Source organism: Caloenas nicobarica, chromosome 3, assembly GCF_036013445.1.
Source record: "Caloenas nicobarica isolate bCalNic1 chromosome 3, bCalNic1.hap1, whole genome shotgun sequence".
Classification (NCBI taxonomy): Eukaryota; Metazoa; Chordata; class Aves; order Columbiformes; family Columbidae; genus Caloenas; species Caloenas nicobarica.
Window position 1 is genome coordinate 96,182,272 of NC_088247.1, and position 72,089 is coordinate 96,254,360.

At 40.6% G+C, this 72,089-nt stretch overlaps 2 long non-coding RNA genes across 2 annotated transcripts; both read left to right on the forward strand.

Annotated features, from left to right (window-relative positions):
- The first annotated feature begins 222 nt into the window (after positions 1 to 222).
- On the forward strand, positions 223 to 16,584 carry LOC135987079 (uncharacterized). The gene is made up of 3 exons (XR_010605949.1): positions 223 to 362; positions 15,143 to 15,296; positions 15,906 to 16,584. It is a non-coding gene; the product is annotated as an uncharacterized LOC135987079 (long non-coding RNA).
- Positions 16,585 to 20,304: 3,720 nt separating this feature from the next.
- LOC135987080 (uncharacterized) lies at positions 20,305 to 49,331 on the forward strand. Its single transcript, XR_010605950.1, has 3 exons — positions 20,305 to 20,345; positions 20,807 to 20,904; positions 48,205 to 49,331. It is a non-coding gene; the product is annotated as an uncharacterized LOC135987080 (long non-coding RNA).
- Positions 49,332 to 72,089: the final 22,758 nt, after the last annotated feature.

Genomic DNA, 72,089 nt, shown 5'->3' on the forward strand with positions numbered 1-72,089 from the left:
GCTCCCGGAGGAAGGCGCTGAGCCGCGCTCCCGCCCCGCCGGCCGCGGGCTCCGGCGCCCTCCAGCAGCGCGGCCCGGCCCGGCCAGGCGGAGCTGCGGGGGCACCGCGCCGCCAGCGCCTCCCCCGCTCCCCGGCCTCGGCCCGGCCCGCGCGGCGCGGCGCTGCCCCCTGGCGGCCCCGCGGCTGCCGCTCGGCCCGGCCCCGGCGCCGCCGCCGCCGCCCGGCCCGGCGCAGCAGCCCCGCGGCTGGAAAGCGGCCTGGGGCGGGCGGGGCCGCGCGGGTTGGTCGGCTGGGGCCGAGCTCCCGCCGGGAGCCGTGTTGGGGAAGAATTCCGGAAAGGACGGTCCCTCCAGTTCTTTCGGTTCGGTGGTTTTTGTTGTGGTGGTGTTGCCGTTGTTGTTGGTTGGTTTTGTTTTGTGTTTGGTTTGGTGGTTTTTGGTGGGGTTTTTTTTGTTTTTTTGTTTTTTGTTTTGTTTTGTTTTGGTGTTGTTGTTGTTGGTGGTGGTGGTGGTGGTTTTTTTGAGGGGGGTGTCGTTATTTTGTTTGGTTTGTTTTTGGGTTTGGTTTTGGTGGTTGTTTTTTTGTGTGTGTGATTTTTAGGTATAAAGGGTCTGATTTTACAAATCAGAAAGGAGAGATAGGGGCTCGCGATCAGAGCTCAGATGCACCTCTTGCCAGTTTTCCCCCTGGGTCTCGCGTCTGTGTATTCGGCTACTGTCTTTGCACTACTTTTGAGGTTAGTTTGGAGGATTTCCATGTGTATTTATGACGTCTTGCATCCGGTGAGCTCTCTCGATGGTGTCCATTAATGGCGGGCAGGTCTCCAGGGGGAGAGACCTGTTGGCTGTTGACCCTCACGGCTCCCGGAGCCTGGTTTATGAGCAGAGCCCTGTGCAAGGCACTCGTCTACGGATCTCTGTGGGGAAGGGGGGCTGCAGGCAGAGAGCAGGTTAATAGCTGCTCTGGGTGCAGGGTGCAAGGTACCTGGGGGTCCTGGTGGACAGCAGGATGACCATGAGCCAGCACTGGGCCCTTGTGGCCAGTAAGGCCAATGGTACCTGGGGTGGATTAGAAGGGGGGTGGTTAGTAGGTCGAAAGAGGTTCTCCTTCCCCTCTACTCTGCCCTGGTGAGACCTCATCTGGAATATTGTGTCCAGTTCAGGGCCCCTCAGTTCCAGAAGGACAGGGAACTGCTGGAGAGAGTCCAGCGCAGGGCAACAAAGATGATGAAGGGAGTGGAGCATCTCCCTTATGAGGAAAGGCTGAGGGAGCTGGGGCTCTTTAGCTTGGAGAAGAGGAGACTGAGGGGTGACCTCATCAATGTTTATAAATATGTAAAGGGTGAGTGTCAGGAGGATGGAGCCAGGCTCTTCTCGGTGACAACCAATGATAAGACAAGGGGCAATGGATGCAAACCGGAATATAGGAGGTTCCACTTAAATATGAGAAGAAACTTCTTCTCAGTGAGGGTGACAGAGCCTGGAACAGGCTGCCCAGGGAGGTTGTGGAGTCTCCTTCTCTGGAGACATTCAAAATCCGCCTGGACGCCTTCCTGTGTAACCTCACCTAGGTGTTCCTGCTCCGGCAGGGGGATTGGACTAGATGATCTTTTGATGTCCCTTCCAATCCCTAACATTCTGTGATTCTGTGATTCTGTGAAACAGCCACTGTGCAAACACCGATGCTGTCTGTAGCAGGCGCTGGAATTTCTCTTCTGTTCATACACAGAGCAGCTGCAGCTGTGGGAAGGGATTCACAGATCTACGGAGAGGTTTTTGAGGCCTAAAGGGACCATTAAATCGTCTGGCCTGATCTTTTGTATAGCACAGGCTGCAGAGTTTCACTCAGACCTGCACTGAGCTTCTGATTTGCTTACTGAAGTCATCTTCCCCAGAAAAGCATCTACCCTTGATATGACAAATAGTAAAAGATCAGGAACTCACCACTTCCTTTGAAGTTTTGCCACAGCAGTTAATCACCATCACAAAATGTCCTTCTGCAATCTAATTTGGTTTCTATCTGGCTCCAGCAGCTGTATACAGGTCTCAGTCATCCTGTGCTTAAACTGAAGAGCCCTTGAATCCCTGGCGTTGTCTTTTCTGAGTGTTTTTATGTGACAATCAGTTTGTCTTTCACTTTTTTGTTTGATGACTTGCATAGGTTGAACTCACCAGGTCTTCTTGCTGTATTGTGTTTTCCCTAGCATGCAAATCACATTTACAGCCTCTCCAATTTATCAACATACTTTCAAAATTGCCTCTGCTAAGCAGCAAATATACAGACCCTAGAGGACAGGTATGCACGGTGCTACTGTTCTTACCCAGATATCCTTAAGGAGCTGGAATTTGTTTACTGTATGCTGTACTCCATAGTAGTATTGGCTATGACCAGGCTAGCAGTAGTTTTCCAGGCTTGAATTACAAAGCTTACGTGTTTAAAAGCCAAGATGTAGGAGAAATGCTTTCTGCTTGGGCTTGGACTGCCCGTGTTGGAGAGCCCTGCAGGTGTCTGATCGAGAGGCTTGAAGACAAAGAGCTGTTCCTAAGGGACCGCAGGCTTTGGACTACACTTCAGTCCTGCTACTTGTGCCTGAAATAGCTCAAAGCAGATGTTCAATACGCTCAGCAAGGGGGTTTTTTTAGGATTGCACAGAACTAGCAAATTGTGGGCTTGAAGTGGAGATGAGTTCTCCGTTGCTGTCTGATATAGGTGATCTGCTCTGTTTAGGTTTGTGGGGCTGTGTCCGAAGCTTGTTTCAAGTGCCAGCAGCATTCAGGGACAATGTTTGTGTTTCAGTTCACTGGAGTACCAGAACATAGTTTGCTGTATAGGCTTTAAAGATTCAGTTTGCTTGCTTTCCTCAGCTCCCGCTCAACCACCTTGTCCTTGGAAACGATATTCCAGGACTGCATTGGCCCCCTCTGGTCCAAATTTAATTTCTTTCTCTATGTTGTGCATTCTGGGTTTTGCCCCCCTTACTTATCCGTGGATGTTCCTCTTCTTTCACACATTGCTCGGTGTATGTCACTCTGTTTTCTTTATCGGTCTGTTTCCCATTCAGCTATGGCACTTCCTGGGCTCAGTCTGAGACGTCTGTCCAAGCCTATTCACCCTTCTTGTTCCGGGTTGCATACTCAGCTTGCTCTTCTTGGAAAGTTCATTCATCCCTTTAAGGCAGAAGCTCCAGATACTTTCTAGTTCCAAGGCATTAACTGGATAGTGGGCCATTCAAGCACCTGGATGCCAATAGCAGAAGAGGTATCCACAAGCCACCAGGAACAGAAAAGCACGTATGCAAAAGTTTTGGCAGTTGACTAGTTGTGGGACTTGACTGGAAATCTGTTCTAACGAGGCTGAGTAGCAATTTCAAAACATATTTTTGGAGCACTTAATTGTTGAAAATTCCCACTCAAACTCTTCTCTGTGATCAGATAAATGAAAGTAATACAGCACTCGGGGATATTTGACCAACTAGATTAAACAACTTATCTCCAAGCCGTTCCTTCTGGTTTGGGTCAGTACATTCAGGGTGAAGTGTCTGAGAACCTGCTCATTTCTGGGTCTCCTTCAGTCATAGCCAAAGATTTGTAAGGAAAAGGAATCAACCCCCTCCCTTGTGCAGCATTAAAAGTCGGATGATAATGTGCTTCCAGTTAAAATACCTGCCTAGATAACTGCCTGATAACACGGAACTGGCTTGTGGTTTCAGCCAGAGCTGACTTGTTGGTTTCAGCAGCGCTTTCTGACGTGGCGCTATTTGTGCCTAATTACATGTTGGCTCGTGGCTTGGGTCCAAGCTCTCCCACCGTCCTCGCTTCCTGTTGTTGGCTCGTGTTTCAGCTTGGCCGCAGGCAAATCAACTGTGTTTTCTCAGGCAGGAAAAATCAAGCCCCACATGGGGAGTAGCTTGACCTTGAACTGTGCCCCACCAGGCAGTAGGAACTCAAGGCACGTGGGACTGATGACTTGAGGCCACACTTGGCCATGGCTGGCGAAGGCAGTTTGGGACAGCCTGTGTGACTTCGACGTATAGCCATCTCCTAGCCAAGCAATTTCCTGAGCTGTTTCATCCCTATTTACCAGCGTCATCTCTTCCCAAAGATTAGATACTCTCTTCTACACTGGAAAAATGCTGTGGAGCAAGAGTGAAAAGTTGTACTTTCATAGTCTTCTTAGGCTTTCGTAGTCTACTACTTTTTTACCATTTCAGAGAATTCCCTCATTCTGGCATTTCAGTGAAACACAGAAGAACAAATTGAACAACATCACATCCTAGGGATTTCAGGTGATAAACAGCTGAGGCATAATTATTATGATTTATAAAGTCAGTAGTCACCTGATATTTGAAACATAGATGTGATACCAATACTTTAAATATCCAGATATCCTACACCAAACAACCGAATTCATAGGATCTACAGATACTTTTATGTCTGCTTAGAGTACTTTACGCCTACCGGTCATTAGTAAGTCCTCAGTCTGTGCATAAAACTAAATATAATGGGTAGAATTCCAGGTCCAGCTTCTGATTAAGGGAAAAACATGGACAAAGTCTAGAGACCTTGTGCATGTGTGCCCTCTCATGGGGCACAGAGAAAAGAGATGATAGAGGGCTGCTGTGTAGCTGTCACACAAAGATGGGTAGGAGGAGTTCTTGTGGTTTTTGGTTGCACAGCAGCTGCATCCTGATGTTGGGGACCAGATACTGAACGGGACAGGAGCCTTGTTGCTTGGTCTTTCCCCATTAGCCCTGGTTTGCTGCTAGGAATATGGGTATCATGATGCAAGTATGCCAGTGTTACAAATGAGGTGTGCCACACCTGGAAGCACAGCCCCAGTTAATAAATACTGGTAAACTAATTTTGGTAAATTGGTAAATCTTTATTTATGCTGGGACAGCAGCAAGTCCCCTGGGAATACAAGGATGAGGGGGATGCATGGCAGTGACAGGGGTCTGGAGATGGAAAAGGGAGCTGAGGAGAAAGACGCTGAAGGGAAAATCAGAAGTGCAGATCCAGCCTTCTGCATGCCAGATGTACCTACACCTCTGTACCACTAAGAAGGTCAATAAGATGAAGGTCCGTTAATTTACTTAGTGTGAACAAAAATCAGATGTCAAGTGGAAGGAGTGTTTAAAAGCCCGGTGCTTTTAACTGCTTATCTGCTAAAATGCTTGTACCCTGGGTAGAATTTTAGAGTAGCTTTTCTCTCCTCATCCCCTCAGTACATTCCCACCTACATGCAATGATTGTAAAATTTTTGGGATGAGCACCTGTTTGTAGCAAATATTGTGAATTCCAGTCTGTGCCTCAGGCCAGTACATGGTCAACGTTTAGAAGAGTGCTGATATTCTTGGTAACTTGGTTTTGCTTGAATCAAGAATAAATTAGTCAGATAAATATAAACAAAACATTACTTGAATTCGCAGAACACAGGAAATTTTTCAATAAGGTCAAACAATCCAATGTCATATTACCAGCTAAATGTAGAATCAGTGATTATTTGAACAAAAAAAAAAAATTTTAAAAGGAGACTGATAGTGGTGCCAGATCACTCAAAACCCAACAACAACAGCAAAAAGGAAAATTACAAAACCCAAAAAATTGCTGGCTGAGGGAGCTGGGGCCCCAGGCAAGCTGCCATTGTTTCCCCTTTTCTGGAGATAGAAATACCTTTGTCTCAGAGGAAATAGAGCAGACATTCTTTGTAGCTGATTTCCTTCTGACTTCCTCTGTGCTAGAGATGCATGTTTTCCTAGAGTTTTTTTAGAAACTAAATCTTTCTGCTGTGATTTCACACTTCAGCAGCTAAAGTGCAGCTAGTTTTCAGTGATATCAAATTTTGCTTATGTTAACAAAAAAACCCTACCTAAACTTTACTTTGCTTTCCCTAGCAGACCATTTCACCCACTTCAGAATATTCATATGCTCCAGCTTGTGCTTTCCTTTATGATCAAGCTGAGTACTTAGGTTGCTGGTGGCAAAGTTCATGTTTGCATTGTTTTCTTCACTGTTTAGTCTGGCATCTGTTTCAATATCACTGCTTTGTGTTAGAATTAGCAGGGGAAAAAAAAGAAGCATATTTATGCAGCACAATAAGTTTTCATAATAATTTCCAGATGTCACATCCCATCCTTCCTTTTCTTATGATTCACTGAAACACGAAACACTGTGTAGAATTTTCTGAAGGTAAAGAAATAAGAATAAAAATAATCTCAGAGAAAGGTTGGTATGACTTACTTTTCATGAAAATCTGTCAAAGGAAAAGAAACTTAAAAAATAGGATGTGAATTGGTGGTCACCGAGGGAGGAATTTATTAATCACATTAAGTACAGAAAATGGCCTAGTAAACAGCATGATGATAAGGTCATCATCGCAATATCATGAAAATGCGCCAAATCCATAATCTTTTCTTCAGTCCTTGCCCAGACAAACCATTTAAAATCAAATGTACTAACACGCTTGTCCAATGTAATTTTCCCTCTCCGTTAAGGGAAATACAGAAATTGTTGAGCTCACAGTAGAAAGTTCACCAAGGCTGCGTTAGCCGGCTCAGGGAGCAGCAGCTCCTGCTGTAAGATCCAGGGAAACTGGCTCTATTCCCATATGTAAGGACTCACCCAAAGCGTGCTGTTGCTGTTTGGATGATGTCTTTTCACTGGGCTCAAAGTTGCCTCCATGAGGAGTCAGTAAAAACCCCCTTCCAGGTATGGGAGGTGCTGAGATTCCCAGCTGCCTGCCCCATCTCTTTCCCCAAGGACTGCACGCCAGCATTTGGTTTCAACCGCATCTGGTCTCTGTCTCTTTTAAGGGGTAGGTGGCTACCTCTTGCCTTGTTGAGAGCAGGAAGATGTCAGCCCTTCATGGACATGAAGAAGGAGATTAGAAAGCTATATTATGCTAGAGGTATTCAGCAGAGATGGGACATCTGGGTGGGAAGAGGGACACAAGTAACAATTCTATCTGCTAAAAGCCACTCAGGAAAAGGTGTATTTCCTTACTTCCAGATGTTTAAGAAATACTGTCTCTTGGCTGTTTTTGTAGCTCTTGGCCTCTGACTTTCGAACATTGATACCATAAGTTCATTTGTATTGGCTAATATAGTGCCAAGAAATCAAGCTGAAAGAGGCTTTGTGACAAAGTTGATTTATTTTTCCAATTAGCATCATCTCCCATCAGCTTTGGAGATGATAAAATGACATACAGTCACCGTCCTGTTTTTCACAGAGTTTGGCAAGGGCTTTCTTCTTGATGATGTGAAGAGGGAAAATGTATTTATTTCTACATGTGAGATTTATTTATTCCCTTTCACTTACGTCTCCCATTCATTTATCAGTCCAGGAAAGGAGTATGTCAGTTTAAAACAAACAAAATACCCGATACGTGGGTGGCTCCAGATTCACTGCAGATCTCTACAGAAGCTTTCATTGTGAAATACTCCTGTTTGGATGTGGTGGAAGCTGAGAGTTTTGTGGATTCGCGCTCCCGTCCATTTGGGTGGCAGTGCTATACTCTTTAATTGACCAGCATGATTCAGTATGTTTTGGTTTCTGACTGTTTCTTTTCGTGCCTTCCATATCCTCAGCAGTGCTATCCTCTTCCAGTCTGAAAGTACCTCCTATCTAGCCTGCAGATGTATTTTACTTCACCATTGGTGGAATATCCAGAGAAATTAAAGACCTAGGTTTTTAACTTTTTCATAGTCTCACTTTTGCACAAAGTATATCATGAAGAGCGTTGCATACTTTGTGTAGTCTGCTTGACTGATAGTTTTAAAGAAAAATAAATTTGTTTTGCAAAGCCTGATTTGGTGACTTTCTGTCTGCTTATGAGCCAGCCATTTGCAGGGCACAAACAGAACTACACGCCTGGAAGGAAAAAGAAAAATAAATGCAAATTCTTTGTCATATTTTGTTGTGGAAGAGATAATTTGCACCATAGACAGGGTTGTCACCCAAGAAAGCCTCACTGTTTCTAACTTCTGCAAGATACTTGATAAATTCACAGGCTGTGTGTGGGCTCACTCTTTTTTTTTTTTTTCCTGGCACGGATCCTGTTAAATACACAGAGGGTCAAATGCTTCTCTTGGTCTTCCTTCGCAGAGGCCAGCTGGAGAGCTTTAGTGTAACAAAGCGGGCTTTTCCCTTCTGCGATTTACCTCTGCGTGAACTGACAGTGGGCACTTGAGACCTGCTCTTGTTCTCGCTGACTGCAGACCATGACTCTCTCCTTCAACACACTGCCAAGTGGAGGCCTTTCTGAGCGAGCAAAGATATATTATTGAACGTGTCTGTCTTTGCTATAGTAGGGTTATTTTCGTATCCATGATATAAGGCACTGCCGTGTTTCGATGTTATTTCAAGTTAGGTTACTTTGGGGTGTTTCAAGCAGATGAGCTAGTAGCATAATTTGGTGAAAGGAAGGATTTTCTGAAAGTAGATGGGGAGAAGGCATCCAGTGGTCAGCAGTTCTTGGATGTTTTGGAGCGTAAGTAGGGATCTCAGAAAGTAAAGGGAAATACGAGGGGAGAAGAGGGGACCACTTCTGTGAGAGACTGGGTCAACTGGGAAGATGCTACTGAGTGGTTTGCAGGAACCTGCTGTCGCTGGACACTACCCAAGTGTAATTGAGAGTATAGCTGGTATTTATTAGTATTTAATCTATTATAATTGCTGCAAGAAGTGTATCTTTCTGTGATTGCACTTTGCTAGCAACTGTGAATTTGCCTCGGAAGTGTAAAATGTGTATCAAAATGAGGGCAAGGAGGAGTTTAGGTGAAATGGTAAAAAAAAATATTTGCACAGGTACTGAAACTTCTCATCTTGTGTGAATGTGCACCTTTCTATTTCAGATGTGTGGGTTGTGTTGTGTTTTGTTTTGTTTTTTAAAGAATGTCTGGCCTTTGATTGTCATCCGGTTTCTCAGTGTTTATCTTTCAAATTAAAAATGGCACCAGGAATTAAAGAGGTACCCTAGAACATATTTGTTGCAGCTCACACCATTTGGAACAGCTTTCACAAAGAAAGGGGATTGTCTTTTAGCAGTGTGTGTATAGACAAATTGCAAAATGCAGTTGTACAGGCACCTTTTCTCCCCAGGGCATGCCGGGGGTGAAGTGTGTTGAAACAGAAGAACCTGAGATCTTTCACTGCAGCAGATTGTTGTTACTTTTCTAGCAGAAAAATCTCTGAACCCCAGATTTAAAACCTGAGTGATGGAAGGTAGAAGAAATGTAAATATTCTCTATTAAATAAAGAATTCCCTGAAGCCTGCTGTGAATAACAATTGCGTAGGAAGAGACTATCAAAGTCTGAGAGGGATAAGTGCTTCTGAGGAAACCAGAAGGCTTTACGGTTTGAGACTGCTTCAACAATAAATATGCAATCAGTTCAAATTATATGGCAAACTCTTAAATAACGCCAGTGTATTTTGGCATGACGGTTGAATTTAAATGCATTAAGCTTTTCAGTGAGTAGTAATAATATGGCATTAGAGCATTAAGAACGGGATGAGCTTTGCCAAACCTTTGCTTTAGCTCTGTGCCTAAAGGCATGTTTAAAAGGTAATTTCAATGTGGTTTTAACTGGCTGTAGTACTAACCCAGGAAGGGCGAGGGAAAACCTGGCAAGGGCTGATGAAGTTTTGAGTTCTTAGATTTTTGGATTACTGTCATAATGGGATGTAGCTGGTTTATTATATGAACAGAGCTTTGTTGCAGCTTGCATGGCTGTAGAGTGAATGGAGTTTCACAAGCAAAGGAAAAGCAACAAAATAATATATAGTGCTGATGCATGGGCCAGAACCTTTCATAGCAGCAAAAGGTGGCCCTTGTGCTCCAGTCCCTGCTGATGTTCCAGACTGGGACTCTGCCACATGAGGCCCTCTTCATTTTTAGAAAACAAGTTTTTAGTTATTAGTTGCAGGAAGGATACCAATAACCTCTGGATCTGATAGTGGGATAAAAGCTATCATTCATCAGATGGTTACATATATATATATTTTTAATATGTATTTTTATATATATATATATGGTCTCCAGTGAATAGAGTCAGAAAGAGGCAGAAAAATGGGTTATGGGGGGAAGGAGGTCTGGCCCCCATGGCACTGTGTCTAGTTGATGTTGAAGGGAGGCAGTTCCCAATATGTTTTGTAGATGGAGCCTGACAGACCCTGAGGCTGACACGTTGATTCAGGATGGCCAGCACTAGCCTTGGGAGCACCCCCTCAGAAAATTCTTAAATTGGAAAACCAAATCCCCCATCTGAGCATGTTTTGGATGTCAAATGAAGGTTGTTTTTTTTTTTTCTCTTTTTAAGTATTCCTGTTTGAGAGCACAGGAAAACAGGCTTTCCATCAGATTCTGAAGTGATATAAGGGTGATTGCATCTGCTTTCATGCAAAATTTCAAATTGATGTTCTACATTTTAAAATTTAATCAGGTTCAGGCTGCACTTTGATTGATTTACAGAGTGAGCTGTCTCATGACGAATGCAATTACTGACTGCTTTTCCATCATTATACTGGTTGATGCAGTGCTGCTGTTGTTCAAAGACATTTTAATGGTCTGGTAGTCACAAAACTACACTCAAAACAACAACTTCTCCAAGACACATTTTCAGTAGCTCAAAGTAAATCTTTAGTTTTTTTCTAGTTTAATGAAAATTTTGTGAAGTCTTCGGTTAATGATCCCACACAGGATCTCTACACTCAGCTTTTGCAGCTGGCTGTAACATGACCTGAAGTGTTTGTACTGATTGGCAACTTCTTTGGGTACCACTTTTTAGCTGACCTTAATGAACTAGTCTACCAGGGCTATGAAATTTTGGAGAGTGATCTCTACAGGCTCAATCAGTCTTCCAGCCTGCACACTCAGCAAAGCGAGTGCCAACACCCCCAGAATCTACCCATTTAGATTGATATAATTTCACTTAAAAGATAATTTCTGTTGCCAGGATTATGACGTCTGTTGTGTTACCCAAATTTCCATATGGGCAATTGTACTGAATGTTGTATTTTTCCCAAGTATTCAACAGGACATGATATTCTTGGATTATCTTGAGGAGTTTTCCTATGTATGTCACCTTGCAGATCGCCAGATTTCATGTGGGGTTTCTTTAGACATGTGGCTGGACTAAATGCCTAATAACATTGGCAAAAAGGTCCTTGGGCCAAAGAATCAATGATTTCCCATAATTTCTAAAATTATTTTGGACTATTCCAGAATGTAAAATTCTATAGAAATATAGGCCACTGCTGAGGCCATGTTGTACATTTAACCCATTTTCAGATGCTTTGGACTTTTTAGAAAATTTTCCATTATTTGAAGCCAAATTCATATGGAATTCTTACATAAAATACTTGATGGATATTGTTATAAGGTCCAGATCAGTGCCAAATACTTTTTTTAAAACAAGCCGTGTTACCTGATAGACCTGAAGACTTAGCCAATGCCTGTGCAGTCTACAACACATTCACTTCAAATTCTAATCCAGACAATAAAATGCCTGTGACTTGCAGTGTCCTCTTACAGGGCAGGGTGGCATTTTGAATTACTGCTTCTTTACTGAGAAGTACTTTGAAACATACCCCTAGATTCTCACAGCATACAAGAATAAAATGAGATTATAATGAAAAATATAAATTAAATGACGTTGCTCTGTGTATCTATGTATCCATATGTCTATCATGATTGTCAAATCAATCGTACAAACACTTGATCTGAAAAGAGACTACTTAGATGTTTCATGGCCTATTCAGTACAGCTACAAGGGCATTTCATATGAGAACGTATTGTTCAAAGCTGTGAAAGGAATAACATATCTCACAAAATGACAGAATAGGGGCATTACTGCTGAATCGACAACATAAAGAACTAGGAGGAAAACATGCCAGAGATGATTTACAGATACCAGAACACTGCTGTAACTGGATTTTTTTTTCTGCTGAACACTTACGGAATTTTCTTCCATAAGGTCCGGATTACTTTTTTTTTTTTTTTTTAACACGACATCTTCATAGAAAACTTTGTTACAGACAGGATATTTTTTGAGAAAAATTGCTTCTTTACATTGGAAAAGCATCTGATGTTTCATGCTACAAGGAGACTTCTGTGGCTGTACATCTTTTGTGACTGTGAGCTCTCTGGGGCATGGTCTCTTATCTCTTTCAATGTGTAAGGTATACCTTATACAGTAGGGCTCTGGTTGTCGCTGGTCATCTTTTGTTTTGTCTACATTGAGACCGTTAATGAAATATGGATTCTGCTTGTTTGGCATGCTGTGAGACAGAGCTGAGACAGCTTGTCCCAAAAGAAATATGTGAACTCCCTTTTGGGGCCTTTGACATTTGTCCTTTCTCACATGCTGCCTTTCCTCTAAACTGAGTCATCTGGAGTGGAAGTACATGGTGGCTCTTTGTGCGTGGAGAAATTGGTACCTTTCTGGATTTTGACTTCAGTGAACGGAGATTTTTGCACCCTTTTTTGTCTTGCAAATGACTCAAAAGTAATCATCATATCATTCTAAGAACACATAGTAGAGCACCCAAATCTCACGCTGTAATGACCTGGAAGCTATTGGACAGGTGCAAAAACCCATCTGAAATGTCTGAGAGGCTTGTCACAATGACGGCCAAAACAGAACGAATGGGTTTCACAGGTACGCAGCGTACCTGTGAAAAACATGGAAAGTTCCAAGTTTTCCATGACACTTCTGTGTTTAAGATCAAGTCTTTTAAAAAATGTTCTTTAAGTCAGTTTTTCTCTGCTTTTGTCTCTAGATGTTCATCAGAAATTGTTTTCCATTTTTCCCCCATTAACCTGAACTTATTCAAGGCAGATCCTTCCTAGGCTGTCTGAATCTGTATTTTCCTCTACTTTCTCCTCAGGAAGAATAGCACCTTTTCACAGCTTTGGCAAAAGTTAAAATTGCAGCCATGGAAAGATTTTTGTTCTTTCGTCCCTCAGTTTTGTTCAAGCTGTGTGCATTCTGCAGGAGGACACTCGCAGAAGTTACTGAACAGCAAATGATGCGTTGGCTAGTTGAAACCTAGAGATACAATAAGTGCGGCAACAGTTTTTGTAAACAGATGATATTTGGGTAGTACTCTGTGGTGTGTAACAGATATGAAATCAAAACAGACATGAAGGAGATTTCAGCAACACTCAGACTCAACCAGCTGAAATAGTGACTCTAGCAAGCAGCCAAGTTCAAGGCAAGGGAGAAAGATAAACAACGACCTGGTGGTGATGGCTGAACTTGGGTGAAGTTAGTGTGATGCCTATTTACAATGCTATGCTATTATAGAGAGTTTAAGATCAGAAGTAAGGAAACAAACTTTAAAAGCAGAGCCCACTGTGAGATGTTGAAACACTCCCTGAAAATGCCCCAGTTTCCTTTCTGGAGCTTCAGTGCTTCCATTGTAGGTGGTGGCAATGGTTGCAAAATGGCAGATGAGCAAGAAAGCTTTGACTTCTGTACAGCATTGCTCTGCTCTGCTTTATCCTCATGCTATTTCCAATACTAGAGAGGCCAATTACTCTTCTGAACATGTTGGCAGCAAATTTTTCCTCCCATTCCTTCCAATATGAATCTTCTCTGAACACAAAAGGAGCAACTTCTGGAGGAAGGGAGAGAGAGACAAATAAAAATGCATGTTCGGAAAATTCTTCGCAGTTTTCATGAAGATGTTCTTAAAGAAAGGACAAAGTAATGAAAGCTAAAAGGATGAGAACTTGATGTGGACTTGAAGCGAGTAGCACTCAGACCCACTCCTGTGAGGAATTTCCAGGTGGATGTTGAAGCGCTGCACGATATAGAGGATTTCTGCAAGTGATTTGATATCTAGTATGCAGAACTGAGCTTTAATCGACTCAGTGATGTATGGATAAGGACACCTGGCCAACATCTGGAAAAACTTAAAACAGGAGGGGGTCCAGTGCATTCTTTCAGATAGTTTTTGCCTATTACTGTTTCCCCAGAAATTGTTTCCTGTGTGTGCTTCGTTTTCAAGTGCATGAAAATAACAATTCTCTTTCCAGATCTCCATTTTGGCAGTTCAGAGAGAGGAAAAAGGTTAACAGGAGCAGATGAATAAGAGTCAACTCTGAATCTGCCCTGGAAAGTTTCTCAAGTGCCAAGCAAAGCTGATAACAGGGCATGAATGACATAAGGATGCTGGCACTCACAAACCCAGGGTAACTGTCCCGTTCAGATTACATGAAGTTGTCTTCACTGCGGGTATCAGTGTGTTCTGCCTATAGCAAAATGACAAATGGCTGCAGAGTGTGGAAACTTATAAAGTTCCTAAGCGGAGTAACATAAAGAAGCTTTGGAAGGCCATTGTGTATGTGGCTGGTGAGGTTTTTTTAAAGATGCTGAGTTTTCTGATGCAATTAATGTGTTATTACCCTGTGTCGACATGGAGAGGAAATAAATCTCTCCAGGTGTTATTCAGGACAGTTTGTTCCTGGTGAGGTTGCTGCTTTTGAACCAGGAGCTGCTGTGGCAGTAGAAGGGCAGAATGGTGAAAATCTAATAAAAAAGGCACAGTTTGTCCAGAGAAGAAGTCTTCTTTAGTGTTGAGATATGCAAGGCATCAGGCTTGTCTGTTCTTCAGTTGACCAAACTGGGCAGAGGACATGTACAGTACTTCGTCCAAAAAGTGAGCCTGAAACACAGAGGTGGCTTTTGTGTTAGCCCTAGGTTCGTTGGCAGCATGTGGGTCTTAAGAGTGAAAAGGCTTCTGTAGGGCAAAATATTTTTTTAATAAATGTATTTAGTCTCTGAAACAATTGTTTTGTGACTGCCTGGCAAGGGCATCTCTGCCCCAGAGCTTTCCACTGGAAGGCAGAAACAGCTCTAATGCAAGTGGTAAGTACCACACTGGTAAAAGACTTGCCTTATGCTTAGTTTTTAGGGATCCTGTGCTTTTTGAATAAGGCAATCTGTCTTTAATAATGTTATGACACACAGAAGTACTGGGAACAAAATGATCTTTTATTTTCTGGCTGTAGTAACATGACATGGGCCTGAGGTTACAGCCAGTTACACTTTATCCAGTGGCTCTTATGGTTATTGTTACAAAGCTTTACCCTTGTTATCATCAGGATGATCTTGAATTCATTTTTTCCTATTCTCACAGTGTTGCAGCCAACATGGCCTGTACCGTTCTGTTAGACATACTGGAATTGTATCGTGTGGTTTAAAGCAGATTCTGGGAGAAACTTCAGCCCACATAGAAAATCTGCCTAGCCTCATTCCAGTCGAAACCAGCATCAGTGCTTAAAAAAATAAAAGTGAGTATGCAGCTGCATGTTTGCAAACTGAGCACAATGTACATGTGTTTACGGAGTGTAAAAAGAAATCTCATCTATTTTACTAGGCTATATTTACAAGCCACCAGGCACTTTCCTTTCTCCTGAGAGTTTGGAGATAGTCTTCAAATGATCCTTAGCTTTACAAGGCATGAAAATAAATTTGGAGCTAAAACAGGCAGATTCTTGGCAGGATTTTTCTTTCACTCTGCCCTGTGCAACTATCAGTGCAAACCAGGGCCAATGTCGTTGGCTGTGAAAAAGAAAGAGCTTATAAAAATAGTACCACGATGTTTTGTGCAGGGTGTGTGGCCATAGTAATGTTAAAAGAATAGCACAATTATTATTACAATAAGTCGTCTATATGAAGAATTTGCTGAAGTAAAATGATTGATTTTTAAGAGTTATTATTTACAATAGGACTGGCCCGTATGTTCAAGAATAATTTATTGTGGCACTAGATGAGAAAATGGAAGATCAATCACTTCCAAGGATTTCTGAAATGTTACAGTCAAAGTCCCATCTCTGTTTGTGTATGACCTGGCTCCGACGGAGGAGAGCAAGGCAAGATCTCTCCTTTTGCGGTTACAGGGTAACAGCAGAGCTGCTTCCCAGAGACCAAGGCGTTATCCAACCTGCAGACGTCTGAGCCTCCGTGCATCGGGATCTGGCACGCACATCCTCACAGCCGCTCCCCTGCCAGTCCTCTTAGCCAAGGCTCTGCTGCAATAAGGTGGTGCAAACAAATGCCTGAGTTGCACCCTTTCCGAAAATAGTGAGAAAAGAACTGAGAAAGGAAAGGTCCCATCTTGCCCCAGGGGAATTGTGACAGCTCATTTATCTTCAGGGCCATCTTTGGGTATTGGCAGTTTAAACAAAGAACTTGTTCTTCCACAATTAATCTAGTCCTGCAAGCAACTAATACAAAATCAGGTGGGTAACTCTTGTTACTTCAGGGAAAACAGAGAAATTGGGTAAAAAGATTAACTGTAATAGTACTGTTCAGAGAGAATGAGGAATTGGAATATGGCCCAATATATACTACATTCATCAGTAGTGAAAAATGGGAGTTTATTTTCTATCACAATGTTATCCTGCACCAAGAAACACTCACTGTCTCCTGAAGTGACAATTAGTTGCGGTGGGGTAAAAGTTGCACATACATTTCAAGAGTTCTCTCAGTGGTTTGCACTGAATTATTCACTAGGGTGGGTAATAAAATATCATGCTACTTCTCATCCTGTCTGAACACTTCTTTTCCTGTCTGAACACGTGTTTTCATTCTTCTTGGAAATGTCCAAATTTTATTCAATATGAATTCTTTGTTATCCACTGTAAGACCTTCTGGCTCTAGGAATTTATTTTAAAGAATGATTAATAAGGTCGAATGTTCCAAATCTTCCACATAGCAAAAGGCAATACTCAAATTTGCTCCAAGGTGCACAGGATCAGATGGTGAGTAATTTTCTGCAGTGTCTCGGTTATTCTGGGCTGACTACTGCTGGACCAACAGGGTGAAGTTGATGGGACACCTTTCATCTGCCCTCCTGAGGACAGACACAGCAATGCTTTTCTAGAACCGATAACATTTGGATAGCTGAGAAACGTGAATGTTTTCAGGATATGTGGCATACTGCCCTTCATATAGGCACAGTTTTACTGATATCAGGCTTTAAGCCCGCTTGGACTTTTGTGGCAGGCCCAAAATGCAGCAGTTGTGGAGACACAGCAAGAAGCGGCACACCGGGCTGAGAACAAGGATGGGGAGCAACAGCTCTCCTGGGCACTTGGAGGCAGGAGGAAAGGAGGAGACGATGGGCAGCTGGGGTCTGGGCACACTGCCTCAAGCTGCTGTGCAGCCCAGAGTGGGCTTCCCTTCTCCAGGACTGTCCCCAGCTTCCTTCAGCAATGGCATCTTACAGAAGGACCTTACACAAAACCCACCCTTGGATGAGGTTAACTTTTCTCATTGCTACCTGATAGCAATAAAGCTGTAGCTGAGGAAGATCTGGAAAAAAAAAATATTTCATGAGTTCTCACTCTTGAAGGATAATACCAAACACATCTTAATTCACAGGACTGCTGTGGGGATCCTGGTGGGACTAATGATATTTGTTTGGCCAAATGCTTGATTATGGGAGAAAAACAGATTCAGAATTCATTACTTTTTGAAATAAACCAGGATTTTCTTTCTCTTTCAAACAAAGCCAAAGCTCTTCAAAACACAGCTTTCGAAAGTCAAAATAGGTTTTTCTACAATGTCTTCTGTTCCCTCATTTGAAGGCAAAGGCAATGTTTCAGTTAGTTTAACTGCAATCAGTACTTGTGTGGCTAGGAGCCAGCTGCCAAGAGACTGTAAAGGTTGACAGCAATTGGAGAGAAAATTGGAGAGGAAAAAAAGGACTATGCTTCTTCAGCCTTTTTAATGAGGTGCAGCAAATTTAGAATGGCAAATGCATGTGGCAACTTGTTATTCAAAAGCCTACATTGACTAGTTAATGGAAAAATCGTGATTTATTTAAAGAAAAGAGGCAAGATTGGGAGATAAATTACTGCTCAATATCCACTTGTACATTGTGCTTTCTCTTCAGTAGGAATTATTTCTACCAGCAGTAAGAATTAGGTGTAATTGGAAAATTATCTCTTGTGATCACTTGAGTGCTGGTTTATTAAAAAAAACCAAGAAGACGCTTTTGGCATCTGCAAGTGTTCTCAGCACGGAAGAATCCTGGCCTGGTTGGTCCCTGCCGTTGCCCTCTTACCAGATGCCTTTTATCAGAACACTGATATCCTTGGAGGAGTTGCATGGTCGGAGGACCGGTCAATAAATGCATCAAGATAAGCATGTGTGAAATGAGTAGTGTGGTGCCAGCTCCATAGTAATCACAGTGTCATGAACAGACTCCTGAGGTGTGTATTAACTAAATAGCGTCTTGTGAAAAAGATCAGCAAGGCACCCTTCGCACACTTGTGGAGACCAACAGCAGTTGCTCTAGCTGCTAAAATCCTATGATGTGCTTTACACTCAGCTCTTCTGGAGAAAAAAAGTGCATTTACTTCCTCTCTCAATGCTATCGTTCTTGCAGATTTTAAACCTGAAGATCTTTCCTGGAAGAGGTTGGTGGTCTCACGGAGGTCTGCAGAGGTGACGAAGGAGCTGCGTGCATCGCCGCAGGGATGTCGCTCCTCATCTCTGCCGGGGTGATGGCAGCCCTTGGCTGGGTCCCTGCTGCTTGGCTGGAAAAAGGGCTGTACCACAGCTGTGGCTTCTCAGACGTTCTTGTGTTACAAGCATTACAAAATGCAAAGAGAAAAAACGCAACATGTTCAAAACGACGTTTTGAATTTTCAAGGTGATCACCTCGCTATCATTCAGTCAGAAAACCATTTATTTGTATGCTCAGGGCTTTCTGTGTCCATACTGGTGTGTGTTTCAAGAGCCAAAAGAAGCAGAGGGATGCATCCATTTATACACTCCACTTCAGTGGAATGGAGACAACTGGGAAAACTAACAAAAGGAAAGTGAGAGGGAATGAAAACCCAGGAAAATATTACAACAAACGGTTCACTCACGTCTACCTGGACTGTTTGTGCAACTACATTCTAAAAAACCCACCAAGCCACATTTACAAATGGAAGCAATGAAGTTATTCTACTGACATTTCAAACCATATCAAAAGAAGCTTTTCTGTATTTTCATGGGGGTTTGTTTTTTTAAAGGAAATATTAATTAAATGTATTACAAACATAAGGGTCATTTCTGCTTGTACTTTTCCTGTTAGCATGGAGCAGTTCCAATGCTGTTAAAGTCAACAGGAGAAGTATCACAGTGACAGGACTGGTCTGGACCCACAGGAAAATACAGCGAGTGCTGGCAAGGTGACAGAGGAATTGTGCTTAATAAGGTCATTTGTAACCTCTTCATGATGTGAGCAGCTGTGTAGTAGCTCTGTTGCAGAATCGGATCTATAAACCAGACATTGTAAATACAATATCCTGTTAAGCCATTGCTGGGAGAAGATTTTTTTGAAGTTTCTGGATTTCATAATTTATAACGCTTAAAATGTTTGTGCTTTGTTTTCCAGAAGGAAATGCCCCAAACTGTAAAATTGTAAATTATATTATTTAGAGTTATTATCATGCTTCCTGTAGTTCTTCTTATGGTTGCTTATCATAGATGTGATACAAAGGAGCATTTAGAGACGTACTTTAGTACTTGCCTTTCTACAGTACTATTTAAACTTACTTTTCAATGTTTTTTTTTTTCTAATTAGAGATGCAAATATGAATTAGAGCATATGGTCTGAGTCCAATGCTATTGAATTCAAGAGTCAGACTCTGACTTCAGGCGATGTTAAATCAGTCACTTTGGCCAAACACTGAAATTTCAGTGTTTTCTTGTGAAGTGTTGAAATGCAAAAATCAGTCTCAGATCAGATCCAGCTTTCTTGACTGCTTTTTTATGCTTGGCTAAGCCTTCAAATAGCTTCTGTTGAAAATACAAGGTTTGTTACTGTCTCTAATATGAACAGAGCTGGTTGATTTCTGAGGAGTCGTAGTACGAACAGTCCTGAAAATGAAACTCAGAAGTGAATATTCTTCTCATGTTAACAGTCCGCTTACAAAAATGCAGCCTGGTGTGAAGAAGTGGTTCTTCATAAAAATAAGGACATGCACTAAGAACTATGGTTGGCAACATTTAATAAATGCTGCTGCAGTTTAGGTATGGAACATATGTTTTGTGTGAGTAACTTTCCTTTAGTCCTAAACTAAATGATACGATTTCTTATGAACTTTCATTAAGAAATCCCCGAAAGGTTAAAAGTTTTGATTGATTGCCTTTTTTTTTTTCCTTTTTTCTGTTTTCCTTGCAGAATGAGCTTCAGAGTGCATAATTCTCACACTCAGAAAAATTAAAAAGGGAAAAAAATGCCCTTTTTCTAACAAATATTTCATAGCACAACAAATATTCATACAATAGAAGTATCAGCTAAGAGAGCTGGGAAATTTTACCCAAAAATCTGCTGAGAGGTGAGCAATAGTAATCAACTAGCACATGATCTGAAAAGTAAATTATGCGTCCAGCCAGACTAACTATGCTAAAATGAGTGGCAGGAGAAGATGTCAAGATTTTTTTCTTTATGACCTCCTTTGGTATGTGTTGATTTTTTTTGGCACTGCCCCAGGCCCCAAGTGTACACAGTTGAACAAGGGGAAAAGGCAGCAGATTTTATTGATTCATAATATGGCTTGCTGTAATGTTCTGAGGGAAAACAAAGGGCTTATGTTAGCTATAAGGTACTGTAATATATATTTAACAAGTATAAATTATAAGCTTGTCTCTCCTTAAGAGTATAAAATATAAGGTTGTTTCAGAGAGAGTCTGAAGGAAAAAAATGATAAAAGCACTGTCCAAAGTAGACAAATTCATCAAACAAACTCAGTTATTAAAAGAACACAAACTTATGTATGAATTATTTGCTCCTGCACAGTTTTACCAACAGCTGCTAACCATTCCCAGTCTGAGATGAAGGGCAATTTTGTACTGAAGACAGCACCACGGCACGTGATGTATTGCAGAATGGTTCAGGTAACTTGACTCAGTTTTTCTACTCAATGCTGTTTCCTGCCAAACTTCCTAAGAGTGGGAAGCATCATTTTCTCTAAAGATTGGGTCCCTTTTGACTTAATACAGTGTGGCATTTGTAGAGATCCAACTAACTTCCAGAGATCCCTGCCTCTCTCTCTGTGTGCTGTCCTGAAATGTATCAATTAATGTCCTTGAGCACGACTGATGCAGACCGATGCGGTGGATGAACTGAACTGTCATGGTGCGTGATGAGCTTTGTGTTATGGGCAGATCACTGTGGCAGATCTATATTTGATGTTGATCAAAATGTAAAAGTGTTGTCAGAGGGAAATTACAGCATCACTTCGGGTTTAAATGGGTCTTTACAATGCCTTCAGAAGAAAAGGCAACGAAGGCTGAAGACTGGAGTGGATGCTGCCGTGTAGCATCCAGGATCTTGATGTGCCAGGGACTCACTGCATGGGGGCAATCAGTGTGTTGCTCTGGGGCAGGACTAGGGCTACACAAGACAAGACAGAAGCCCTTGGTTGCGTAAAGTTCATGATAAGCCTGGGCTACCAATATCTTAAAGTGTTTGTAGACATCCCAAAACCTATGTTACCTCTTCTAATCATCACGAAGACAGTATTTCTTAGGAAAAACTGTAATTTGTCATATGCACTTTTAATTTTTAGGCTGGAATTGTTATGTGACCGAAGTAAAAGGGCTCCAAATCTAATCAAATGCAAATCCTGAAGTCATACACACAGCACAAATCTCTGTAGAATTTGCCAAAGTAAACGTAGCTTAAAAGGGTTATGAATATCTAGTGTAAAATTCTGGCTCGCTGAAAAGAGTGGGAATTCTGCCATTGATTTGAATAAGGTTAGAATTTCTCTCCTTAGACTCCCTCCCCTGCATCTTTTCATTTTATTAGCCATTCTGCTTGCTGTTTGTATGCATTTTTATTTTACATGGAGAGATTATATTATGTCAGAATATAATATTTCACAATTGGCAGGACACCCCCCATCCTGCAACTGTAGTTGTAGTTGCCCACAGGGAAGCAGCAAGTGGCTAATGGCCAGCAAACTGCAGTATTGAGGAGGGGCTACAAGGGAAGCAGAGCAGCGATGGAGCAGAGGAGGAAAGGGGCCCCTGCTTTGCATTCTTCAATGTGGGAGTCAGAGAGAAGCTGCAGCCATCTGTGCTCTTAGATGCTGCCTTTGTGTGCTTTGCAATGGTAGAACCGGCCGCTGCAGTGGCCATTCGGGCTCTTATTTTCCCCAGTCGTTGTCCAGCATGAGCTGCAGCAGTTTGAATGTTCCTCCAACCCACGCATTGCATGTGTTGACTGTGGAGCTAGAGAGCCTTCTCCTAAAGCTGAGATAGGTGATCTGTGCTCCTTCTGCTGACATCTGTTACAAGAGATGTTTTCACACACAATGGATGATACTTCACTGGTGACTGGGGAAACATGACTAGTAGTTGCACACAAAACACTACTTCTCTGGATCAAGGCCAGCTTCCTGACTTATTGGAGAAAGGCCCCATCTCTTCCTTTGGCAAATCTTCTAATCCATCCATCTCTATTCTTATTTCTTTGTAAGGGAAATGTTGCCTCCAGTAAAAGAACAAATTATGTGAAAAATACACTCGGTACATTTGCTGCTCATGTTTCTCTGTTAGCTTTTGTCAGCAGTTTCAGGGAAGTTTCCTCTGGGTGCAGAAGACTTCCAGGAGGAAGGCCAGCTCTCAAACGCACAGGCTAGAACGCTTTGTGCACCCCTTTGTTCACAGCTGCGGTCCCAACAAAGCCGCGGTCCTCAGTGGCATTGCACTGTATCATGTTATATTTGCGCTCCTTCTGCAATGCTTTTTTTTCCATATACTTTATCCAGAGTTTGGTCATATATTATCTGCCTGACAACTCGACACCTATAAAAATTTATGAATTTGTATTAAAACCAATACTTGATTATGTCAGTGTTTATGAGACTTCCCATGAGCCCTGTATTCTTCAGTCAAATCTGGCTATAGCCCCTCATAATAATAATAAAGCAGGCCATATTTCACCATTTGTCTGTTAACATGACTCGCTGGTAGCAATTACAGTAGCTACCAGCTCACACTTTTGTTGATTTTAAGGATTTGCTGCCTTGTAAGGGTTTTTGCTGATCTAAACACACATAGATGTGTATTCAGTGGGCCTCCTTAACTGGGCTAGAAATAGCTGTGGGTGCATTTTTCAGTTTTCAGAGAATGACGTCTATCAACAGTTATTCACACAGAATTGTGTGGTGACTCATAATGAATGTGTAATTGTGGGTTTATGTACTGATAATAAGCAGAAAATTGACACCACTAGGTCCATTGTGTTTGCAAATGCTACAGATATGGAGACCATCAGAAAAAGTAAAGAACGAAATGCAAATACGCTTCTTCCTCCTGCAGTAACCTTCTTCTTTTTTCCATCCCTTACTTGTCTGGATCAGCCTTAAGTACTTCCTTCTGAGGCCTGGTACATAATTTGTGTGGAGTGCCAGCTGCAGCCCATACACTTAAGCAATATATGAGTCGTATTCGGACTTCTGCAGGGGAAGATGTTAATATTTTATAGTCTGGTTTTGGTATTGTGCAATTCTTTTACCTTCATTATCCAGTTTGTAAAGCCAAACTGATGTATACAGTAAGACCATAAAGGAGAAGTAAGATTCTAGCATTTTAAATTAGAAGTCAGTGAGTCTGGGGGATTTCTGAACTTCAATACTAACAATGGTAACATACTACTACTGTTAGGGTAACCGTAAGCTGTACAATAATATGAAGATTACAAAGATATATATAAAGATTGCAATATAAAGATTCTTACATCCTAAGAATGTTAAAGTTGTTTTGAAAAATGAATCAGGGAAACAAATTTTTATATGGATAAATATGTGCATGCAAATAAAACATACATCTGCATTATTGCAATTCAGGATATCCTGCTTACTACAGGGGAAGAACATGGAGAGGCACAAATAGTATATGTGAAACACAGGAGCAAATTTCTTTTCATTTCCATTTCTTCACTTCCCATAACACAGAGCTATAATATTTCTGTAATATGAGAACTCCACAGGGATAATTTTTGCTGATTTGAAGGATGAGCTTGATCAAAGTTGGCTCCAGAAGTTATAACTCTACATAAATTTACAACTCTTAGCAATGAATATGTAGCATATACATAACTTTTAACTTACACATATAGCATTATAATATATTTTATGGATAAGTAGAACTATGATGATTCTTAAACTTTTTAGTTCCTTCTGTATCAGATTATATCTCCAGGCAAAGAACAGATGACTTATGCAGAAGTTTAAATTATTTTGAAGTTTTAAATTTAACAGATATAGATAACACCAGTACTATTCCCTGTAGATTTTTTCATGTCTCAAAATACCTCGTACGACTTAATTATCTCAAGATAGTGGTGCAAAAACCCTTCAGGAGATTTAAGTTCCACTCCTGTAGAAAGCATTTACTGCCTTTGCAGAGCTTGAGATTGCTGGCAACAGTAGTATGTTGCATTTTGGAAAGTCCTACAGGTCATATCCCTACAGCCTATACAAAAAGCAAAGATTTAGAAAATGAAGCAAAAGGGAAGAGAAACTGGTAGACTGTTCTATAGGTATAGAAAAATTTTATCTTTCCTAGAAAATCCAGTGTTCTGCAGCAATCTCTTCTGATATTTTTTTGTACCACTAAAAATGTGAGCAATGAAAGTTAAATACTTTGGAAAACTATAAAAATGAATAATTTAAAAGTTGGGACCAGATTCACAAGGGCAGTTAAAAACTGTGTAGGTCAGGAGAAGGTAGTGGTTTCTCCTTTACACCTATTCCAGTAGAATAATTAGACAACATTCCTCTTTTATTCTAAGCAGAGTTTGGAATCTGTATCTTCCATTTTGTAAGAATATTTCCTAGCTGGTGAGATGGTCAGGATTTTTTAGTCAAATTTCTACTTTTAAGATTTCAGGAAAGGATCTATATGCACATTTTCCTTGACATCATGGTGCTCTGGCTACTGGGCAGAGAATATAAAATTGCCAGGATTATCTGTTTCTCTTCCTTATACTTGAGAATGGCATTGATTGTGAATCTTGCCTTTTACTTCCATTGAACGTTTCCTGAGCATGAAGCAATTCTTCCTTGCAGTTCCTATGGTGCCAGTCCTGTGAGAGGTGGTGGCAGTCACTCGTACAGATGGGGACATTGGAGCTGAAACAGCACCCACCAGCTTGTGCTCTCACTCTCTTTCTCTCTCTGCTCCTCTACCTCCCACAGTTGAAGTCCAGATAGTTTCTACATGGCTGTGTGAAGTCTTAAGGGGCATGTGGATGACTATGCAAAGCTGACTTGCAGTCTAGCTGTATAATTAGCAAATACACAATTTATTTCACTGACATAAATCGTATACCTTCGTAGAAAGTAATAAAAAAGTTAATATCATTAAATTTTATAAAACACGAGGAACTTATTTCAAGGTCAAGACAGAAAAGGCAGACAAGAACATTCCTTTAATTATTTAGCTACTACAGACTTCCTTTTATTGCACCGTAATTGTTAACTGGAGACAATTGTAATTTTAAATACGATACTATTTCCCCAGATAAAAACTGGAAAAATCAAAATTGGGCATGATGCTTTAAATTTGCGAGTAAGAGCTTGTAACATCTCCACCTTGTGGTTATTTCTCTGAGTAACGAGCCTAGACTGCTGCATCTCAAATGGTAGGTTATTTTGGCTCTGGTACTCCAGGTTCTCTGAACACAAATAGTATACATTGAGGGGTTTTACCTAAGAGATTTTTGTATAGGAAAAATGCCTATTGTACTGACTTTAAAGTCAGTTCTTTTTTCATGCTTTCATCAGACATTATTACCTTTTTATATTTTAGACAACATCGATAATTAAAGTCAAGAATAAGTTACTACAGAAGCAATAAACATATAGGATGACTGAAACAGTCCAGTTTGAAAAGAAGTATTTCTTATGTTAAAAATGCCATCAAATCCAATAATAAGATGAACCAAGAGGTGGGTCAAGAGGATTAATTATCTTTTACTCATCAAAATATTTGCAAGTATCCTTGTATTTGATGAAAAGAATGCACATTACACACAATAATAATCACTATGTTGAGTGGGCAAGTGTTATTGTCCCTGTTTCACAAGGCTAAAGCTAACTGAACAGAGAAAGTACCCTTCCATAAGGTCACAGAGCAAGATGATGATGGAAAAGAAGAGTAACCCAGACTTTCTGTTTTACAGTCCCTGGTGGTTTACTGCTAGATCTATCATCTCTCATCTTGGTTTAGCATATTAATATCAGGAAATTGTCTAGTCAACTCTAAGAAGCCTCAGAGTACAGGTATTAACTCAGCACTAGTTGCCAAAGTTGAGCTGCTTTCCTTTTTTTACTTTTTCAATTTGCAAATGTAAGAAAAATGTCCCATGATATTTCTGGTGTTTCCCTGATCATGATCAGGCAGAAAAATTAGGACATAAGCTCTTTCGTGGTATTTTGGCACGTCCTACACACACCAGAATTTTAAAATGCCAGGATAGGCAAATAAGTAAGTGTAGTTATGTTATCTAGGCTTTCTAAAATGTCAAAAATACTTTGGCTTGATATTTTAGATGAAGATGTCCCCACCTCATATTTCCAAGTTCCAGTTCTCATTGTAAGCATGATTTTATTTTCTCTTCGTTTATTATTATTTATGGCTAATTCGCCTTTCTCCAAAGAAATATTTGCTGGTTTTATTGTAGTCGTTGTATCTTCTTGTACAGTGTATAATTTGTGAAAAGCTACTCAGCAGCCTTTTGTAATGTATCATATAAAGGGAGTGTGATAAAGTCATTTGACACAACGGCAAGAATATAAGCAGCATCATTCCTTCTTTCTCCATTTGTAGAGATAACTTACAGCCAGAAAATCTGTATTAGTTCTGCTCACTGACCTTTTTTTTTTATTTTTTTTTTCGGGGAAGGTAGGTGTGCCCTCCTCACCCCACTAAAAGCAGTACTTTTTAAAGAAAAAATGCATATCCTGTAAATGCTGTGGTAGGATCGGAGGCCCAGGATGCCTCATCACACACTGTTAATGTTTCTTTCCATCTCTGTGACTCATCCTGAGACAAGACATGGGTACCCAAAGTGCCCTTTCTGTTCCCTATTCCTACCAGGCTGTGTCCAGTCCCTGAACTGAGAGGAACCGTGTGTGAAACTGAGTACTTGTCTATTAGTAGAAAGAATGAGACTTTTTTTTTCTGACAGACCTCTTTTTCTGCGCTTAGCATCCTATTGAATACTTACTCAAATAAGGTCTAACCTAGGAGGGCTCAAAGGCTCAAATGCATTTATTCTAGCTCCAGACACCACAGGTAGCAACAAAACTGCCTTTAGTCAAAAGACTAGAAAATGAGATTTTTTTTCCTATATTAATGGTCTTCTGTGCACACCAAAACTTACGTGGTGTGATTCTTTGTGGCAGCCTTGCAAAAGCATATGTAGTCTGTGCTTCCTGAACAGGAGGTAGAGTTTTGAGGTAGGGAAAAACTCCAAAAGGAAGAGCTGTGAGAGTGGTGGATGATGAGGAAAAGTGGTGAATGTGGTCAAACATGGAAGAGACTAATCTAGCTAAATATAGATGTCTTCACTGTAGGTGTCAATATCTGAGCTAGTCACCCCAGCCTTCTTCGTGGGGCATTATCAAAAGATTACTCAGAGAGGATGTATTCTTTGCTCATAACTTCACACAACTTTCCAGCTGTCAGCATGTGACCTAACTTTATAGTCAGTCCAGAAGAGAAGGAACTTTGAGGATATGGATAATGCCCTGTGAAGCAGTCATGTAAAGCAAATCATAGACAAATTATGCTAAAGTTTCTCTTTATTGACTACAAAGAGAATGCAGATTGACAGCTCAAATACAACATCTGAAGAGTGGTCTGTGATTTAGGCTAGAGAAACCATGGCCTGCACAACCAGTCTCCAGAGGATCCACATTATTTTCCCCTCTTCTCACTAGTGAAAAAGACTTAGAAGTTTCTCAGAAACTTCACTTCCAGAGCAGTGATGTCACCTCCCCTGGCTGCCGTTGTCCCCAGGTACATAGCAAGGTGTAACCCCAACTCTGCTGTTCAGAGCTGTCCAGACTATTTAGTGGTCTTCTTCAGATTCGGTACTGATGACAGGAGACTGAGCTCAATTACACAGTTTGATTTCTGCAACAGAATAACTCAAATGGAAAATGTGGTTCTGGTGTGTTTTCCTTCATGTGCAGTGCAGTTTTGGTCACCATATGGTGACTAAGCCGCGCTGCCCCTCTTTGCTGGCATGATTTCAGAACACTACTGTATGAAATAACCACGAAGCTTTGAAGAGCAGATCAGTTGAGGGATGGGTGGGCAAACTTTAAAAGGCTAAAAAAGTTTGTTCAAATAACACATTCAGATGCTTATTGGAAAATAATTGGTCTGGAAATCAAGCTTCAGTGCCTCCTTGTCTCAGACATTTGCAATGCTGAAGTAAAACCACACCTTTCAAACTTGCACTCTGCCGAAGTTCAGTGAGGTTCCAAAGAGTTTTTGAGATGTTAAACTTTTCAGCATTTTTTTTCCAAGAGGGAAAAATTCGCCCCATTCTGTTTGAAGAAGTCTGCCCACAACTAATTAAAAGCAGCATGTAGCACACATTGCAACAGTGCGGTTGTTGCTGAGCCCTCTAGGTGGTCCCGAAGACCACAGGCATTCGCCTCCAGCAGGTGAGGGCCAGCGGTGATGCTTCCATCAACATGAGCACTCCGGCAGCCCTGTTGGTGAAGCCATCTGGTGACGTGCCCCAGCGAGGGCTGGAGAGTTCGGGCCCAAACACTTCCAACAGGATAGATGATTCAGCCCAGGAAACGCTCTGTGCAACAGGCTGCCACCCCTGGATCCACTTGATGATAGTGGTATGAGGCTACCGTGTTAATCTACTGCCATGGGATAAAATAAAGTTGATGTTAGCGCCAGCTATACTCGCTTAGCCAAACCCTGCTCCGGTCTTACTCATCCTGTGGACTGAGAAATGCTTAGAATGCTCAAAATCTAAAATGTTTAGTATTTTAATCAGTGAAAGTATCTTAATTAGGTTTTAGAGGGACTTAGGCTGTGTGCACATATGCACAAAATTATGTTCCCCAGAGCCTAGGTTAAGGACATAAAAAAAGTCAACTCTGTGGTGTTCAATATGGTCTAATGGAGAGCATAAAGGCATATAGCTTGTTCTCTGACTCTGTTCAGCCATCTGTAAAGTTGTAACAGCAGCATTTCCCTTCCAAGAAGTCCTAAGGTTTAGCAGGTTGCCTCCTATAGCACAGCTTGCAATACCCATGGTGGGCAGTATTAACTGGGGTAGGGCAATATCATGACAAAATTTAAAAGCAGACTTTTTCTTTGGAGTTCAAGGGAAGTTCCACTTAAAACAATTGCTAGCATGACATGCAACCATGCCGATTATGGAGATTTTGATCTATTATCCTAGTTCTTACTGAAAGCCACTCCCTGCAGCAAAGAAAACACAAATACTGGGTTTTGACATTTGTCTTAAATTCATACTTCATCTGCTAGAATACATATTTGGAAATATTTAAATGACCCTGTAAAGTTCAGGATTTGAATTTTTCTGAAACAGGATCTTCATCCTGATGATGCTAGGAGTCTAAAAGAAAACAAAGTTCCTTTTGTGATTAAGCAGAGCAGCTATTTATACTGCCAGCTGCCGGCTGCATTCCAGTACAAAGTGCACTCATGGCATCAATTTAAAGGGCATATGTTGGAGGCAAACACTCAAAAGTGGTTTGGAAAGAGGTATGGAGTAAAAGTTCCTGAAGTGCTGTGCTGGTTTGACTGAAAATGAGTTAATTTTCTTCATGCAGTTAGAAGTCTTTCTTTTTCATAACTGGCACGGACTTAGTTTGAGAACAAGAGATAACACCCCGGGACAGAGTTAATGTTTTCAATTGCTCTGGTCTGAGAGCTGAGGCTGTTCTGAGTGCTCTGCCCACAGGTGTGAGACATCAAGGAAGAGGGGCATGGATGGGGCAGAGCTTGACTGACATCCAGACTGATCAATAAAAGTATTCCATCCCATTAGCATCTTGCTTCAGATTTAAGGAGACTCACGATCTTCCGGTAGCTCTCTCTCTTCTCTCACCTTCTTCTTCGCTCTTCTTGTTGGAGCTGGCGCAGTCCAGTTCGGGACATTTAGTTCAGCCTTTTGCCATTTTGCAGAGGCCTCTGGGCCTTTCTGCCTTTTTTGCCTTTTTTCTCTCATCAGGATCAGCTGTTCAGGACCAGGTGCTGCTTCCTGGGACTGGCTATTTGGTGTGGACGAAGTTCATGAGGAATTGCCTTGAGTATATTTTATTTTATATTCTATTTCTATTTTATATATATATTTACTAGTAGTGCATTAGTATTTTGTTATTTTATTAAACTGTGTTTATCTCAATCCAAGTTTCTCCCTTCCCTTTCAATTCTCTCCCCTATTTGGAGGGTGGGTAGAGGGGTGAGTGAGCAGTTACAGTGGTTGTATTGCTAGCTCAGGTTAAACCACAACAAGTGCCTGAGTCACTTCAAGGAGTTAGACTTCAAGGACACTCAGTTGACTTTGAAAATGGTACCCAGGCTTACCAGAAACAGATGATGGCTTAAAGTTGGCCGCAATCCTCTGTAGCCACAAAAAATTCCACACTTCTGGGACAGGTTTTATTCAAGTTACTCCAGATGTGCTTATCCTTGGCCTTGTGCTAGAAGGAGGTCCATTTTTGTTTAAACAATTTGCTTTGACTTTAATGGCAGCAGGATTAAGTCCTGAGTCATTTGTCGGCAGAATACTCAGAAATTTCTTTACTCCTTTCAGTGTGAATATTTTTCTTTCTTCTTGCAAATCTTGGCTTTCATACTTACTTCTCTTCAGGTGTGTGAGGAGCATTATTAAAAAAGCCTATCTTTAGGAGAGCAAAGCATTTTTTATCTAACGTTTCCAGTTTTCACCAGCCTAAAGAGGAAAAAGCCTAAGTCTGCCCTCGAGTGTGTACATTTTACTGCATAGCTGAAACCGAATTCTGCATGGAAACATTTTATCAAGTACCTTATTTTTCTACACATTCCTGGAGGACCTGCAAAGGAGGAGCTTGTCAGCTAAATTGAAAACATACTAATAAAGTTAAAAAGTTAATAGGAGACATTTGCAATTTCCCAGTAATTGTCCTAGTGACTTAAACTCTAAATAACTGTGTATACTTGTGCTACTGTTTTCCTTACATCTTTGTATCAAATGACATGCAGAAGAATTAGTGCCGGATATCTACCATTTGTCGCACACCTATCAAATTATAGTTTTGCTAGGCAAACTTACAGTTAAGGTGGCCAGGTCTCTGTTTGTCTGGGAGGCTATTTTCAATTACTTATAAGTAATAATGTGTGTTTTATAACTCAAACCACTTGTAAAAATAGAGCTTAAAACCTTGTGACTGAGGCAATAAAGCAGAAGCAAAGGTTTAGCTGTTGTAACCTACTATGCAGTCCATTTAAGGGCAGCGGCTGAAATATAGTTCCAGACTCTGGGCTACTTTTGTGCTAACTAGACAATATAAAAACACATTGCATTTTGTGGTGTGGTGGTGTTTGTTTTGCTTTTGGGTTTTTTTTGTTGCTGTTTTTGGTTTTTTGTTTTGTTTTCATAATTACAATGATAACTATACTAATAAAGCAGCTGTAATGATTGCTGCTTCTTTCAGTGAACCTTGATTAGATATTGTGAACCAAGACACTGCTAAAGAGTATAGGCTGACAGTGTTACCTTTGCCTTATACCTCTAGGCTTGCAAAAGGGTGCCATTTAAATACACACTTTTCATTTAAGGCTACACAGAAGAATAAATCTGCAGGGCTTGGTTAATTCTGTTGTACATCATCTTTCCATCTCTCCATTTACTATGACTAGACTATTGTATCCGAATATCACGCGGCCAGCCAGGTATTTATACCAACTAATCCTGTATGTCACTGGCATCCTGACTAGAAGGTCAAGAGAGAAATAGTTTGATGGACTGACTAGCTATTTCAAAGAATATATTTTGTTTTTCTTTTTCATTCCCTTCAGAATAAAATTTTCTGTTCAGGCACCTATTTTATAAAATTTGTGCATTTGCTAGATCTTTTTAACCTTAAGAAAAAAATATATATAAGGTGACATCTTATTCCTTTCTTTTATCTGCCTTAAGCCTCCAAGAACATTCGTCTGCATTCTTGCCTCTACTGATAACATCTTTTCTAGCTGCTAAAGAGCTGACAGCTTATTACAGGGGTTGCACAGTACTGAACCCTTCTCATTTAAGTTTGGCCTGAATGAAAAAATGTTGACCTTTTCTGTATTTAATATGGCTCAGAAGAGGCATCTTTCCAATTCTTAATATAATCTACTGCTGAACCTTCTCATGCTCCTCCACTTCCCCTCTCCTTCAATCTTCTAGCACTCCTAGTTCACCGTATGGGATATGGACACCCTACATTGCCTGCCATATCCTTTTACATATATCCGGGGGATTCAGGAATTCTTTTGTATTCCTTAAGTGCTGCTGTATTTTTACTACTAGTCAAGATTCTTTTATCAGTTTCTGATATCAGTCTCTTTTTATCTTCAAGGATTTAATAGTCTGTTAGTGTGACTAATTTCTTTCCCACACAACCTTTTTTTACCTGTTGACTTTTGCCCATCAGTTCTTTTGAGAGAAAATTTTTTGAATGAGGACTTGGCTTTATCATAAACAATACAGAATAGAAACAGAAAGATACAATATCGTTTCACTTTTTTACTTCTCTGTTACAAATAGGTACCTCTAATAATAAGCATGGCCAACTACTTTAGTTCTGCTATGTCTATTTAAATATTTTTCATACAAGAGTGATCAAAACAGGCAAAATTTGAATTAAGTTTTGTGATCTGGGTTGTTTCTGAAACACAGAGGTGATCCATTAAAAGGTAAATACTGAATAGCTGCCTTTGGACTTGGTCAGATTTTGCAGCTGGACTAGATAATTGTTGTAGCTCCCTCTCAACTGAAATTTTCTATTATTCTATTCTATTCATGACTAAGTTGCCATTTTTTGCTGTATACAAGGTGAATGATACACTAATTGTCTTGCTAAGCCTTTTTTTTAAGCTATGAAAGAAAATATAATAAAGTTATAGAACAGTTTTGAACATTGCCATGTTGCATAGAATTTTTTGTGAATAGTCTCTATCATTTAGCACATGGCTTTGATTTTCTTCACAGTTGCAGTGTATTCACAATCATGTCTGCTGCTCCCTTGAATGCCAAACTGACACCTATTTTGAAAGCAGAATTGGGTTTTCAGCATGAAGAACACTTCCTATAATATTCTTTTATAAAATTCTAGCTCACAGTGCTATAACTTTTATAGCCTTTATCCCACAGTCTTCTACCTGATTTGCCACCCATCCTGGGTACTGAGGAAAGTAGTTTTGTAAGCCAACAGAGCAGAGCCATGTCCTGGGTCAACTTGCTTCCAACAGCTCCCCCCCATCAAAAAAATCCCACTTGGATAATGCCTCCAGGTATACTTTTCCAAACATAAAGATGCAGCTCTTGAAAGTCAGTCCTACTATTCTTTTGAGCCAAGCCCAAACTATGGCAGTGCTGCGAGTATACTTTCAACCAAACAGCACCATACCTATTCTTATTCTTCACAGGGTTATGGAAAACTCCCCAATAAGGGCAATAACATAGCCCATGGGAAAACTATGTCAAGCAGATGCTAGGATATAATTTCTGATGAGAAGTCCTATGGTCCCCAGAGATCATTTCATCATTCACTCAGCAGATTCAACCTTTCTGATGGAACAAACAAATATAATACTATGGAAGGGGTCTGCCCTTCTCTTTGTATTTGGTGTAAATATGCCCTATTATATCCTGAAAAAGAGGCTCCCTTTCAAGGACAAAGACACTTGAGAGGAAAGACTTCCCTTATTCTGAATTACTGTATTATGCTTCAAGGTAAAATGGCAGAGATTTTTGGGACTTCAAACTAGTTCAAAGTGGGGAATGTATTATCGTGGAGCTTCACTCTTTGAAATTTTCATCATTACTTTCACATATCTTTATCTCTTCCTTATCCTCCTTTTCTTATTCCACCTATTTACCTTCTTGTAATGCTGATCAAAAAAATACCTTTCTAGCTAACATGGAGTGAATATCCCATGCCAGCCTTCTGCCAGTGTCACACTAGGAAAATTTCCAGCAGCATGGGATAAACTTTCCAAAGAATATTCTGGTTTGCAATCTGTAAGAGTGGCAAAATGCACTTAACAGATGCAGAATCCAGCCCTGTGTGTTCTACCAACAGAGGGCTGCTCTATGGCCAGCAATCACCTTTAGGGTAACAACCAAGAAATGTATAAGCACTTGTGGATGAGTCCACCTGTGTTGATTCGGAATTTGTATTAGGCATTATCAGCATATTTCAGGTGTATTTCTCTATTGGCTAGTATCAAAGAGAGCAGGAAGCAGGGAGGGAAAACTCAGTTCTAGCTGTAGATTCTGCCTTTCTGATCCCACTGACCCATGATAATTCTTATATACTGGGCAGACACATTACTTTTGAATTGGGTCCATAACATGATTAAAACAAATGGAAGGGCTGTTGCAGTCCAGAAATATGGGGGGGGGCGGGAAATAAAGACAATAGAAATTTCCATTGTCTTTACACCAAAAAGCAAAGTCTTGCACTAGTTAAACTCTGATGCAATGTTTGGATTTAATTACAGTAGGCCAAATTCTGCCCTCAGATACACCAGTTATCTTGGATAAGACTTGGCATGGAGGGGACATTTTCAAATCAAACACCATGGTATTTTTATAATACCATGCCAAATAGGGCATAATATATTTTTAGAAACTTTCTCATTTATAATAATGAAATGCTCTTCAAGATGATTCACATTAAAAGAAACAATTATTTTGGCTCACAGGACATGTTTGTAACTATGTGTAGACACTTATTTGGATGCAATTCAGCAGCATGTAAATTCAGAACGTGGATATATGCCAGTGGCAGGGAGGAAAAAAATCTCGAGGAAGTGAGCTGTTACTCAGTAGCTGTTGCTGTTTCCTTTGCCTGCTAGCTCAGAGCTCCCTATAGCTTCACAGAGGTGAAGAACTGGAAGGGACCTCTAGAGGTCATCTGGTCTATACTATTCCAGAAGGATAAATTCAAACTGACAAGGACAGACATCTGTCAGTGATGGTTTAATATCTTTTTAAAACATTTTAAAAAGGGAAATTCCATGCTCTCCTGTATTCTTCAGTATTTTTGCAGATAGACAAGGTTTTCCTAATGGCTAATTTGAATGGCTTTTGATGCAAATTAAGCAGATTTATACTTTCTCTTGCCACTGTGGTCAGGAGGAACAGCTGAGCATGTGCTGTCTCTCACTGGAAGGTTGTCAGTTTGCCTCCTTTCAATCAAACCTCTTTTAGAAGAGGCATGGTAGAGAACCTTCAGCTTTTCCAGCTCATTTATATGCGCATTAAACCCTCTCAATACTTGCCACCCTCCTTGGGGTCCTTTCCCAGTTATCTCCATCTCTTTACATTCTAGAGCCAAAAGCACCAGCTCAGATCTGGCCAGCAGTGAGGAGAGTGCAATAATCACATCCCATATGTTGCATATAACTTTTCTCAGTTTGCAGTAGCCTCACATTGTTGACTCACATTTAATCCATAATCCACCATGAATCTCGTGTACATCTACCTGCACCAATTGTTTCCTTCAGATTTTAGACCATTTCTCCAACTTGTCAAGATGCCTTGAATTCTAATTTAGTACTTCAAAAGAGTTTGTGACACCTTTCAGATTATAGTGCTCTAGTCCGTTATCCAAAACATTAACTTTTGAAGAAAACTGGGCCTGGATAGAACATGCTTAAATGGTTCCATGTTTTTAAGAGTGAACGACAGCTAATTACTATTTAGAAGTAATATTTCACTCATCTATGCATCCCAAATATGATGATTTCACTATAATCTATTTTAATTTATTTAGTACAGCATCAAAAGCCTTTCTTAGGATATGGTTATTCTGTGATTTTTCTCCTAACCAGCTAAAAATCAAAGTATTTCTTCCCTTGGGTGAATGTGTCATTTCCAAGACAAAAATAAAAAAGCTCCATATTTAAGGTGCATGCCTCTAAGAAATAACATTGTTAAATCAAAGCTATTACTGGTGATACTTTGTAAACTTGAATACAGGCAGTCTATTTATTAACATGGATGGAAAATTATTACAGCTATTAACCTGTAAATCACTGGTGTAACATGTTATTCCAATCATTCTCGAGGGCGGGTGGGCAGGGTAATGTAAACAATATTTTGAAAGTTATTTTTAATGCAACTTGCCATCTTTCTGCCGAAGTCAAAAAGAGACTGTAAGGACAACAACTCTGGTTTATTGCTTTTTATCCTTTTTAACTAACCTGAAAGCACGGGAACACTCATTACGTTCTGAGCAGAGAAAGTTGTTCTGCCTCGGGCTGTGCTATCTCCCCTCTCCCCTTCTGCCTTCTCATGTCGTTCATAACAAAAGAAACATCTTTAAGGAAAGCGGCTACAGTGTTGTCCTGTGGAGAACACAGTTTGATGTAGCCCAGAAGGTCACAGAGCTACCGGATCAGCAAATGGTCTCTGATCCTATGAAGCTTCTGTCTGAACTTCTCTCACTTCTCCCTCCACCCTCCACTTCATGCCTTCAGCTTAAAATATATTTGAGGAGGTTTTGGCATTTTTTTGCAACAATTAGCTTTTTGTTATGCAAAACCAGTTGATATTTTAATACAACAAGTCCTGAAATTAGACCATATTAAGCATCTTCGGTTTTGATTTTGTTATTCTGTTTTTGATTTTGTTTTTTGTGATGATGCACTATCTTCTCTTGGACAAAGTCTCTGGAGAAATAATAGCACAAAGCTGTTTCTTCAGTCATTTCAGGAGATAATAATTCCTCAGGCATAGACCTCAGAGAATTAAAAGTCAGAAATCCAACAAATAATAACTTTTTTTCTTGGTGAGGTCTAAACTTTAGACAATGGATCCTATCTGTTGGTTACCCTTTAATGTCTACAAGCATTCCCCAATGTGCCTAAGATCAACAGACCATGTTAAGTTGACACATTTAATTAGGCATGGGTAAATAGATATAGATATATCGAGACAGATATATAGACATATCTCATGTTTCTGTGTGGACATGAATGAGGGGCATGGAGAAAATGTAGTGTTATGGAGGCCTGGAGTTTTTCTTCTTCTGACCACATGCATCAACTTTCTTTCTTATGATTTTATTTTACTGTAGACACAGAGCAGCACATTGGACACCAGTCTGTTATACTCCTTTCAGTCAAAGAACAAGACCTGTTATTTTTGGGTGCTCTGCACCAGAGACATGGTTGAAAATGCACAAAGCCTGGCTGGGCAAAGGTAGGCAGACCTGGGCACGGTAGGCAGACCACTCAGCTCACTCCAGCAGGCAAGAAACTTATCAACACCACCTTTGTGAACTACGAAGTGGTGATAAATTTGGGACTTCCCCTACCAGTTCATTTTCCTAGTGCACAGGCAAGTAAAGCAATTTATGGAAAACATAGACTTTTTTGTGCAAGGCAGTATAGATTTAGGGCAAGCATAACCGGAGTTTTCTAGTTGATAGAAATGTCCTCAATGGTGTATAAGGGATGGCATGGAATTTGCTTTGTTTTCCCATATATCTTCATGGGAAGTACACAGAAGTTTGCCCAGTTATGTTGCTTTGACTCCCTTGAGGGTTAGGTAGGGATGCATGGGGAGAAGAGAGGCACAAAGGGAAGGCAAGAGCGTGTTTGCCTGACCTGCATGTCCATACCTTTATATTTAACTTGCAAATTAAGGATTTATAGCTACAACTGCATGGTCTGAAAGGTACCTACCCAACTCCTTTTGGTCATACCTATAAATTGTTTATGAGTGGTTGCACTTTGTGCTGGCCGCACAGATTCAAGACACACCGTGTGAGCTCCATTCTAGTTTCTGTACCACCAGAAGTAAACTCTAGTTTCTGTTGAAACACCTCGAGTGCAAAATACAGCAGATTGAGAGAACAGAGCCTCATCAGAGATAAGTCTTGAATCTACACTGGTGCTGGTTTTGCCCTGGCGTCTGCCAGACATGGAAAAATATTTGGCATAAGCCATCTCTCCTAGAATCTTACTTCTTGTAAGTAGTAAAAAGTCACTTATTTATTTAATCTCTGCTCTGTCAAAAAGTTTACTTTATCACCTTCAGTGATGGGGAAGTGTATCCCTTCTGCTGGTCTTCTGACCACCTTGTCTCTCATTCAGCCGCCACCTTATGACAAGAGGAACTTTTCCAGGAGCACATATAATCAGATCTCCTGCATTGTGTTCCCTGTCTCCTTGAAGAATCCTTACATTTTTCCTCCATCCTTTGGTTTCTCACTCCTCCATTGCACTTTCAGTGTGTATTTTCTTTGGTAATATGTATTTCAAAGCAGAAAAATTACAATTGATAGTAGCTTTTTCCTTTTTTATTTCAGTTACATGCCAGCAATAGGGATCAGCTTTGCATTGTAGAGTCCCCTTCCTGTGGCTGCCCATGGCTTTTCTTTTACTGCTGGGACTTTGTTTCTATCACTATTTTCCTTTGCCCACTTGCACCCAACTGTAAATGGGTCTGCTACTGGCTTCCAAACTCATGGTTCAAGAAAATCCTCTGCAACCAACATCCGTTTCTCCTGTGAGATCTTCTAAAACAGGCATGCCAATGTCACTGTCTTTGCCTGTGCTGTGTACTTAAATTTGCTTCTCCACGCAGGAGTGTTTCAGATACTAAGTAACATTGGACAACAGGTTGGTGAGGAGTTCTTAGGAATGAGGTGATTAATGTTACATTAATTTATGTTTCAAAAAAATGAGTCTATGAATTTGACAGGTGGGTTTTGTACTGGTTTCAGTTAGCTTCTCATGAATATCCAGCAGATTAGTTTGCTGACAGGAGTGGATAACAGTGTCCTGAAGTTGTAAATGCAAGGGGATCCCCTTATATAATGAGTACATCCCATTTGCCCTTGCATGTTGAGTGATGAATTAACTTTCCCAAACTCACAGGTTTTGGAGACAGAAATCATTGCTGTGACACATTTGGAAAAATACCTAGCACATTTTGACTGTTGTTGTAATATAAAAATAATATGTAAAAGTACAGGCAGATCACTTTATCTGGAGAGCAAGAACTTGTCACAAGAAAGATTTAGTAAATTTGTCAACATATGTAAGTGAACCAGACAAACAGATAATGATAATAGACAGACACTGCTTTTTATGCAAATGGAATGCTATTTAAAGTACAAAAGAGTAGCTATTGAGCGTAATTGAATTAACTTCACCAAGTTTCATTTTTTGATACTTCTCAGATTAGATAAGAGTAAATTATGAAATAATGGCAAAGAGGATGTAACATCCATGGATGTCATTTTACAGTAAATTCTGCCTTAGGTTATTGCATGAAAAAGAGCTATACCCCAGCAGGGGTTAGTATCAAAGGTGTAATTCAAAATGGGGAGGAACCACAAAAAGAGAAAAAAGAAAAAAAACCCAAACTCAATGATTTTTTTGTTAAAAACTTTTTTTTTTTTAATGGGCTAAAAGATCACTTTCTTCAAAAGACTCTATGTTCTTCACATATTTTCTTCCCTTTACAATATTTCAAGTATACCAGTGGGCTGGATAAAAGAGAGTCATCTCACTGAATTTATGTTGCCTCTTCAGTTTGAACTCAGCAGGTCTTTGCCATAAAGTGAAAGGTCTAAAAATGTTTTCCTGCTTCTCCTGAAGAGAAAAAAAAATAACCTTATAGTTGGACTAAATCATTATACAATGTGGTTAGTATTCATTGTCTCCCATGTATTCATCTGGCCAACAAAAACAAACATCCCAGGTCACTCAGAGGATGTGGTATTCGTCACAGCAAGTCTGTGATCTCAAGCAAGCCAAGGTGATTTCATAGGATGCATGATTTGCAAAAAGCCCTAAGCAAAGCATGCAGACAGTTAATGCTTTATATATTGGTGTGCGTAGCACTGAATGCGACGTGGGTTTGCAGATACAGCCTTCCCTTACGGGTTTATAGAAAAGAGGAAATACAGATGAAAGTTAAAACTGTTACTTGTCCTGAGGTACTGCCTTTTGAAAGGAACGGTGGAAGGGTCCTAGTACAGGTTACAAAAATAAGAGTAAAAGCTAATATTATTTATAACATATTTTTAAACCACAAGTCAGAGGGCTGAGTTAAAAGCGGCGGGTTTTCTAAGGGAGCCCTGTGGCTTTGCTGGCCCCAGGCAGGTCACAGAGTCACCCAGCTTTCCTGGGCAGGCGGCCTCTCTCCTGCATCCCTGTGCTGCACGCAGACCAAGGAGGGTGGCTGCACAGGCACCTCACCGTGCTCTTCCCTACTATTTCTGCTTTGTCATCGCCCCATACCGCTGCACTCCCGAAGTCGGTTCCTGGTGGCCACAGGCTGACGGGGGATGTACAGACTCCCCCACCAGCTGCAGCTTTCCCTGAGGCTATCAATCTCAGAGAGAGGCGGTCTCAAACCTGAAATTCAAAATGCGGGATTTTTCTTTGAATGTGGCTTTATTGATAACCACAATATAATAACAAAGCCCTGGGGTTTTCCCCTGAATTCGCCCTTCTGCATATCCCACAAGACGTGTGCGGTGCCATTGTCCTGGCAGGGGCTTGCCGGGAGCCACTTGCTAGCGTGACTTGGCACTGATCACTCAGGATAATATGCGGAGGGCTCAGCACCCCAAGTTTAGAGTTACTCAAACAAAATGCTGCATGCTGGAGTCTGCCAATGTCTTGTGTAATCCTAACAAATTCCAGCATTTCTGTGGAAAGCAACAAGACATTTAAGAATTTTCTGGAAACTTCACCGTTTTCTTTTATGTTCAGTTTTGGTTTTCTATAAACCATCTGGCAGTTCTTATGTGTAAGTTTGTGTTACCTGCAACTTTGCATTTTCAATTTAAATCCATGTTTAATCGAGTTCCTCAGAGCAACAATCAAATTATAGATTTTTTTCTTATGTGTTTACAGATGTTTAAACGGAGAAACTTTTATTGATATCCTGAGGACCAGCAAGCTGTTTGGATAGAGAGCATCAAATTGTTACCTGTTTTTGGTGCTTCACCCCTCTCTCGAATAACAGCTGGGATCAGGGCTTGTTCTTGCCTAATTGTTAGATAATACTTTTTATTGTACTGCTTTCATAGTGAGCTGCTATCTCACCCACAAATAGCATCTGAAGATGAAGAGGAGCATCAAAGAAACTTCCTTCCTCTGTTTCATGATGGCAAAAGAGCGGAACAAAATAATATCCTTTTCTTTCTTCCCTTTTTTTTCTATTCAAGAGTCTCATAGCATATTAGATTATGTCTAGAGTTCAGGGTGTGGGCTCAAATATGCCACCCCTGTAGCAATTAAAATTGCAGGATCTTAGTAGCAAGATGGAAAGATTAACCATGAGACTTTGCAAGTGGGAAAGAGGAATCTGACTTAAACCAAAACCGTTTCCCCTCTGTCACCCACATACTCATAAGATCCAAGTGGTGTGTATCCATGTAATCCGTCCAGCTTGCAGGCATCAAGGTGCATGTGTCCAGGCAGTCTGGCCGGGGCTCCTGGCCATGACCCAGAGGACAAGAGACAGCAGCTATTGAGTCTTCCTGAGGTCTCCTAGTCTTTTCTTCAGATGGGAACCATATCTGCCACCATGACCTTGTGTAGCAACCAGCTGCAGAAGTTCAGTACCTGCCATGCACAGAGGCTGTCCTCACCATGGGCATGCAGGGATGGGTTTTAGAGTGGCAGGCTGGAGGTTCCTGGGTCATTCTCAGCACGTCCACACTTGGTAGATTGGTCTCAATCTAATCCCTATTGTAATTTCTGCAATGAAAAAAAAAAGTTACTAGATGTAAGTCTATAAATAGACATAAATTCATAAATTTATATATAAATCTGGGGTGAATATGCTGGTGAGTCTGTGTGTTTATGATGTTTTTCTAACCTCTCCCCTTACAATTTTGATATAGTGCTGTGTTTTGCCCAGCAGGACCAGGAGTGGATTTTGGTTTCTAGCATATATGCCAAACATCAATGAAAGGCTCACTTTGTCTTTTGTTTGACACATTGGTCTTGAGAATTGGTCTCATTTAATATTCTTATCAGAGTTTGAAGTCCTTGAACTTCTGATTGATTGATTCTTCTGAGCTTTAAATAACAATACTACGTAATGTGATCTTTGTTAAGACTTCCCAGAAGGTGACCAAGAGAGCCAGACTTCTGGGTTTTGTGGGGTGTCTTTTGTTACTGCTCTTTTGGGTTTTTTAGGAGTTGTTGGTTTGGGTTTGCTTTTTTGGTGTTGTTTTTAACTTTTGGTTGGTTTTTGTTTGGTTGGTTGGGTTTTATTTGTTTGGATTTCTTTTGTTTTGGGTTTTGTTTTGGTTTTTCTTGTTTTGTTTAGTTTTTACAAGATGAGCTTAGCTGAAAAGAAAAATCTCCCGCTAAAAACCATGTATAGCTTCATGCACTCATTAGCGTAACTCTAGAAGGGCTTTGTCCTCACCAGAGGCCTGAGTTTGCTGGATGTTGCCTTTAAGTGTGAAAGTCCCAAAACTACTTTGTTTTTGCGGTCTTTCCCTGCGACTGTTACTGCCCGCGGTATACACGGTGTGCTACAAAGTTGTCTGATCTGATGAGTACGACCAACTTCAGGAGAGCTTTGCTGTGTTAAAATATAACGTTGGACGTTAATGGAGGGCTCCCAGGTCCTTCGGTGGCTTCCAGGTCAGCCTTCTGTCTCAAAGAAGGAACAAGGAGCCTCCGTGGGCAACACCAGCGGCCCCGTTTTGGTTCCAAACGCCGGCAGCTGTGGCGGTACCACTCGGTCTCCGCCGTTAGATGGCAACAGCTCCCCGGGTAACCGCGGAGGGGAACCCGAGCTGTCTTTGCTCTTCCTTCCCAAAAGCCTTCTCAGCCCCGGCCCGGCTCCTGGTTGTGGTTTGGGAGCGGGGAGCTGGCGAGCGCCGAGCGATGCTCGGCTCTCTACCCTGGGGCCGTGTCCCTTTTCCCAGCCCCTCTGCCCCGGGGGAGCGTGGCACTGCTTACACCCCCCTGCAAAACACAGGGGACGGCCAGCAGACCCCCGCTTCCCCCTGTGTTAGGCGAGAGAGGGATTATCTGTGCAATAAAAGGAAAGACACATGCATGGGTATCTGCGGGATAAAATTATAGACTTTTGCTTAAATTAATAACACGTAACTTATGAGTTTTGTTGCAGTTTGGAGCAGGTTTTCATCACACGGAAGCAACGAAAAAAGTAATGGCTTTGAGGTACAAACTGTGAATGTTTCAGTTATCAAGTAATGGAGGTCATGAAACACCGCATTAGATTTTTTTTTTTTTCCATCTTACATGACTTCAAATTAAAAATGCCCAGTACTATCAAAGAAAAAACAGTTGGAGGGAACCCAGTGCATCTCAGTTTTTCTGCTGCCCAGAGGTCAGATCAGCTATACCAACATCATTGTCCAGGAATACTTCTCCATCCTAGTCTTAAAGGCATGAAAGCTCCATAACCTCCCAAGCAGACTAGGTATTCCCCATGCCAGTGACTTCAGTAGCTCTTAAGAGCTTGAGAACTATTTCTCAATAAAAGGTCAAGATTTGTAGATTAAACATGCAGCCAAGTTTGAGTTTCCAATGCCAGCTGTTCTGATTCTTCAAAATGCCCGAAGATATAAAGATGCTTGAGTGTCTCCAAGCTACTGTCAATGAACCTGAGGAGTAACAGGGTGCCAACATAAGTACACATTTAATTATATTGAAATTTTCACAACACTTAAGCTTTACTTTTTTGCCTAAGCCAGGCATTGATCAAAGTAGCGATATATGTGACCAAAATAAACTAACACCCCAAATACCTTAGTTTCCAGTAGTAAGATATGCAGATGTATACAATGAATAAGCTTTTTAAGCCTATACTTCAATATTAATAGTTTTTTCCACTGTGGCTACCACTTTCATGTCTGGAACTGTACCTGCCTTTCTATCTGACGTTATATTATTTTGTTTATTATCTTCATTTTCAGTGTAGCTGGGTCATTTTCCTCACTCTTTCCAGCTCATTCCCATACTCCTGTTTCAAGACGGTACTCAAACTTCATTCCCTTAATATTGAGAGAGATTTGGCTGTTCCCCAGTAAAACTGAGTTTGTGCTTGCAAGCATTGTCTGCCACTTCTAAGATTTTCTGAAGCATTGAGATATTTTTGAAATTGTTACCCATAACCCCTCAATTTGGGAAGGGTAATTATTCACCTGATCTTATGAGATCTTTTAAATCATCAAAGAGAAGTGCCAAACGATTGCACAATACCTATTTGTTTACTTCTGTTGACACAGAAATTCAGGGCTTCCTGTGAAGGGAAATGCTTTTATCACAATTTTTATTACAGTGTTAAACTTTCTGTCCTTCCTCTTTTGACTTTCTCTCAGGCCCAAGGATGCCAAGCAGAGGGCTGATGGTATAAATACCACTTTGAACATCCTGAACTGGCTATATATTTGAGCTAGATCCATTGCTTGTGTTAGCTTTGATTCTTCATGTATGATGTTTGCCTGTACCACCTAGATTTTGGATTTACCAGCTATCTTCTGTAGCACCAGCTGACCCACCCCAAAAGCAAAATATAACAATGACAGAAATAACATATTGGGCCAAGAAGAGGCCCCAAATGTGATGTAAATATTTAGTTTCAGTCACAGCAAGGAGGGTAAGAGGAAAGTGCATTTGAGAATTTTTAAGTAATACTGCTTGCCTCTAAGCAGAATTCGCTCTATTTATCAAAGTTAATCATTAGGTCTGTTCTAATTAATAATAAACGGTTAAGCATTTCTCTGCATTTGAAATGGCTCTTGCATGCCCTAGTAAATCTAAGTACTTGTTTTAAGGTACTCTGCAATGTATTTGCAGCCTTTTTCATAAAATTTGCCTGTTATCTGGAAGATACCTTGGCTGCTGGCATGCTATAGGATGGCTTTTATGGAGTCGTTTAGAAACAGTTCCTCCTACAATTAATTATTATTGTGGGATTGCCATAATAATGAGAAGAAAATAGTTCTTTTTATGATGACAGTCATTAACTGGGCAGAAAAGTCATCATGACAAATACAAAACCAACATGGAGTGTAAAAACATGACCCATCCATCTCAGGACTGAGGAGATGCTCACACAGCCATCCTTTGCAGAGAGAGCCCTCTACCAGACCAGGTACAGGAGCAGCATCCTTCCAGGTGATGCTGATCTATGGAACTCAGCTAGTTCTGGGCAAATCTTATGAAAGGAACAATTAATCTCACATATGGGAATGAAATATTAGGTGGTGGCCCAATACGTAGGGTGTTGTGTCTTTCCTCTGTGTGTGGATGCATGTGTACCTACAGACAAGCTGTGGAAACAACAAAAGTCCTGGAGCGTATCACCACTTATTTTTCCAGACTAAATATTCTGTTGCATCTGCTGGGTTGGTTTTGCCTTGTTTTTGTTGTTGCTGTTTTTGTTGGGTTTAAGTGTGCTTTCAATTTGCTTCTCACCAAATAAACATGAAAGCTTGTCAATAAGTTTCTCTTCCTCTACCCTGAAATCTGGTGTAAAGAGAAAGCAAAAATGCCCTATACTCTTTCCTGTCACCTGCTTCATAGACGGCAGAAAGCTGAGTGAACGAATAATTTGAAGTGATTTACTTGGCAACCTTCATCACATGTCTATAGAAAACCTGTCGTTTTCTAGAATATATTTGCTTTTCAGAAAATATTCTCTAAATTACTTAGGCCAGTGATCTAGTTACCTGGAACACTTGAGGTAAATAAGTGTTTGGTGACAACAAATACAATTTACTTTCGTATTTGTTAATAAGCGAATGCTCGTGGAACATGTTGTAGATATTTGCGTGGGACTAACACAAAGCCCTTCATAAAGAAGACCTGCTGCTGAGTCACAGTCCTTCATGCGAGGCAGCCAAGTGAGGGGTGTTATCAGTCTTCTGTCTGTGCTCTGTCTGTGGTCCTCCTAGAGCTGTTGCGGTGGGGTATGTCAGCAACTCCTCCTCGTGTGTGCCTGGTCACCCCCAGCCACCCCCAGCCCCATGATGGGCTTTGCCGCCACACCAAGCATCTCAGGGGGATGCAGCCTCACGGCAGCACCTCCTCTTCTGCTGTCTCTGCCACCCGTGTCTGCACTCAGCAGAAAATGGAGCAAACAGCTGAGGAGCGCGGGTGGCAGAAGGAAAAGTGATAATGTCATAAAATATGTAACTATTTGCTACAACAGATGTGAATCAGAGGTTTCTGTTTGTTTAGTAGAGGGCACATTTTTCTGAATAGTCCCAATTCTCCTAAGGGTCATGGTATAGTAATTCCATTACTTTTAGCACTGGAACAAAGATACCACAGCCATACAGCGCAAATTGCTGATCCCTTGTAAAATCAATTTGCTGTTTCAAATTTGTTCCATAACTTTTGATGAGCAAACTTTGCAATAGCAGGCTACACAGGTCAGATATTCCATGTCCTTGTGCAGCTCAAATAAAAACATAAAGCTGGCATAAATTTCAGCTCTTGTTACTTCAAGAAAAATGTGATTGTTTGCCTGTTTCTGATGTGAGTCAGATCTGTCATGCTGTGATCGAATAGTGCCCAACATCCAGCATCAGCAGTTGTGGAACTGCAGCCAGAGGATGCTGGTGGGAGTGTCCCCAAGACTGTGCTTAAAGTCTCTAGACAACACTTTCCATCTGCTCTTGCTTTTGAGTTACCAGCATGCAGAGTCAGTTGGCGGTTCGTAGTCTTGTTGAGAGATTTAATACGCTTTGAAACAGCCAAATTAGATAGTAAACTGGTTTCTGTAAGCGATGACTTCAGAATCTGACTCCTCACACTAGGTCTTTGGAGGATGACCAAATCAGACACATCTTCCTGACTCCTTCATTCATATGGAAAGATTCATTATTCCTCTGCATTTACTTTGAGTGTTTCTGTAACAGGAATTCAGGCAGTTGTTATTAATTTTTTAAAAAATTATGCCAAACATGGCGTTTTAAATAATACCGTCATGTTGTATGCAGCATTATCAGCAACAGTCATGCATTTATTCTTTATTAGCCGTATTTGCTATTTTTACATTAGCAAGCAGTAAGGACCAATAGGAGCAGATGTGTAGAGCAAAAGAATGGACACCAAGAACTTGACATCCAAGCTCTACATGCTGCAAGGTACTTAATTTCAGACTAACTCCAGCCTGCTCTCGTCAAAGTCCAATCTTGTCTGCAGTAAATTATGTGCCCTCCTACAGCATAACTTTGAAAATAAACTCAAGAAACCCAGTTCATGCATGCCATGACTGCCCTAGGATGTGAATGAAAGCACAGTAACTAGGGACAGACAACTCTTCAGAAATAGCCTTGATCACTACTAAAATACTAATGTAAAGGTACCAGCTGATGCTCGTGATGTGGGTCTTTGAAAACAACATTTATAACACTCTGAGGTGTTCTGAGTCATTTGCTTAATATGCAAAGAAGTGTTACTACCATTCAATTACTTTTAATCATTTACATTTTTCTCCAAGCTTTACCTGTATGGCTCTATGCTTGCTCCTAGATGGAGTGTAACTTTCTCCCCACATTTAAATCAGGGAAGGTTGAATAGCTTATAGGTTAGGAAAAAGTGATAAAAACATTTTTATGATGTAAGAGATTTTAAGATATTTTTAATGGTTCTAGCACCTCTGCGAAAGGTAATGGAAACTTGAAATTTGGCAGGAGTGTCACTCCTAATGCTGGAAATCAGCTTTGTTCAGCCTGCAACTATACCCTTTTATACATTGCCTTTGCAATATAGGTTTTACTTACAGGATTGCAAGGTATTTTTCTCTTCTAGCACTGTCTCATTCACTGTGTGATAGAACCACCTCATTTGCTGTAAATGTGCAGAGTGGCTAAAGAGCAAGTGGGAAGTCTGAGGAAACAGAAAGACACATCCAAGTACTGGATTAAAAATTGAAAGGTCTGGGCTCTGTTTCTTTTTCAGGATATCCTACCTGGCCTTGGACAAGTGGACTACAGCTGGCTCTTGGCACCTGTGCCAGCTCTATCACGTGGCTAACGTGAGGACAAGGACAGAGGATGTGCTCACCCCTGGCCAGGTGACGGGTGTCTCCAGGGCATCAGGGCCTTCCTCAGCCGGCGCTACACACCAGCTGCAGCCACTGCCCTCTTCATAACTACATCAGGTTTTGTGAAACTAAACGCATTTCAGTTTGCGTGGTATTGGGCCTGCATGGGCAGCCTTGAAAACACTTTTTATTTAAGCCAGACTCTGGTTAGTGTGCACAGATTGCGCCTTGAACAGTGAAAATAAGATGAGGAAATGTCATTTAAAAAAATCCTCTTTGCGTGATCATCGTAGCCAAGATTCACAAAAGCACCTGTGGAGCAACCTGCACAAAGATGTAGTAGCACTTTATCTGTGCTTGTAACACTGTAAAGCCGCATCACACACATCTGTGATATGGACTATTATTAATATTCTAGGACTATCTTGTACTTCAGGATATAAAAGAACAGGCTATATTTTGAAAGCACCAGAAGTTTGCCCACTTCAGTTGGTTGCATCAGCACAGCTGCCTTGGGAAAACATCGATTTCCCTCATCAGCCCAATCATATCAGTATCAAGCAGAAAAAAGATTCTTTCCAGGGGTTTCCACGTTACCAGATGATACTCAGAGGAGGGCAACTTCCCCTTTAGCATTGCTAACACATCCTGTTTTCCCCTGAAGGAACCAGATATGTAACACTTTCTTTCTTTAACAGGCCAAAATAGTTGTCCTGAATGTGATATCTGATGGGAGACTGTCTTGCTTCTTGAGCCTTACAATGCTTAGTGTCATGATGCTGAAGTACATTGATGGATCCACAGTCTGATTTTTGAAAGTGTTGTGCCTGTTTTTTGTAGACTTCTGTGGGGACACCTTTCTGCCACAGATAGGAACAAAGGATGAAGCAGAGATTCTTGACCTTTATGTCTTCATGCCACAGTCTGCCTGGTAGTTACATTTTTGTTTAATAGAACAAAAACCATGCTGGAAATCAGATCACAGAATAGTGTAGGTAGGAAGAGACCTCTGGAAGTCTGTAATCCACTCCTCCTAAATAAAGTTTAGGGTGCTCAGGACTTTACCTTCAGCTGAGTTTCATGTGTCCATAAGTATGAAGGCTTCACAGCCCAGTGTCTGATGATCCTCAGGGTAAATAACCTTTTCCTTACATCTAAGGCAAAATTCTCACATTCCAGCTTTGGTTCTGGATATTGAATTTAAAGTTGATATAATTTTATACCTTTATGAGGGCTAATTAAAATGAAGTAAATATTTTTTAACAGGTCTCAAAAACTCATAATCATCTTCAATGAATGCCACTGCTGGTGGCAAATGGGACAGCATCTAGGAAATGGACACTTTTTTGGAGGGCATTAATCGAAATATAGATCCAATTCTTAAAACTGAAGCAGTTTAAATTTTGATTCAGAGACGCTTGGTGTATTCATGTGCCAACTAAACTCCCCCTTTTGAAGTTCGTGATGGTCCTTCATGACTAGAGTAAATGTCCTGTAACACCCATCTCCTTCCCATCTTGCTGCATCCATATTCCAGGTGGAGCTGACTTTTTTGAGTTAAATGCCACTGGAGAGTCACAGACAAAACCAGAGAGCATGACGCTCACATTTGGAAAAGGGAGGAACCAATTTTATATAGAGCAAGTGGAAACCAGATGTACTTGAAACTGGGGTGAAAAGAAGCAGAAGTGTCCTTACAATTGAAAATGATTGTTTCCATCAGGTTACACAGCTCTGTATTTCCTAGACCACATACCTGGACTTAATTAGGGTTTTCCAGAAAGAACATTGCTCTTTTTATTCTAATTTTTTAAAAATTAACTTAGTCATAATACTTTATTAGAAAATGAAGTCTGATATTTTTTCACAGAAATGACTGGAAAATTGATAGACTTCCTAGGATTCTTGTTTAAAACCTGGCTGTTGATTAGTATGTGGATCTGTGCTCTATTGGAGAGTAGGAACTCTGTTGTAGTGTAAAAAACCTTTCCTTTAAAAGGCAATTTTTTTCCCGAATTTATTTTTGTAACTTGTTTTGAAATCTAGTGGCCTTGGAGATGTACTTGGTCCCAAGGTAACAGTCTCAAGGTGACAGTCCCAAGGCAACAGTCTTGGCATAAAAACACTTCCTAAGGCCAGCAGTTGCGTGACTGTTCAGTGGCACCTCATGAGCCAAGACATGGCCCAGCATGGCACTGGGCACCCACGGGGACACATTGGTGACCTCTGTGCCATGTAGGGCTGGCTGGCAGTTTCGATGAGCAGCCCTCAGCAGAGGATTGCTTGAGGGGATGGGCTGGGTGGTGAGCGTGAGGGCCATGGGCTGGCCAAGGAGCAGGTAGGATGCTGCCCCCCACATCAGGCATGTCTTCAACCCCATGGGAATGAAATGAGCCTGTCCCAGGGCAGGGAGTGGGCGGGGGGCAGAGGAAATCCAAGCTGCCCTTGACATTTCTCCTAGGCGTGCCAAAATCTGGGAAAGCCAAGTGCCTTAATGTGTTTTCAGCCTCTCTGCTTCCCTCTCTCACTGAATCATAGAATCATAAAATAGTATGGGTTGGAAGGGACCTTCCAAAATCATCTAGTCCAACTCCCCCAAAGTGACACTGGAAGATAACCTGCTTTATTGCAAAAGTTACCTGAGGTGCCTATAGGTTTTACTGTGTCTGTTCTTTGTGGAAAAAGCGATGGAGATGGAGGTGGACAGGCAGAAGGGACTGACTGACCTTTGAGGGTAGGAAGAAGGCAAAAGTGACCACAGGGGAAAAGACATGCTTGAGGAATGCCTGGGGGTTTGGCAGATCTTTACTGAAAATAAGTATATAGTCGGTCACTCTGTACATCTGCAAGCGGGAACTTTGGCTTTTGAGAGATCCAAGAGGTCCCTCCTGTTGCCCATCCCTGTAACAGAATAGTGTCCTGGGCTATAGTTTGCAAACAAGGGGCTTTTTGTAGCTTATTAGTTCAGGTTCTGTTATCATTCTTAACACCGAGGTTGCCACAGCCACTTGAAAAGAGCCACCTCGCATTAATAAAGGCTTAATGCTGAGAACATTCTTTACAAAGAAATGTCCTTCCATTGCATTTCTGGAGAAATACCCACAGGGAATTCTGTGACTGAAGCATCTGGAGAGAGATTTAGTGCTCTGCTGTGTGAGAAGAGTCTCCTTCCACCCTGAAAATGTGGAAGTGAGGGGCAGGAGATGGCAAGGGGAAGAGAAAAGCGGAGGCAGAGAAAATGCAGAGTGAATGCTAAAGTGCCATAACTAACCATTTGAAAGATCATATTGCACTTACTCTTGTGGAGTTAAACAGTTTAACCCAAGGAAGCACCGTCACTACAGTTAAGAGTAGCAAGAAAAAAATTGCTTTATTGACAAAACACTGGGAAAACAGTGACGGAAAAAAAGGGGGGGGCATATTTGTAACTGTAAAAATAAATTAATCAAAACTGTCTGTGGAGGATAAATTGTGTATTTCTATCCACATGTAATCTTGCACGTTCTCTTTTTGATTTAAGGTGATTGTCTTTGTTATCGGACCTGTGCAGCAGGTTAATCAGGAAAGCAGTATTAGCCTATTGAAAACGGCAAGCAGCACTAATCAAGATAGCGTATGGTGCTACTTTGTCTGGGCTGCATAGCAAAAGGTGCAAAAGCTGGGGATATTTTGGAGCTGGACCACCCGCGAGGAGAGAGCAACAGATGTTCTGTGATTATACGTAACAAATATTTATATTCCTGGCACCCTTTATTCCTTGCTAAAACCTATAACCTTATTACGTGCATGACTGGCTTTCTGCTAAATATGAAATAAGGACACACTTTCTCATTCACAAAGGACATTGCCAGATACATAACTGGGTAAAGCTGTGGCTTCTCAGTCATCATTCATTGAGCAAAAGTAATGAAGCTTCTGCAAAAATCATATCAAAACACAGTTGGTAAATGTGCCAGCATCTTCTGTTACTAATGTATTTCCTTACATACATGGGACTGAATCTGGACCTTACATCTTCAGGAGAAAACTGGAATTCCTTGTTCTCCCAGTTACATCAGGAATTTCACACCCCTCCCCGCGCCCCCCCCCCAAAAAAAAAGTAATACAAACAAATCAAACTTAAAAAAAACCCTCGTCTTGGATTTGTGGATTAATCTAAACTCCATTTTTTTAAAAAGTGTGCCTTGCCTTTATGACTGATCATAGAGAAGATATTGATGATACATTGCCCTGCCCTATCTACTTGAAAACCATTAAGTATATGAAGAGAATCTGAAAGCATGATCATTTTTAAAAGTAACCTCATTTATTTCGCTGACTGACTCGTGCCTTTTGAATAATAATAATACTGAGAATTAACTGAAAACTTATCTAAATTCCATCATGCAGCACAGATGACTTGCTTTTAACACTAATTTTGTTATATAATGAGTTCTATAAATTCATGGAGTCTTGCTCTGTTCCTCTGTTCTATTTGATTGCTCTGTGAACGTTACCTTGTCGTGATATTGACAATGACTGATTTATTCCAGAAACATGTCTTCTCTGTTTCCACATTACTTGCGAGACACTGGCGTATTAGTATGTGGCAGATATTTTTAGTAATTTACAAATTCTATTAAGATCAAAGGTTTCCTACTCACTTTTCCTTACTTGTAAACTTTTCGTTAGTTTTTGTTTTGAGAATCTGTTGTTCATTATTTGTTTGGTGGTATTATTTCTGGTGATGAATGAAGTGGACTTCCAGAGAGCCTCAAAAGCGATAGCCTGTTACTTTTGTTTCTGGGAGTGAACACTCCTATGTATGAATAATATGATCACATTTTCTCCTTGTATGGCAGCTCTTGAAAATGATATTCTGAATTCATACAAACTTTTGCAAGCTTTGAATAAATTTCAACTCCTACTGCTCAGATAAGGTTAATGTACTTTTTCATTCAGAAGAATATATATAAAAACAAACATATAAACCCATCTAATATTTGTCTTGCCTTAGCTATTAGAATACCAGCCACTGGGAATTCATCTTCTAATTATGACTGCACAGTTAAAGAATGGCTACTAAAGGAAAAGAAAAAAATGTTGAAGAATGAAAGAATTAGTATAACTGGAAAATTCCTTCTTTTGTTATCTGAGAAGCTGCATATTTTCACAAAGGATATTTTTGGGAAGTTACAAGGTATTGAGAGGAACAAAAGTGACCCATTGCTCTGATTAAAAGATCTCAAATACATAGCGTTATCTCTGTCTGTGTTTGTATACATTTACACACATTTATATTTTTATTCAGCTTTAGAAAAAAAGAGAGGGATCAGGAAAATCATATTTAAACTGTACAGGAATGATGAGTTAGGAAAGAAGAATAGCCAGGGTGGGGGTGGAGGAAGACAGAAGAGAAGGTACAAAGGAGAAGGAAAAGATATAAAAGAAGAAAACACTTGAACTACCACAACAAAAAAAGCAAAAGATGCTAAGACTTCACTTATTCCCTAGCACATATTCACATATCCCAGAGAGTAAGGAATCAAAAATCTTCATCTTACCCTTATCTCTGCCCACCTGGATTCAAAGTGTGAAGAAGCCATGCTAGAACATGAAATGCAATCTTATTCCTTCATGGACGCACAGTTTAGCCTGTGATCAAAGAGTAAATGATTCTTCCAGCAATGATATCAAGACATTCGCTATTGCAGATTTTCTCTCCTAAAAACAATGAGCAGTTCTTTAGACACCAGTGCTTGAGGTAGGACTTCTAGTTCTCTTCTTGTTTTAAAAGAAAAAAATGCAATTTTTTTGGCAGCAGCCCCTTTTTTAAAAAAACAAGACAAAAATTTGGATTGTGTTATTCTCCCTAAAATGCAACTAACTGTTGCAGTTTTACTAAACTTGGTCTTACTCATTGTCTGTGAGCAACCTCAGAGTATTTTAGAAATTCCAGAGTAATTTCTGATTTGCTGATTTTCCAGGAAAACACAAAGTGCAAATATATCTCTTGTATTTCAAAGGTTTTCATATTCTGGAAAATGTGTTTTAAACTTGGTTATTATGAGACTAGAGTAGAAGAGTACTACAGAACACAGTTGCTCTCCATGCAATCTAAAGGGTAGATGACAGAAATGCCCTGTTTTTTCTCAGTAAGTGTCCTGATGACTGTGGTCAGTAAATACTGCTTATTGTCATTTGGTAGCTGTCAGTCACTCAGAAATTCTGCAGCCTGCTACTGTGGCTGCTCTCTGAACACTGAACGTGTTCCTCAAGTAAATGTCAGGACATGTGTCTTCATAAACTGTGGTGGCTGGCTGATGGAAGAAAGAAAATCAAGGAAATTTTTTTTTTTTCTTTTTTTCTGGGACATCCTTTAAAACTCTGCAAGTACCCTGGAGATTCTCATCTCTTGTGCAGCTGAATTAGTCCCTCCTAACAGAACTGATTGTTCTTTAGATCCTCTCCAAACATATGGCTGAATATTGAGGCAGTTGTTCTCTTGTTAGTATATGTTAAACTTCATTAATTTCATGATGGATCATGTCCCAGCAGCTTGGAGTCCACGGCACCATATTTGTTGATACAGCCTGTTGAGATCCAAGTTCTTTAATTTGCAATTGTAATATGTGATTTTCCAGAAATAAAATGCAATTCAGTCACAGGACATTCAGAAGCACTCAATTCTAATCTATAATGTCAGCAAGCCCATTTCACTGACATTATTGTTTTGACACTGAGTGTAATAGAAATGATTAAGCCAGGAAGAGAGCAGCACTTACTTGACTGCTGTCAGCTACCGAACCACAATAGCCCAGCACACAGAGCCTATTCAGCTGATGAAGCGTGAAACTTGATATGCTGCTGCAAAATGTTAGTAACCACAATGCTATATTTCAATCCCTACTTGATTTTATAAATGTTTAGTCTCACTCTGTTAGACCCAGCGTCATACAAAAGCAATTCCTGTTTCACAACTGGAAGGAATAGCAACCAAACTTCTTTCTTTGAAATTCACTGTATCCAGGCATGTGTCAAGGCCTTTTTTTGTTATTTTTTCAAATGGAAGAGTGTATTCAGATGGGAGATGAAAATGGAAAGAATACGAACAATAGTAGCCCTTGTGACTTTAATGTGAAGATTAAGATTCATGATGGTAGGAATGTAATGTGATAGAAATATATATCATGGCCCTTCCAGCAGAATGTATACTTTGTTCTGAAATAATTTGTTATTGCTGAGCATGGGGATGCAGGCACTTAAACTGAGTGCTAAGTGGGTATTTCTTCAAAATAGGTGTTTGCTTTCCTTTACATTTTATATAATTTTATATCATTATGCTGTCAAATGTCCTGTGGCATAAGGCTACCAAACTAGGCACAGACAAGGCCATGTAATGATGTAAGCAAATACCTCTGTCTCTCTTGTGTCTGAAAACTCCCTTTTCCCCTCAGGTTTGTGCACAGAAGATCCATAGTGTTACTTCAAGATATTTCAAATTATACTTACAAGCAGTCTTACCATATTTTTTCTCATTTTATAGTTCAAAAGATTTTAATTTAGAACACTCAGTTGTTCATAGAAGTATTGTCCATGCACCATCTAAGGTGTGGCAGAAGAAGTATTTTATTCATAGAATCTGGATTAGATGTAGAATTTGGAAAGAATAGGTGAGAACAAGACATGGGGCACGGTGTGAGACAAAGCTGACTCAGAAGGTACTGAGCATCCTCTGTAGCACAGGGGCATTTGAGAACTGTCACCAGTGGAGGCAGGAGGCATCTTGCCATCACCACAGACCAGTGCTTGCCGTCACTCTGACCTGCAGTGCTCTTCTTCTGCTATTGCTGGTAGAAAAGATCTGACTTCATATAGGGAGAAACCAAGTGTTTGAAAATTAAAAGTCTGCTTGCAAAGCTTTGAGCAGAGTAGAAGTCCTGAGGTTTCTTATAAAGCAATTATATGGTTACATAAATGGCTTTATAAGTTTACCTCTTAAATAAAATATCACCTCAGGGAAGAGTCTGATTTATTTTACTGCTCTGTAAATATCAAGTATGTTTATATTAGTTATATCACACATATAACAACACCTGATTGTTGTATCTCCATGTACTGTAATACATTCAATGTTAAAAATAAGAAAAATTTTCTTCTTGATGAGAGTCTAAGCATTTCTTATTGACAATCAATCCATAATACTCTAAATAATAAAATAATTTGCAAGTATCAATAATAGAAAGGGAGACATATATGCAAATGGACACTGGATTATGTATCTTGAGATAGATTATAATTGCCTGGGATATATTATAATTGCCATGATTTATGTTAAAGAAAGTAGCGAAGAACTGGCTAAAGCAGGGAAGAAGCAGGAGTGCGACATGAGTTCATGTTTTGGAGCAGGGAATTTTGGGTTTCATCACTGGCTATTGCCATAATTTTTGTCATGCCAAAACTAAATAACTTAATTTTCCTTTCTGAGAAATCTTTGTAGTCCTATGCAATTTCCAAGGCCGTAATGAGACTAAAGGAAGTGGCAGTTATAAATTGATATAAATTCTTCACATCAAAGCTCATATAGGAAGGGTTTTCTTCCCATGAGAAGAGATCATAGCAGACCATAAGAGAGCTGGAGTTCCAGCAGAGAAGGGCCATGTGCGAGGGGACAGCGGGTAACCATGCATGCCATGGCAATGATTTGGTAAATCCTGCTGAGAGAGCCAAACTCTGCAGTGGCTTTTCTCCCAACTTGACTGCACAAATCTAGGTGGAGACGAAAGGGCACAGTCTGGGAAGGGGCTGACTAGAGCTGGGTAGGAAAACATTTCTTCTTCCCTTTCTCTCATCTTGCAGTATTTTTTCACATTTAAAAAAAATAGATCCCATTCCAAATGCAACTCAGTCTACAAAAGAAAACAAAATGCTGAGTGCATGTTTGCAAAAACAATCAGACACTGAAATGTTGTACTTTCATACCCGTAGCATCTTTAGGTTTAACTTTTCAAATTATTTCAACTTTTAAAACTATTTTCTGCATTTTCTTATTGTAGGTTAACTCACATATGACAACTCATTCTGAATGAAAAGAAAGAACTTTTCCCCTGGTAGGAATATCTACAAGAAGGCGGTAACACTTTTTGCTCACTGGCTTGTGTGAAGTTCCCAGCCGAGAACATGCCAATACCTATGTATACACACAGTTCTGTGCAGGCCTTCAGTTCCCAGCCATAATATATCATTAGCAAAGGTTTGGGGTTTTGTGCTTTGGGCTGGCCTAACTAGGAGTGAAGAAAGGGAGACTTACTCTGTGGTTTCACAATTGGCTAAGCCCACACCGCTGCGGCTCTCACCGCGAGTAGCTCTCCCGCTCTTCCTCCTGTGCTTTGCAGCCAGCTCCGTGAGCAGACTGTGCTCTCATCTTGCAGTATCTGCAATTTTTTTCAAGCAATGGATTAAGTCAATAGCTCTTTGGTGGGGAAAAAGCACTTTTTCAGCTGAGAATCAATAGAAACAATATTGGCCATGGATATGTTGAATTCTGGAGGGATGCAAACAGGCACCGAAACAATCGCAGCAGAAGACTGTTGCTTCTTGTCCTGGGCAGATCGGTTTTTACTGGTGGTAGAGACTTGAAGCCTCAGGACAGCTTTGTGTATGTACCGCTAAGTCCAGAGATTTTACACCATGGGGGAAAATACAGGGTTTAGCCAAGAGTGCCTTTAAAGTGAGTACTAGGTTTATTTGAGCAAGGTTATTTATAGGAATTGTCAGCACTAATAAATGAAAAATGATTTTGAAAAGCATTGTATGACAATATGTGTGATGGTTTTATGAGGTAATAATTTGATGTCTGAATGATAAGGATGACAGAAGTAATGCTATTTTATTGATACAATACTATAAAATAAAAGCTTCTAAAAAGAAGGAAGTAGCAATACGAACTGTAATCTCTCTCCTAATATGTTTGCACAAAAGAAAAACGTTTAAATATTTTGAACGTAGCTATTGAATTTATAGTGCTTTTTTGACTGTTTTCCTTGGGCTTAGGTATAGCATACTGTGTACATCACTTCTGTGTTCAGGCCTGGAACTTGTCTTCTACCTCTGCTTTGCAGCTTCACGACAGTATTTTGTACAATATTTTAACAAAGGCCGACTTCCCATTATATTAAAATATAATGGTGTGTTACAGAGGACAATTCTGCTTCTTATTTTTATTTTTACCTCGTGCTTTCCTTATGTCTTCCTTTGATTTTGTTGCAAGTTGAATGCAGGGATGGGATTTTCATTTAAAATTGCCAAGTTGCCACCAGCACGACTGAGGCTCTAGTCAATGAGCCAGGCTCAGCAGCAAGTGAACATCCGTGGTATCTTGCAAAAAGCTCTGAGCATCTTGCAGAATGTGTTTTGTCTCTCTAATATCACATAGACAAGCTACACTGAATTTGTAGTCTTTAGCAAAAGTGACAATCAATGTGTCCAAGTCATCTATGACAAAATACTCCTGCCCATGACTTGATAAAGCCAGAGGTAAGGTGGATATTTAGAAAGAAGATGGAAAATCTTGTGTTTTAGAGCGCAGATTACCACTTTGGTGAGCTGAATTCGTTCCCTTTTTCTGCTGGTGAGTTGTTGGCAATGGTGGGCAAATTCCACACCAGCACTTTTGCAGGTGGTTACTGACTGTGTTTTCCTCAGAGCTGAGCACCCAGCTCAAGGTATCCGAGGTCTGACTTTTAGAAATGCTGCACTCTCTGAAAGGCAGCTGAGTCAATAGAAGCTGTGTGTGAAACTGTACCATGCTATAAAATGTTAATACTCGAAAAAATCAGATCCAAGTCGTCTCCTATTAGGTACTCAGTCACTCTTGGTTATTCCCATTTTTAAAACAGGAACAACATTATGCCTTACATTGGTAGATGCTGGAAGATAAGCTCAGTCATGCTCATAAAATATCCAAATCCTGTGACAATGAGCACCTCGTAGTGAAGTTAATAATTCTTCATTTTTCTCCAAGCTTGATTAACGTATGGTTAAAACTAGGAAGAATGCTCCCACACTGGGTATTTATATGCCATACAAACGATTCCAGTGTCTAGGAAGGTGCTTGGACAGAGTGGATGCCTCTGTGTGGAAGGATGACTCCATTTCATGCCAACAAGAAATGAATGCTTTTTAAGTTCTGCTTCCATTAAGAGCTTTTTCAAAGGAAAATCTAAACATTTTTAACTGAGATTTTTACAATCTACTTTTATTTACACTGGTGTGATTCTAATTGGTCTGAGCTTAACTGGGGATGTCTTTATGTTGCAAGTCTGTCATGATCCTGAGGGTCTCTTCCAATGGAAACAATTCTATGATTCTATAAGAGGAGCGAGTTATTTTTTTACCTATGTTTTAAACTGAGAAAATCCTGTTTCCAAATATGTACATCCTAATAGTCATTTAACATCAAGCTCAGAATATCTAGGACCTGATGTTATGATACGAGATGTTCAGTGATTATGACTTAAAATATCCCTTCTTCCCCGTTGTTCTACTCTTGGCCGCCGGCTGCACCCTTGCAGGGGGAAGCAGCGTTCCCACCCTTGGCTGCATCACTGCAACTCTTGGAGCAGATTCTCCATGAGACAAATCTGACCTAGCCCAGCTGAAAACAAAACAGAAACAGGTGGGGTTTTTTTTCAGACACAATTTCCTTGCTCAAAACAGTCAAGCCCAAGCTATTGAAAACAGCATCTTTTAGAGACTGTTAGTGTTTCTTATACTCATGTTTACTTATTCAAAGAAATGCTTTTCTTAATACCGATATAGACTCACATTTTCAAATCAGTCTGTATGCTGTAGGTAATTAATATAATTTCCTCTTCTGGTAAGTAGCTAGTGTCTCTATATGGAGGTTATTCTTTTATTACTGTATATTAAGCTATCTGAACAGAACAGGTAGAGTATTACCTGTTTGCTGGGTATCAATGGCAAAGCTACAGTTAACTTGTAGGACCAAGTTATTTCCTGAATATTTCAAGGGCTTTATAATCCATACTTTATTATCCTCCCTCCTATTGACACCCACTGTATTCAAAATGAATTTTGATTTCACACAACATTGGTGCAGACGAGACAGCTGATTGCCTTGTCTGCCAATAAGCTGTTTATTTTTCAAATAAGACTAATAGTTCATTTTCCTTTTTTTATCTTGATGATCCCTCTTAAATTATTCATAAAATCTAACCAAAAGTAAATAGTAGATTTTTATTTGCTATTAATAAAAACTAAACACAAATGCCCTTCTCCAATTATTTTCCACACTCATGTTTGTAGGTATTTCCTTGCAATTGTCTTTACGAGACAGTGTACAGGTCGGACCTTCCTTCCTTCCTTCCTTCCTTCCTTCCTTCCTTCCTTCCTTCCTTCCTCTCACCTTTCCATGAGATACAGTCCGACTAACAACTTAAGTGTGTAGTTTTATGTTTGGAAGGCATGCTTAATGATGTACTAAAAAGTCTCATGCATCCTGACTGTATCTCATAATCAATAAACAGAGCAGTTTTTGTTCTCCTATCAAATGAGCTTTATTTTATCACATTGGGTAAGTCAGATCGCACATTCCTCTTCAGATACAAAAAGCTCAGTGTTGTTTCTGAATTATAATATGAAAATACATGGGACAATGGTCACATCTGTGTTCCCATAAATAATTCAGACCACAAATATGTTGATGCAAGTCAAAGATCAAGGGTAATTTTCAGGATAAACATTAAGATATTTGTGAGCATTTTATTTTCTGGGAAGCTAATGACAAATGAACTACCATTTTTCCCATTTAAGTTAAAAAAAAATTCTGTCGAAACTGTTATTGCGATTAATCTGGCCGAAACCAAAACTGTTTTCCCTTTTAAATGAAATTTTAAATTCAGCGATCAGAAAAAACAAACAAACAAAACAACAACAAAAAACCGGACCAAACAAACAAACAAGAAACTAAAAGAACAAACCACAACAATCCTTTGAAGATTCAAAGTGGGTCCTTCAAGAATACAGCGTCAAGCACATTGTTTGAGAGTTACTGGTTACAGGTTCTTGTAGATTCTTTATATGCTTAAAGGAAACAGATAAAATACAGATGTTTCTTCACCATGAAATCAGTGACTATGCCTGGGTCATTAGTAGGCTCTAAGTATTTTAGATATACACTCGCACACAAATCTCTTCAGCTTTAATGAATTGTATAAGTGGAAACAAATTTTGCAGCAATAAGCAGTTCTGCCTGAATGGTTTAAATTCAGCAAATTCATAAATATTTAAGAACTGGTCCTTATAATGTGAGGTATGCAGGAACTGTAGCTGCTGTTGGTTTGACAAGCTCTGCCTGAAGAACAGAGCCAATGCTAACCACTTGTGCTCAAACCTGACTCCAGCTGTCATTCACTGAAGTTGTGTCCATTCATTTGAGGAACTCAGGTTCTGATTCAGGTATACAATTATAATGAGCAGATGTACCATATTTTGATACTTAAAACATAGTGGAGGGGCAATTTTGGACCAACTCTAACCAGGTCTAAATTAATGCTAAACTCCCTTATGTGTTCTCTGAATTGGCCCAAATAGCTGGAATCACAGAGGATTTCTTTGTCGTATCTGCACTTTTAGGCTGCCGTCTTAACAGCCGAGAGGCTAATTTCTGGCTTGATGCTGACCCAGGTGTGGTTAACCTCACAGAAATGTAACATTCCAGCAGCGAGACTTCATTTTTACCCACTGTTGCCACCAACCAAATGCTAACATTTTACTTTGGAGAGCACAATATTATTCAAGCTGTCTCACAATACTCAAAACGTTTGTATCATTACAAACTGATGACAAACTGATTTGTTCAATACTTCTTAAGTTTAACTGCCAAATATTCTCTCCCCACCTGCAATGATGTGTATTGAGGATAAGCTAACCCAGTCTGTGTGTATAGGTAGGCAGCCAGAAATGAGCACAAAAATCTGGCTTCGTTCTGAGCAAAATCTGCTATTTTTTAAAAGCTCTGTGTGAAGGGAAAAATGCTTTTTCTGAATGTCTGGGGTCTTTAAGCGTGTCCAGAGATATGTCTCCATCAGGGTTCTCAGAGCTCATGTTGGAAAGGTACAGAATGGGCACGTCTGGGAAACAGTCTGGGAAAGGGCAATGCAGTTCCAGGAGGCACAAAAGGGACATTGATTCTCTTCTCCTTCTCAGAGATGGGCTGTGATTTCTTTCCTCCTAGCCAACTTTGAAAATACCAAACCATCCCCAGAGCTAACATGGGTAGGTAAGGTAAGAGAGACTGAGCAGTAGGAATACCTGAGCAGAGAACGGACCACGGGGGAAGAAAAAGCCTGTGTTATATTTACAGTTTGTCTTCTGTGCTGTTCTCTCTTATCTGATGAAATGCTTTAATGGCTTTTCCCAAAGCAAAAGAGATGCCTTATTGGCAGTCTCTGAGAAGCCTTTTTTAGTAGTGTTTCTTAAAGCACACACTATCTATCTTCTGTACGTCATTTGTTTCCTACTGTTATGATGGTGAAATCAATTTCTGTGAGCTGGAATTTGATCTTTTAATAGGGATGTTTTTGTATATTAGCTAACCTTGCAAGACATTTCAAACATTTCATCTTTTCACCCAGGAAAAACAACTTCATTCAGCAATTCTCAGACTCCTTTGAGCTTTGCACAGGAAACCACCTGGAAATGTATGACAAAATACACACAGCTAAAGCAGTGGAAAAACCAAAGCACATCACATAGCCTAATATAAACAGAATATTCCATCCATGGGCAGTAAATATGCCTTTTTTTCTCAGGGGGTTAGACTCAGTTTAGATCAACCCACCGTGATTTCACATTTTACTATACGAAACTGCTTTAGCTTACTGCGTACAAAGTCATAAAGATCTGCCACTTATTTAATAACATGCATGTATTTTTGTGTTAAAATTGAAATAGCCAAAGCTGAGACACAGTAGGGTTCTGACATAGAAAACTTGTGTTCAGAGTTCCCATTCAGGCACTTTCTGCTCTGTACAGGTTTTAACTTCTGCATGTGACTCCTGTCATCACACTCTCACGGGTCGTCCTACAAGCTGGAGAGTCATCCTGCTCATGCTGTTTGGCAATGTTTTGTGTCAGCAATGTGTCAGGCTCAAACCTGCTCAACCAAAGCCAACAGCAAAACTCCCACAGGATTTGGGCTCTGTCTCAGCCATAAGGAACGTGGTCACTATGTTTGGAAGTGTTTTCTCTTCTTCAACACATAAAAATTTACCTGAGAAGGTAAAACATGTGGTCAGGTGTCCCTGTGTATTAAGGCTGACTAAACACCAGGCACGCATGTGTAGTTTTTCACACTTGAACTTTTCTGCTGATACAATGGCAAGAGACCAGCAACAAGGTGTTGCTCAGACAAAACGTGCTGGGGCATCTGAACACTGACTGTTCTCAGAGGCCCCGGGGGCTGCCAGTCCAAACACCTCTGGGTCACCCTGACTCCCAGCTGCACACCGAGCCCAGACCTTCCCAGGCTGGAGCCCAGGGACAACCGCTGCTGTTCCCACCCGTGAACCCTTCATCTCCTCTCTGAGGTATGTGGTATGCGTTTTGTGGCTTTCAGCTGTGCGAGGGTTTGGTATGTAGTTTACAGGCTCACTTGAAGGTTGGGCTTACTTGAGCTATAATCTAGTCATATGCTGTTTCTTTTAAGTATCTTCCTTGTGGAACATGCCGGTTTTATCACCACATGCTTTTCCTGCACTGCCACTTTCTGTAAATAACACCCAAATGCAATATATGTGAATGCTGGCAGAGGGGACGGGGTGTACGGCAGCCTTGGCACCAAATGTCAGCCTGGACAACCCGCCATCCGGACGACCCAGAATCTGGCAGCTGCTCTGCTGAATGCCGCTCCAGGCTGAAGCATCTGCTTTGGCTGCGCTAGCAGAGAAAGTTTTCGCAGCTGCCAGACTGGGCTCCATTTACTCTGATTTTATATGCTTTTTAGGAGCTGGTCTAGCTTGCAACAGCACATAACTTTAACATTAGACTTATAAAATGAGGCTTTGATGCTTTGGAGCTCTATGTGTGTACTCTCTCCTCAACAAGGAAGCGCTGAGCAGGAAGCAAAGGCTGATGGGCAGTGTTACTGAGTCAGTAATCTTAGTTGCTCTGTTCCTTTCATAATGTTTCTGAACGGAAGAAACAAAGTATTGACATTCACAACAGAGAACTGAGGCAGAGGATATGTATCTCGCATAAAAAATGGAGCTAAGTCTTACTTTCCGAAAGGCAGAGACATTTGTACATATGTCAGTTTGTTCTGCTCAGAAAAATTTACAGTTGCCAGACAGAATATGAACACGGTACTTAAATTTCTGTAGGGCAGAACTGTCATGGTGAATTTAGGAATATATTACTTGGAAGTAATCTCAGAACTGTACAATTCTTGCAGCTAATGGTACGATCCTTTCATTTTTTGTGATAGCTATGTTAAAAGTGGACACCAAAGATGCCGTGACTAATTGTGTGTTTACCATCTGTTAGCAATATCTCCATGTGAATTAATTAGCAAGGGTCTGAGAGTCCTCTGTTTACAGTCTTCCATGAAAGTAATACTGATTGGCACTGACACAGTATTAAATTGCTTCCCCTACTAATATGGCCCTTTTGACAAAAGATTAGCCCTGCCACCTGTGCCCTTGGCTGGTGATTACTTTTCTCAAATATTCCTCTTCTGAGATGAAACTTAATAAATACAGGAACATTTTACCACTGTAATTGTTTATTCTTAAGGAGAATTGAAGATAGAAAACACTTCCTGTTAGACATTAAATGTTCCTGCCAGCCTGTTTTGAACGCATCTCCTGCACTGAAACCACTTATTGCTTCATCTGTGAGGCAAACAGCAAAACATTCAACACTGAAGCTGCTTTGAGCAGACACCTACAATCTCTTGGTTTCCGGATGAACCTGATTGCCCTGAATAGTTTCACATGCGAGCACTTGATCTCCTGAATATGATGTTCTGCAAATGTCCTGTGATACTGATTTACAGCCTACTACTCTGGCAAATGCTGCTGCAATATATTTCCAGAGAATGAAAAAAATGCAAACAAGGAAGGTTCATTAACCCTCCTAACACCCTTCCCCCGTGCTCCCCCTCAGCTGAAATCTGTAGATGACTTTCAGCAAATATTTTTGGAAGTATTCCTTCACCTCTAATCAGATGGCAAAAGTGTTTGTTTTATTTAATCATGGCTGTGAAACCGAGCCTTTATTTTTTTTCTTATCTTCCTTTTTTCATAAGGACCCTTTTGATTTGCCTCTCTCACATGAAATTTGGCTAGTGATGAAAAGACCAAGTGGGCCCCACTGAAAACTTTCAGAACGTGCAGAGTTCAGCTCAGGGGGATGGCAGGTCTCTGGAAGAGCTGCAGATTAACCACTACTCAACTCATATCCAGAAATCATACTAATTTCAGTATGTGCATTTACCTACTATGTGTAAAGAGCCATGAGCAATCTCAGTAGCAGGAAGTGAGTTCCTACCTATCTTGGAAGTTGGTATGGTCACATAACTGATAGTACGGAGCTTGGGAGGAAGACCATTTGTCTCTGGAAAGACTGACTTCTGAAAAATGCTTTTGCAGAAGGAGAGGTCACAGTCCTGAATGAAGTCTAGGAGTAGAGCAAGGTTGGGGAGAGCTGTTAACATGACAAGCCTGCCTCCTGAGTGCTCTCTGCAGGAGGCACCTGGCTTGGAGTCCCAGCTGAGCTGCTGCTTAATAGCTCATCTGGGCGCCAAAAGCTGTTTCATGACATTCTTGGCTTAAGCATTGCAAAAGCAGTGGAACATTTTTGCTAAACAGAGCCTTTAGTCTTTAAATCATTGCTTTCTGGATGAAAACCCAAGAAAATTGAGAGCAATGTCAAAATGCTAAAACTTTAGTGTTCAGTGAGACACAGTTTTGTCCTCAATCTCAACGGCTGGCTCCAAAGTTTCCTGATGTATACATTAGCAAATAGTTGCCCTTTTGTATGAACAGTAATCTGCCATGTCCTCTGAGCATCATGGATGAGCTCGTGTTCCATCAAGCGCACCTCCAAAAACTATTTTAAGCTCAGCTAACGAATCTTGTGTTACTTCTAACATTAATACTTGGGAGACTTAAAAACATTCACTAAATGGAACTTGCCCAATCCGCAGCTGGAAAAACCAGGACATATTATTCTTCTGGAAAAGTAATAAAACCTTGGACACTTTTCAGCTATATTTCTGTGCAGGATGGATCAACTGTTCTGTGCTCAGTTAAGAATTCTAGAAATGCTCATGAAGTCATTCCTGATAAGAGCTGCATAAACTACTTATTTTGTGAAACAACTGTTTGCTTACAGGCCAGTTCAGTGACCTGTGATTTATTGCATGTATGTGTCCAAGACACTTTCTACTAGTAAATCTTTTTCCATTTTCCTTTATAATTTTTTCTCATTCCTTCTGAATTCTCTGACTATAAGATCCAGTGCAACCAGTGATGAGGACAGGGAGAAGGCATGCGATGTCTTTTGGTCCCGAGGGAGAGAAGAAGAAATGCACATCCAGCATTGGATCATTTCATAAATTAACCAGACAGATGGAAGTGACTTCCCCAGGATGACCCATAGCAGGAAGGTGCATAACTAACGTTTGCAGGCTAGATCTCTTCTTACCAACACTTTGTCTGTTGTATTCATATCTTCCTTTTATTTTCATACTAAAGTTGTACTCATAGAAGAGAAACTGCACTGCAGTATTTTAACAATTTCACATTGATTTGTGGGTTAAAAAGTTTTAATTAGTCAAACAGAATATGTTATCAATTTAGCTTTATTTCCCAGCTGTGCTCACCTGTCATTTTTAATTATTATTTTCAGGATCCTTGTGATGATGTCATCCCCCTAAATTTCCCAAAATCTCCCCAGTGTTCATTCCAAATGATTAATGAAGGTATGAAAACTATGAGTGCTTCCAAATCAAGTATGTGTATGAAGGTAAGCAGTGCACAGGAAAAGATGATTAAAATAAAGAATTGTGTGTTTCCTTGAAATTCACCAGCCCATTGATACTCCAGCAGTTCAGATCTCAGTGGAACTTTTGTGCAATTCACTGAATACTTTTTCTATGGGGGGAAATATCTAGACAAACCTGACTGTTAGACCTATTTGAATTTCATTTTATGGCTGTGGGTTTTGCATACTTGTGACATTAAAAGGACAAAAATGGGCTCTGTGCTGAAGTGGTAGGTCTGGCAAATCCATATATCAATTGTCTTGAAAAGTGTGGGCATCAAGACATTTCATTTTGAATGCGGCTTTTTAATGAAGAAAATTTTGGCTAAAGGAACCTAAAAGGTAAGCCATTGCAACACTGTGTATTAACAAGCAGTCAGGAGTCAGATTTTTCAGGAGAGAAACTGCCACATTGTGTTTTGCTGGTCCTTGCCAAGGCCTCTGGAAATACCTAATTCATGTGGAAGCAGGCTCCAATGCTTAACTACTAAGGTAGCATAGTATTTTCCATTCTAACACTGCATTGTCTTAAAACACTCATTCCCATTCTAAACTTCGTCTCTGTCCACTCATTGGATGAACTTCCAATAAAGCAAGACTGTCTACGTCACAAGAAGGAAGGACGAAAAACCTGGAAATGATTGTTCTTTTAGCAGAAGGTGAAACATCAGATTGCTCCACAATTGCTATCAAACACATCATCCAATAATTCTACATGAAATGTACATTTTCACTGTAAGAGATTATAAGCCATTTTATTCAATAACCACAATGTTCCTCAATAAGGTCAGCAAAGGCAGGTTCCAAGAAAAACCTTAAGTGGTAAAAGCGTTTTTTTTTTTTTTAGAACCAGAGAGTTGAAGTCCAAAACTATCATTGAAAAAGGCCTGTTCGGCTGCTATCTAGCAGTAAAGCAAATTCAGTCTGTATGTGTCTCAGGAGGGATTAATCATAATGTACTGATGCCTACATTGTGGAAAACTACATCCAAGCCAGATTGCCTTCAGTCAGTGGAAAGAAATGAAGTTTTTTTCTGGGCATGATTCATTTCCTAAAGTAGGTGCTAAAAGAAGTAAATGATACAATGAAAAAAAAAAAAAAAACCAACAAAAAAATGATGAAATCAGGTAAATACAGTGGATAATTTATAATTCTAAAATACTGAATGCCTAAGGCTATCTATTTCTCTGCAATAGCCTTCAAGAATCTAAAGACATGAATTCTTTTGGTAAAAATGTCTGTCATCCCTAGAATTTTGTGCAGGTCTAAACTGGCCTGATTTGACCAGCTAAGTAATTGTGTCCCAAATCAGCCTAAATGACACCCTGAAAACAGTTTTTTTTCTACTAAAATCTCTTGAGGAGCCTTGTCTTGTAGGTGTTTCCAGAGACTCATGCAGCAAAATAATCTAGTCCGTCACAAAAATGTCACTGTGGTCTCTTTCTCTTGAGATGGTCATGATGATGGTACATGGTGTTTGTGTATGAATGCTGTGGTGAAAGTGGTTGCCCAGAATGGGAGACACATGACTTTTATGCTTTCCTCAGTTAGAGGAGGTTCAAACCCACATCTTTTCACTTCTAAGTGTGCCTAACCACAAAGCCATGGAAAAATGAGTGGCATATAGCTCTCTTAATGACATTGGGTGTTTTTTTCACAAGAAAGGAATTAGAGAGTTGATGATCCAGAGATGTGAAAGGAGAAAAACATGCCTGTGTGGCCTACTGCTCAGGCTACCTAAACAGCAGGGTGAAGACCTAGTTTCCAGTCCTTGTTCAAAGAAATGTTTATGGTCACTGATTAAAATGTGAAAATAGGCATTGGAGCAGAGACCTCCCCTTTTGGGTGAATTTCCTAACCACAGGCTGTTTCATGTGTGAGTACTTCGGAGTGTTTCATAAATGCCACTTAAAGAGTCAGTAGCAAAACAGAGGCCCAGGCTTTTTCTTTTAAATGCAGCAACCACTTGCTTACTGAGGCTGAAAGAAGGTCAGACAAATAATGTGGGGTTTTTTGTTCTTTTTTTTAGAAATCATGTTTGCTGGGTTAGCCTTGGCTAATGGCCAAATGCCCACCTAGCCACCCACTCGCTTCCCCTCCTCAGTGGGACAGGGGGGGAAAATCATAGAATCATAGAACGTCAGGTTGGAAGGGACGTCAAGTAACATCTGGTCCAACCTTTCTTGGCAAAAGCACCATCTACACAAGATGACCCAGCACCCCGTCCAGCTGAATCTTAAAGGTGTTCAGTGTTGGGGAATATACCAGTTCCCTGCAGAAATTATTCCAATGGCTGATTGTTCTCATAGTGAAAAATTTCCTTCTTGTGTCCAATCTGAATAACTTGTACCCATTACCCCTCGTCTTCTCCATGTGACAACTTGTAAAAAGCGAGTCTCTGCCTTCTTTGTAGCCACCTTTTAAATACTGGAACATGGACGAGAAAGCTCGCGGGTCAAGATACGGAGCTCCAGCACCTGGAGCACCTGCTCCCTCTCCTCCTGCTCTCCCCTCAGGGCTGTTTCTCACGCTTTTCCCCTCACAACTGGGCAGCATTTTGCCCTTTCTTGCCCAGGCTTTCCCCTAGGCACCAGCCATTGCTGAAGGCCTGAGCCATGCCCTGGGTGGGTGGGCTGGAACCAGCCGTGTTGGGTGTGAGGCAGCCCCGGCCGCTCCTCACAGGGACCCCCCTGCAGGCTCTGCTGCCAGCGCCTGGGCACCTGCACCCGGTACATCACAGAATAACTTTTTCTATTTAAGTTTTACCTATCCAGACATGGCAGGATCTTCTTCTATAAATGGCTCTCTACAGTTTACAGATGCTTGCGCACGTTCTGTTTAAAACTTCTGTGGAAAGTGACAGTAGTGCTTTTGAAATGTACATCAAATTGAAAAACAGTAAGACAGAAGATTGTCTGGAGTTCCCTTCATGTAAATGTGAAGTGATGCTACCGCCTTCACTGGAGCTTCCCTGTTAATCAGAGCTGCAAGTCTGTCCTACTGAAATACACTGCAGAGGGCTTGTTTTGATACAACAGTAAATGAGTATAAATCATGACCCACTGGACCAAACTAGGTTATGTTCCTGTTGCCCTGTTTGGTATCTTCTCTGTTTTCTACCAAATAATTGCATGATAAATAATTGGATAACAACAGGATTTTTCTCAGCTTTTTACTCAGCAAATGCTAGGGTGACAGACCCGGCAACCCACCACTTCATCGTCTACCGAACATGACTCGGACCATTTGCAGTGCCAAAAAATGCCCCAAACCTACAGAGTGCCATCGAGGTCCCAGCCAAACAATCATCTTACAAGATTTTTGTATTAATTTTGAACAAAGATGGAGAATACGATCCTTAGAAATAGAGATCAAGGAGTCGAGATGGGAGGATGTTATTTTCATCCTAAGCTCCTAGCACAGTGTTTGCGGGAGAGAAGGATTACCTGAAGTGGAGACCTGAAGTGGAGACCTGAAGGTGATTTCCATTTCCCCTCTCCCCCTCATGCATGTGTGACTTTTGGCAAACCAGCATGTTATGAAATCCAAACATTCACCTGCAGGTAGAAACCAGACTGTGTGTGTGTACCACTGCTCATCCATCTGCCTCACAGACCACAAAGCCCAGCTGCACGGGTAGGCATCGGATCAAATGTGTCACATATTAGAAAATATGGTCCCTGCTAATAAATAGGTGCCTTCCTGTTGCCCTCTCTGATCTGTGCAAGTGGGGGGAAGTCACAGATGGGTGTGATCGAGGACAGGTGTGACCAGTTATTCCTGGGCCATGTATGATGCACAGAGCACAGGTACTACGGTCTCTCAGGAGCGCCGTGGTGTCCACAGTTCCTGCCTTCCTAACTTGGCCTAATTTAATCCCATATAAATGTCTGTGTAAATTGTGTAAAATAAGAAGGTATAAACTGCAAACATTTTCTCATTCAAAGATCGTAGGAGAACCCCGAGAAAATAAAAAATTAGTTTTAAGGGTAATAGAGATGCATCCTCACCATGCGATTTTCTCAATGGGTGTGAGTTTTTACAGACACACAGAAAGGCAGCATCTCCTCCTGTTATATCACAATGAGAAAGCTAATGGAGATCCTAGGTAAATTATTTTGTAAAAAGCAAGTGAACAAACCTTAGCATGTGACAGAGCAATAAATATGGAAGCAGTCATTGAAATGGGCTTCAGTGGGCTCTGTGTTCATTCCCCGCTGTGTTTTGTGTTTGCTGGGCCGGAATTGTCTAGTAAAAAGTTTCCTGACAAGAACAGTCGTGGAAGCAGGAGACCTCATAACTGTTGCAGAAAGAAAATGTTGGCTTTGTGTAAGTTTTTAGACTATGATAACTCAACAGGAAAGAAACAATCAAAACTAATTGGACCTGTACTGTGTGAAAAAGCAAATATATTGGAGCCTCTAAGATCTGGACGAGGCTCTCAGAGGAAGCAGAAGTGAAAGGAAAAAGGCATTTTACCCTCTTCTGCCTTAGATGGGAAGAATTTGGGGGAGCTGTACCCCAGACATCTCAGCTGATTTTGTTTTCCTGATAATCGGTAGACAACAGCTTTGTCTGAATGATGAAGCTGGGACCTCTGCTGCATTTCTTGCTTAGCAGTAGTTACACAGGCACTCACCTACAATGCCACCCCATAGTGGGTGAATACTTCCTAACACAGAATTGGTTGGAGGAAAACAGAACATTAAAAAAAGGTAAATTTGCAGAGTAAATTCATAATAATTCATTGTGA